General features: G+C 34.6%; 1 protein-coding gene across 2 annotated transcripts; it reads left to right on the top strand.

Moving 5' to 3' along the window:
- Window positions 1-31,002: 31,002 nt before the first annotated feature.
- Window positions 31,003-55,756, top strand: LOC104668685 (histatin-1-like). 2 transcript variants are annotated; one of them, XM_010371438.2, is made up of 6 exons: window positions 31,003-31,049; window positions 49,710-49,773; window positions 51,261-51,281; window positions 51,359-51,388; window positions 52,383-52,487; window positions 55,501-55,756. In XM_010371438.2, the coding sequence occupies exons 2-5, from the start codon at window positions 49,723-49,725 to the stop codon at window positions 52,452-52,454; spliced, it is 174 nt and encodes a 57-aa protein (XP_010369740.2). In that variant the 5' UTR covers window positions 31,003-31,049; window positions 49,710-49,722; the 3' UTR covers window positions 52,455-52,487; window positions 55,501-55,756. The 2 variants fall into 2 exon arrangements, with proteins under 2 accessions (XP_010369740.2, XP_030780929.1); XM_030925069.1 differs by lacking the exons at window positions 31,003-31,049; window positions 51,261-51,281; window positions 55,501-55,756 and having other exon boundaries at window positions 49,723-49,773; window positions 52,383-52,454.
- The last annotated feature ends 16,333 nt before the right edge of the window (window positions 55,757-72,089 follow it).

Raw genomic sequence — 72,089 nt, 5'->3', positions numbered from 1 at the left:
TTCCAACATAAAATGTAGATGAGTTAAGTTTAATTGTAATTTGAAAGCATGCATATTAAGATGTATCAATATTTCTTAGCATGTAGTTTGCTGTTTATTAGTGCCTTTGGGCTACTAGTTTGCTTTATGTTCTCTAGAACATGAATACCTTAGATCTACTAGAACTGTACCTAATATTATTGGATAAATGAAGTAGTGAAGAAAACCAGAGGGAAGAAAGGAGAAGAGAGGGAGAAGAAAGAAAGAAGAAAAGAAGGAAATCATTTGACTTTTCCCAAGTAATCGAAGCAGAATTTATTTTTAAAATCAGATATAGTTCAGTAGTTACTGAACCATGGGCCAGGCACAATGGCTCGTGATTGCAATCCCAGTACTACTTGTAGGCTAAGGCAGAAGGATTTTTGAGGTCAAAAGTTCAAGACCAGCATGGGCAACACAGCAAGACCAAGTCTCTACCAAAGAAAAATTTAAATTAAATTAACCTAGAGTGGTAACACATGTCTGTAGTCCTCGCTAAACATGAGGCTGAGGTCGTAGGACCACTTGAGCCTAGGAGTTCCTGGCATCTGTGAACTATGATCTCACCAATGCACTCAAGACTGTGCTATGCAGCAAGACCCCATCTCTGGAAAAATAAAATAGTTACTGAACCCTATGTAACTTTTTTCCACTCAAAATGTAAAGAGATTGTATTTGTTTTACACAAGAAGAGACTTTGTATCTATAACGCTTATAAATCTCATGACAAAAGAACAAGAGTAATATATATCTAATTTGATTTGAATTATTTATTTGCCTTAAGAAATGACTTTTATTTTCTTGTATATTACCCAGAGAATAATCATAATTTCCAGTAAGGCTATTCTAATACAGCATAAAAAATTTACCTAATAAATACTTCCTTAAAAAATCTGATATGAAATTAAACCACAAGTTCTCTTTACTGGATAAAGCCTAAGGATAACTAAAGCATTCACAAGACAAATACGTGGTTGCTTACTTTTTTTATTTTTTGTTTTTATTTTTTGTAGAGATGGGGTCTCACTTGGTTGCCCAGACTGTTCTTCAACTTGTATACTCAAGCAATCCTCCTGCCTTGGACTCCCAAAGTGCTGGGATTACAGACATGAGCCACTGAGACCAGCCTTGTTTCAAACTTCACAGTACCCAAAGAATCACCTGGAGATACGGTTAAAATGCAAGCTACTTAGGGCAACCCCAAGATTCTGACTCAGCAAGCTTGCGAAGTGGGACTAAGAATTTGCATTTCCACAGGCTCCAGCTGATGCTGTCTGTGATGGTCCCATGTGGCACACTCTGAGGAACAATGCACTAGGCTGTATAACTTACCTCAACTTTATACGTAAGTTTTTAATATTCAGTTCTTAGTACACTGAATTATCCAACCAGCAGTGAGTAGGGTAATTTTTACACAAATTTTCCTAGGAATGTAATTAAAACATTTTTTCCTTCACTCTAGTGTAATCATGTCAACACATGGCTGCTATGGAGAAATATGCAGCCTTAAAAACTCCAGGAAATTAAATTGAATTTCCAAATATATATATATTCAGTCATATGTGAGATATATATCACTGAGCACTTAGAGTCATTTTACCATAAATATAAGAATTTTTTATCATATTGTAGCCAAAAAATTACTGAATTTGGCAAATGTTTGCATTCACTTTGTAACTTAAAATATTCCAGAGTTAATGGAAGATGGTAAAAGTATGAGATAAATAATGATTCAAAGAAAAACTCTTGAAGCATATGATGACTATAATTTTCTTATGCCAGTTACCATCATTTATCAGAGAACACATAAAATCTTGATGACATGGTAAGTATTCTTTTTGTCATAGAGTTGTTCCACGTTGGAAACATACTTGTGCAAACAGCTTTATCACTGCAATCATTTCTATGCCTGGTTTCCTCCAGCATGCTTTTCCGTCATCTGACTCACTCATGGCTAGACTAACACTGGGATTAACATGCAATGGGTCCAGTTGTTTCCTGATTACTTTGTCTTCACAATCATCTATTGCAAAATCACTTTGTTAGGGTTATTTTTATCATTTGTAGAGACAGATTTTGGGCACTACTTTTGATTTCCATAATATGGTCTCGTATTTGCCATTATTTAACAACAACAACAACAAAAAAAAAGGGATTTCAGAGTGTTTAAATACATTGGCCCTCGAGGGAAGCACATCATCTCTTGAAGCTTCACTTCAACTTCACTACTTCTGTAGTCTCATCTTGGGTAAAAGGTAATATGTTCATGTGTAATCAAATATGATATCTTAATCAAGAGTGTTGCTTCCTAAAATCTTTTGAAAACTAATTATAAAAATGCATATTTGTGTAATGATAATTTCTCATAAAGAAACAATTGAGAGAAATGATGACCCTCTTAGGATCTGAAGGTAAGTTGAGAATCTCAATTCCTATACATGGAAATCAGCAATCATCATGCAAAGTAAATAATGTGGAATATGGAGACATATTCCAGCTTCTCTCCTGATGGAACTTTCTAAAAACCTTTTTATTTCCTTGTCTACATACTGGCATCTACTCTCCTACTTACTACTTTTACCCTTAACTTAAATTCAAAGTTCATATTTTAATAAAATAGCATATGTTCTCTTTTTTACAAATGTATATATTGTTTCACAAGTTTAACTTTTAAAAATTTACTTTATTCCCATAAGTAAACATTTCTCACTACCTTTGCATTGACCTTCCCATCATTTTAAACAGTTATTTTATTCTGCATAATAAAAAATATTATGTAACAGTTATGCTTTTCTACCTTACTGTTTTATATTACTGAAGTTGTTTTCATTCAGTTGTGATATGGCAGAAAAGAAAGATTTTACTATTTCACATTTTTATTATTTTGTCATTGGGGAAATATTTTTTAAACCATTGCGTATGTATTTATACATCTATGTCTGTATATCCATCTTTCAATTTATCAAGGTTAGTAAAAGAAAACTACTCTTCTATAAGTACTTTTTTATTACATACTTTCAATATAGTTTACAGGTATAAAAAACACTAAAGTTTTTGTGCTTTTTGTATCATAAAATGACTAATGGGTAGGTTTATCTATCAGGTGATAGAAAAACCCCAAGGTACATATTATTTTTATGGTTGCTCTTAATACTAGAGGATTTCCTTTTTTTTTTTTTTTTTTAATTTGAGACAGAGTTTCATTCTTGTTGCCCAGGCTGGAGTGCAATGGTGCAATCTCAGCTTACCTTAACCTCCGCCTCCCGGACTCAAGCGATTCTCCTGCCTCAGCTTCCTGAGTAGCTGGGATTACAAAGGCGCTCACCACCATGCCCAGCTAAATTATTATTATTATTATTTTTAGTAGAGACGGAGTTTCTCTATGTTGGTCAGACTGGTCTTGAACTCCTGACCGCAGGTGATCTGTCTGCCTTGGCCTTCCAAAGTGCTGGGATTACAGGCATGAACCACCATGCACAGCCACAAACTTCAATTTAAATAACTGAGGCAAATCAGTGAATAAGTAAAAAAGCAAATGCCATAAATAATGAGTTCTGCTTTATATTTTGGAGATTTGGGGTTATTAATAACAGCAATTTTTTATAATTAGGTAAAACATATTCTTGTAATGTTTTATCACAAGTTATTGGTAAAAGAGATTAGAATAATGAAGACCATTACCTTTATATGGATTACTCTACAGTTTTCAATAAACAGGTAAAAATGTCATTTATTTGTAAGTCTTGTGGCAATTATGTGTTTCACTGAAAATATCTCTATGTAGATGTTTATAATTTACAAATAAATAATCTGTTTAACTTTTTTTTGTTTAATAACCAAGGAACTGGGTTAGCTGGCTTATACATGTTTATGATAACATATCACAGTCCCAGATTAGGTTAATTTTGTTGAATGAGATTATTTAAAATATTAAGTCTTCTTCACCAATTCCACTTCTCAAAGGAGGTATGAATATTTTCTCTGTGACTTCTTATCAGTTTGGTTTTTCTCTACCCAATATCATTAATGTTCTAAACTGAAGGTTACACCATTTTTGCAACTCTCAAGACAGAAATCTGGCTCATTTTCAGTGACTTTATTATAAAGCGATTGCCCATTGCTTGTCATTCTAACATCCAAAGATCTCTTTACACTGTACCTTAAGTATCATCCCTAATGCCATTATTTAAGATGCCCCATAATGTTACAAAACCTAAGTAATCAAGTAATCATGTTGTCTCCAGTTTTATCCTCCCTATATTTTGAACTGCTTGCACTTTCAATATGGTATCCTCTCTCTTTTTCATTTTCTTGTAGTTGCCCAACACCTCTTTACTCATCCCACAGAATCCAGCTTTACTTTCCTCTTTACCTTCACACCCCTATTCACCTGGTCTGTATAAGGTGTTGGTTTGTGTGTTTCTCTAACGCCTTAGCATTTCCATATTGGAGCTCTCACTTTTACTTATCAATGTCTCCAACAAGTCTCCAAATTTCATTATGTCAGACAATAGGTTTTAATTGTCTTTCTATCTGGCATGTGTCTCCCAGTGCTTTGGAGCATAGCATAATCAATAAAATTTTGATGGGCAAATACAAGAAAAAATGTGATACTGAATTTCCACTTATGTTTTCAGAGAACCCAGCCAACTATGAAGTTCCTTGTGTTTGCCTTCATCTTGGCTGTCATGGTTTCCATGATTGTAAGTATATCAGGACATTTGAAGAATATGTTCTCAGTACCTATCCCAAGAGTCTCTCTATTCTTTGTGTTCTGGCATATGTTGGTGTTTACTTGAATACAGTTTTATATGTTTTAACGTTTCCATATGAACTTTTCTTTATATTAACCTACATAAGTTCTTTAAGCATTTAGAATGAATACATTATTCACCTACAGACACTAAAGTATATTTAGTTTAATGTGAAATAAAATAAAGTTCTACTGAACTTCTTAAATATGTGGAACTGAGAGCTTGTAAAAGTATCTTTAAACACGTAATACTCTAGACCATCTGAAGCTAGAAATCTCAGGAATGAAGTAGGTGCACTTGAGTGGAATTCAAGTATTAAAAGATGTCAAAGTAGAAATTTTCAAGTCATTTCTTGCAAAACCTAACTTAAAATTAGTTCACAATGATTTAGCACGCACTTTCCAAAATAAAGCTGCTTATTTTTGACTTTAAAACAAAACTTCAGATCTATTACATGCTATGAGTTCCCAGCCTGTATTGTCATTTATTACTCTGTATCACTAGGTAAAGTATTTGACTTCTCTGGAGCTCTTTCTTCTACTCTACCTCCTTCTCTTTCTCCTGTTCCTTCTATGACATTAGTAGGAAACTGGCCATGAAAGAATAAAAATACTCCAACTTACCTGGTAAATTCTAACAGATATATCAAAAACTAATTTGATTATAACATCATAGTATACCACATTATTTGTTATAAAAAGATAGGTGTCTGAAAAATAAAAAAAAAAAGTAAGGAAAACAGAGAAAAACATAATGCTTGTCTCTGTCAGTAAACAAAAGTTATATGTAAGTAGCCTTTGAGCCACTGAGAACATATGAAAAACTACAGTTTCACTTTTCATTCATCAATGATAACCATTTACTCCCTTTCACACACCAAAGAAGTATAAATCAAAATAAATTTATATTTGAATATAGCACATTAATTACAGAAAAGCATACTCTTGACACATTTTAAAGATGTCATAAAGCAAAAATAACTAATTTAGTGTCATCAATGATTTGCTTACATCCTGTTTACTCACAGTTGTAGCTGCTGAGTTCATTTTTGTACTCAATCTGGAATTATAACATTAAGATAATAACTATTGTCTCATTTTCTGTTTTCTAAGGGAGCTGATTCATCTGAAGAGGTGAGTCATTTTCATTCACTGGAAAACTTGTTTTCAGTTTTGGCCTCCCTACATTTGTATTGAATTATTAAGCTTTTCTTCATTTTTCACAGAAATTTTTTCGTAGATTGAGAAGATTCAATGTAAGTATTCTCTGATAATGCTGTGTAGTCCAAATAAATTTTATTCTCTGATTACTTATTCTTCTAGAAGAGTCAATATTTATTTCTCAAATATGCGTAGTGGTTGCAAAAGTGTACTTGTTTTCATCTATTTATGATACACAGGTAACAGTCACAAATGTATTGTGTCCTAACAACATTTCAATTGAAACTCATAATGCCAACCTGAAGAAACCAGTTGCTCTCTGAGCCCTCAAGTATCATCTCCTGAGTAATCACACTGACCTAAAAAATACTTAAAATTCTAATTATATTAATTATAATACATGCCTCATAGAGCATAAAGGCTGATAATTACACATAAAATATGGTAAGTTTGCATCTTCTGATTTTTTTTGAGGGCAATAAACTCATTAAATTAAACAGGCCATGATAAATGAGATAGCAAATTTCATTTCTTTAACATTTTTTCTTAATGTATGTATGTATCTTGATGTCCCAGTATGTTGGCATATAATGTCAACCTGATAGGGTTGCAAAAGAGCTCCTAACTAATATAGTAAATACATGGATTAAAGCAACACCAAATAAAAAGGTGATCTAAAAGGGATGATGGTTATTTGTGTCAACAGAAGGAAGAACTATTAAAGAATGTAGGAATCATAAGAGACAGTAAACTCATTAAAAGAGTGACCACATAAGCTGTCACCACATAAGCTGAATTTAGTAAATATCTCCTTCCCATAATGCTCAAAGGTGGGCAAACTGGTTGCTAGGAGGTAATATTTTGAAGAAAATTTAAAACATCTTTGGAGTGGTAGCCTATAATCAGTATTCTTGCATGTAAAATAAAACCACAAAACTGTGAACATACAGTACAAAGGTAAATACTCAATCATTTTGACCTGCTTTCAAAATGTGTTTATAACCAAAAAGAAAAATCTAATTAAAAGTTTGGAAAAAATCTTATAAGTAATATGTAAGTTCCTAAAACTTTAACAATCTGAGCTTCTAATAAAAACATTTGCACTGTCAATATCTCAATTTTCTGCAATTTTCTTTCTCCTTGTGTGTATACAGGAAAGGGGATATGGCTTTTATCAGCCATTTCAACAACCACCACTATACCCACAACCATACCAACCACAATACTAACAATATCCCTTTTAATATCATCAGTAACTGCAGGACATAATTATTGAGGTAAGATGGGTTTAGTGACATTTTTACTTTCTGTATCAGTGCTGACAGTTAAAAGAAGAAAAACAAAAACAAGCCATTAAATCAACAGCATTTCCAGTATAAGAAAGCAGCCTGATATCGCTCCTTGAAGTGTATTAATTTATATAAATGCTTCTGAGATAAAGTCTCTGTCCTGCTATGGTTAGAAGGCTGGGTTATAGGATGGGGAACACCAGGGTTTGTATCCTGGCCCTGACAACTACTAGTTTCATGACTTTGAACTACTCCTAATGCTCCCAAACCTCAGTTTTCTCGTCAAAAAATTATGTATTATAACACTGAAATATACTTTTTAGAATTGGTGACACTTTTGAAAGACATATCACATACAATCTCTTGATCAGAAAGGTTTATAGTTATAACTGCAGGGCTTCCCTGCCACTAAATCTGTACCTAGATGTTGCTTAAAGTTTTCACTCTCAAAATGCTGTCTTTGGAGAAGCTTCCATCTAGGAACTCGTGAGAAATTTGCATTTTATACCCTAAGTAACTCTACTGAGCAATTACTATAGAAATTATTAACATAATGCTAACAAGAAAATACGGAAATGTTATCAATTTCTTTTTAGAAAGTCTGTTTTACCTGTGTCTACACAGCATTAAATGTTCTAAATTCTATGAAAGACTAAATATTTCACTACAAAATAGAGCAAACTGTTGGAGATAAGGGAGGATTGTTCTACAATTCAAAGTTAACACAGTCCAAAGGACTTCAATCATTTTTCAGTGCATTTGGGAGATTATATTCCCATTCAATTCTCTATTGCCATTAATGATATGAGGAAGAGCCTGAACTTGATCCCTTAGGTTTTAGGTAATAACTGATGACATTTAATCAAGGAAAGATGTATTAAAATATTATTTAGGGGAAATATATATAAATGAAATGTGTAGACTATATTTAAGTAGAAGAATAAAATAGTATGATGATAGAAAAACAATTAAAATTTGAATTTAAATTATATGTGCTGAATGATAATTTTTATTTATTCAGGTACCAATTTAATAAGTGTTTAATTGTCTACTCTGTGTCAAATATTATTTTGGGCCCTGCATTTTATAAACTAAAATTTTATATAGTATCTACTCTGTACCAGGCCAGAATACAAATGTATTTACAGGGGTAAAAATTTTACAGATAATGTTTCTTTCTCTGTGCAGGTTTGATTGGCAAATACAACTTCTACATGCATATTCTCATCCTTCATACCATATCACACTACCACCACTTTTTGAAGAATCATCAAAGAACAATGCAAATGAAAAACAGACTATAATTTACTGTGTACTCTTTGTTTCAGGATACTTGCCTTTTTAATTATCATTTGGTGATGTAATTGCAACTTAAACTGTTAAGCTGTTTTCAGTGCTGTTTCTGAATAATAGAAATCACTTCTTCTCTAAAAGCAATAAATTTCAAGCGCATTCTTATGTGTATGCTCCTTATTTTTCCTTTTCCTATTTATGGGAATAATGATTTCTTTCATCATCTTCTTTCCCGGTTTGACTAGCACAGACTGAAGCACATAATGTCAGAGGTCCTTATTTGTAATTGAGTCTGTCATATTTTGTATGTTACAAACATGGTACTTAAACTGACTTATTATTAGAGCTATTTATGCCAAGATATGATTTGCCCATGGTTTCCTTTGAGACACCACAGTTGCTAAGCCTCCAAAGCGCTCACATTTTTTATCTCAGCCCCTGTAGGTCAGAAAATAACCACCATGTCACTCGACAGCAGTATGTAGGCATTCTGCATGTAAACCATCTAATGCCCTCCATTAGTTTTTCAGCAACGACTTTTATTCAAGAAATATTTATTGAATGACCCCAGCTGTCAGGCCATCTTTTAGATGCTGCAGACAAAGAGAGACAAAAGTCCTGCCTTTAGAGAGTTTACATTGTAACTGGGAGATGCAGATGCAAAGTAATTAAATAGTACATATCTTAGGCGATGACAAGTGTGCTAAAGAAGTATAAACATATCTAGGGCGTAGAAATAAATATAAACAGGATAGTCAACCAAAAACTCTCTGATATAGTGACAGTTTATGAAAGTTATGAACTAAGCATGAGAGCCAATATGGAGAAATAAATTTTCTAGCAGAAAAATAGCAAGTGCAAATTTACTGTGATAGAAACATGTTTGTTTCTTTAGGGACAAATTCAAGGAGACCAATATAGACAGAGAAGGCAAGTGGATCAAAATAAATTACTTCACAGTTTAAGGAATACACAGGTAATTAAAGCTTTGTAACCCATGTTAAGTCTTTGATTTGAGATGGATGACATTGGAGAAAGATGCAATCTTACTTATATTTTGGCACAGAATCAAGGGTTGAATCATAGATATCCAGACTTGAGCCTTACAGAAATCTGTGAGTCCTTCTTATTTTTATGTCCTTTTATTCTATGTGTTCCTATAACAATTTATTTTATTTTCCTCTAAGCCAGTACTTCATATTTTTCATTCACTATATACTTGCAATAATTCAAACAACTCCAGTGAGCTCTGGGTTTGGGTAACCCTACTTCTAATATCTCAATCCTATAAATCCCTAAATTTCATATGTTTCTTTATCAAAACCTAGATATATAGACAAAATGTGTTTTTTTGTTTTCTAAATTTGGAGCACTACATTGCTCACCAAGTTTTTCCATGTATTTGATGCAATACCTCTCTCATTAACCTAAAATAAATTGCCCCAATATTCATTTTCTGAAGGATCCAACTCATCTCACTCTGTAGTCAATTTCAAAATAATAATAATAATAATAATAATAATAACAATAGTCTATGTATTCGATGGGAAAAATGAATTCATTAGGCATAAGTGTCTTAAACTTCTTACTCTCACTCTTAATAAATTAATCTATATCTGACCAGATTTCTAATTCTCAAAGTCTTAAAGGTGAAGATGACCCTCATGTTTTCCAAAGATATTTTTTCATTATTCTTTGTTTTGCATTTTCTCCTTTATTTTCAGAGAAAGTTTTGAAACTAAGATATTCTTTCAAATGAATACTATGATGCTAAAAATAATAATAAAACTACCTAATGTTTACCTTTAAATAATTTATATTTTTAATTTTTCATATATATGAAATACATATTTTGTATAATATATAAATCATATTTCATATTATATATTAATATATGAAATATATATCTTTATTTAATTCACTTTCAACTATTATTATAACATGGTCCAGGTAACTAAATTGTCATTTAAAGAAATTACAGAATCCCCTATTTCACTACAACTTTTGTTCATTGTGATTAACATTTTCCCTTTGAAATTTCATCCCTTTTGCTTCTATTATGTATGCATATTGCTTGAAAATACTATACTATTCTTTTCTTTCTCAGAGATTTTCATGGGCTTTCTATTTTTTACCACATACTACATCGGTGTTATCTATGGGATCTTTTCTCAGCCTTCTTTTTTTTCTGGCTGTACACGTCTTTCTTGTATGATTTCATTTCTTTTCATAAGTCATTTTCATAATTGATTAAAATCAATGAGCTGATAAGTCCAAAGTCTGCAGTTCATGTGTGGGAAGAAGAGTTCCTTCTTCTCTCAATTTAGACTTATATAATAAACACTCCTCTAGATTGATGTGCAGTTGCCTTTAACCTTGTATGTTTTATAAATTAAACTGTAATTTCCTTAGGAGCAGAAAAGAGCATTTACTTTATATCACCAGTGTCTAGAATGTTTCATCTTATATAGAATACAGTCCAGTGTTGTTTCACATTTGTCATTTGAGGTATTTTTCCTCTTAATATGGAAACTGGAATATAATATATTTTTATGTAAATAAACATCGCAGATTTTTTCATAAACTGTTGCATACTTTCATCATAGTAGAAATAGAAAAGAAGAAGAATAAGAGGAAAACCCAGCATAAATATGACTGCAAATACCTATTCATGGGTTGCATCCTTAAGACATCAATTTAATGACATGCTTGTGATAAACCCTTCACTATTTTTTCATGTTTCCCTTATAAATGAAAGGCATTACATTTTCAAAGAGTATAGTGTTTGTTTATAGATAATTAGATAACTGTTTTATTTAATTATAAAATGTGAAGATGAGACATGTCTGATCCATCAGTCTTCCAAAATGGCCTACTGTTCCTGGAGGGAAGGTCACTCCTGTGTATCTAGTCCACTATGTTTGTTCAAACTGTCATACACAGTTCTCACACTCCCTAACTTGGGGAAACAGGAAACGATGTGTGAAATAATGCCTATCTTTTGGTGTTCCAACACAAAATATAGATGACTTAAGTTTACTTGTAGTTGTAAAATGTTATATTAAAATATATCAACATTTTTACCCGGTAGCTTATTGTTCGTCAATATCTTTGGACTATTACTTTGCTTTGTGTTCACTAGAACATGAATATTATAGAAGTAATACAACAGTGCCTTACATTGTTGTTTAAATGGTTACTGAAGAAATAAATAGTGAAAAAAAAAGTAGAGGAGAAAGACCAGAAAGAAAGAAGAAAGGGGAGAAATCATTTGACAGTTCAAACATATCCAAAGCAGTGTTTACTCTTCAAAGTCAGACATACTCAAGTTACTGAACTATATATCTCTTTTCCATTAAGAAGTGATGAGAGATTGTATTATTTTGAGCATGAGAAGAAACCTTGTATCTCCAGTGCTTAGAATAAATCTATTTTGAATTGAATCATTTATTCGCCTTAAGAAATAATTTATCTTTTTGTATTTACCTAGAGAATAACCATTATTTCCAATAGGACTGTTCAATTATAACATAGAAGCTTTACCTTATAAATATTTTCCTAATAAATCTGACACATTAAGCCATAAGTTCTATTTATGGGATGAAGTCTAAGGACAAATAATGCATTTGTGAGTTGACTATGTGTTTTTCCAAACTTTACAGTACAGAAAGTACCACCTAGAGATACTGTTAAAATGCAAGTTTCTGGTGTACCCCCAAGATTCTGATTCAGCAAGTTTGGAAATCGAGACTAAGAATTTTCATTATAATAGGCTCCTGCTGATGGTGATTCTCATGGTCCATGTGGCACACACAGAAACAATGGATTAGGCTTTATAATTTATCTTCAATTTACAAATGAGTTTTTAATATTGAGTTCTAAGTGTTTGAATTATCCAACCAGTCACAAGTTGGTTAGTTTTTGAACAAATTTATCTAGGAACTTAGCAAAAGTTCTTTTTTTTTTTTTCCTTCTTTCTGTCTAATGCAATCATGGCAACATATGGCTTCCATGGAAAAATATGAAACTTTAAAAACTCCAGGGAAGTACATTGAATTTCCAAACATAAGTATCCAGTTATTATGTATGATATATATTATTATACTAAACACCAAGAACTATTTATTTGGCTGTAACTATAAGAATTATTTTATTACATAGTAGTAATCAAGAGATCACAGAATTTTGGCAAATGTTTACATCTACTTTATGAATTAAAATATTTTAAAGTCCAGGGAAGAAATTAAAAGCACAGTATTAATCATAATTTTTAGAAAAATTTATAAAAATATATAATGACTCCAATTATATTATGTCAGTTATCACTATTTCCTAGGAAATAGATTAAATTTTGGAAGGATTTTAGTATCATTTTTGTCAGAGTTGTTTCATCTTGGACATAGAGTTGTTGAAATAAAATAGAATGTTGTCCACACAAACATATTATAGATGTAATCATTTCTATGCTTGGTTACTGTAGCACGATTTTTTCCCTCATCTTATTCTCACATGTCTAAACTAATTAACATGTGATGGATCCGTTTGTTTCCTGATTACTTTGTCATCACAATCTTTATCATAAAATAATCCAGTCGAGTTCATTCTCAGTATTTTGTAGGAATTTCTTTTGGTCATTTGTTGCTCAGCAATCACAGGACATGTTCATAGAGGTAAGATGAGTCGAGTTTTTTTTTTTTTTTTTTTTTTTTTTCAAACTTATCAGTGCTGACAGAAAGAAGAAACACATAAGCAAGTCATAAAACAGTTCTAGCTTTAGAAATGTAGCCTGGGATAGCTCCTTGAAATGTATTCATTTATATAAATGATTCTGAGGGAAATCTTCTGTCCTGTTATGATTAAAAGGATGAGCTCTGGGGAGGGGAAACCCTGTGTTTGTATCCTGCTCCTGACAACTACTATTTTCATGATCTTGAAGTATTACTAATACTTTCCAAACTTCAATTTCCTCATCAACACAATGGGTATTATGATAATACTTGTACTCTTTGTAGAACTAGTAAGGCTATTGAAGGACATATTACATAAAAGTCCTTGATCAGAAAGGTACATAACTGTGACGGCAGGCTTCACTTCCGCTAAAGCTATATCTGGATGTTGTTTAAAACTTTTCCTCCTAAAATTTAATCTTTGGACAAGCTACACAAGCATTATCTGGGATCTTGTGAGAAATGTAGACTCTAAACCACATCTAAACCAAATGAATCAGAATCTACATTTTAATAATATTCCTATGTGATGTATAACACAATAACTTTGAGAATTTTTGTCTTGAGTAATTCTAATAAGTAGTCAGGATAAAAACCGCTAGTATTGTATCAAAAATGAGAGAGGAAAATGTTATCAATTTCCTTTTTAAAAAGTCAATTCAATTTTACCTATTTATATGCAACACAAACTATTTCAAATTTCTAGGAAAAAAAAATAGTATTTCTAGGAAAAAAATCATTTTTCACTACAAATCAAAGTAAACTTTTAAAAACATGAACACTGTCCTGTGATTTACTGTTGAAATCATCCATAGGATTTCAATTATTTTTCAGTGCAGTTGTAGATTTTATTCCAGTCAAAATCTCTGTTGCCAATAATGATATGAGGAAGAGTCTGAACTTGATACTCTAGGCATTAGGTAAGAGCTGATGATATTTGATCAAGAAAGGATATATTTAAAATATTATTTTGGAACAATAAATGTGAATGAAATATGTAGGCTCTATTTAAGGAGGGGACTGAAATAGGTTATAGAAAGACTTAAACGTGTAAAAGGAGTCTTTGTAAAGGATATTAACAAGTTTAATGATGGATTGAATGAAAGACCAAATCAGCAAAAGAGAAAAAAACAAATGGGTGCAACGTGTCAGGATTCGATGAGCAAATAAAAGTGCAAAGCACTTTTATGCCTTTCAAAAAAGCGATAATGGTTGGCAGTTATTTATGTATTTGTTTCTTTTTTTCCCAAGGAATTTTGCCATGTATATGGTTTGTTTGGTTTAGGTGGAAGATGTTGAAGAAATTACTTTGGCTATGCTAACTTAGAGCAAGAATTGAAAATGCATTTAAACTAAAAATCGAAGCAAGTTAAATGTTAGAACTGAACTACTGAACTCCTCAAGAACTTTTTGTCTATTTTTGGAGATAGGTGGATAAAATACAGGCAATCTTCAGACAGTTAGAATATCATGTAACTAAAACGTCAAGTGATGGGACAAGTATTTAGGCATATTATAACAGCAGGAATATGGCAGTTAAGATAAGAGAGCATGCAGACAGATAATAAGGAAGACCACTGGAAATCTAGCAAAATAATTCAGGATGAGAGATCGGAGCTAGAACTAAGAAAGAAGTGGTAGAGATATCAGCAATTTATCGAAAATCCTGATGATATATTTTAGAACAATTTTGGCAAAGTGTTTTTATGTGCATCACTTTAACCAAGGCACAAGTTTTAGGCAAGGATCTTTTATCACCTCAAATACAAACATACATTGAGAGACTTTATTCAGTTAAAAGATCATTAAAATAGGAAGAAAGATCTGATCTCAAAAATGTGCGAGCATGTCAAAATCAAACAACAAGAAGTTTCTCAAGTGGTAAGAACTTTGCTTACCACTGAGACAGAGGTGGTAAGCAAAGATTAGCAGAGCCTTTAAGTGGAATTGGGGCAAGCAAGGGAAAACAAGCAGTAGAATCTGATAAGAAAAGTATTCCACTGTGGTCTGCTGATTCTCAGGATAACCTAATTAAGGGGCACATTCCAATGTTTAGTGCTTGCTCAGGCTTGAAGAGCAGCAGAATTTCGAGGCCTGTAGGAAGGAGAGAAGCCAGAATAATATTTGGTCAAGACAAAGCAAAGAGTAAGAAACAGGTAATTGTGAATACTTAATCAGTCACTCAGGAATATGTCTGGAAAACATAAGAGAATTAGGAATGATTAATCAGTAGTTCAAATTTAATAAAAAGAATTTCTATTACATTTTTTCCTTTACCTACAGGGGTGGAAGTAAGTCTTATTTGCTCTGTACTCATATGATTCTTCCTATTCAAAAAATCCCTTTACCTATCTAACAACACGTTAAGCCACATACAATATTTCCAGTGTCTAAAAAGCATGTTTTATAGAATAATTTGAAAGAGTAGAGAATTATTTGCATTGTCTTTTTTATTATATTTATCTTAAAAGTAACTTGACAAAAATTGTCAAAAATCAATTCCAATATTCAATCTACAAAGAGTTGCATGTAGCACAGAGAGTCGTTGTTGGGACCAAAATCATTTCTAAGGGAGAAGAAGGAGAGTGCTAGGGTTCAGATTTTGAAACCAGAGTCAGAGAGTGAGAGGAAGTCACTGAATGTTGTGAGGTGGGTGTAGTGTGTGCTTTCTCCTGAATTCCCTTTGACAGTCCACCTTACACACTTAGCATGTGAAAGACTGTGGAAGTTTGATAAATTAAATTAGATATCTTGTTGTATCCTTGTCTCATTGTCCGTTAACTGCACCATCCTCTTGCTCAGACTAAAAGCTTAAGGATATAATTGATTGCTTTTACATCTTTGGTAGAGAGTAGCTCACTTTTTAAAAAACATTTTTTTTTTTATTTCCATAGGTTTTGAGGGAACAGGTGGTATTTGCTTACATGAGTAAAATATTCAGTGGTGATTTGTGAGATTTTGGTGCACTCATCACCCAAGCAACATTCACTGAACCCAGTGTATACTCCTTTATCCCTCACATCCCTCCCACCCTTTCCCTGAAGTCCTCAAAGTCAATTGTGTCATTCTTAATGCCTTTTCATCCTCATGGCTTAGCTTCCACTTATGAGTGAGAAAATACAATGTTTGGTTTTCTATTTCTGCATTACTTTGCTTAGAATAATATTCTCCAGTACTGTTTGGGTGAGGGAGAAAGGACAAGATGGAGGAAAGTGAACAAGAACGCACAATCGCTATTGCTTCTGGGTTCTTCCTCACAGACTTTCCCGCGCCAGGGAAAAATTCCCGCGCCCAGGAAAAGAACCAAATCAACTGAGCATGCGCAGAGTGACGTCAAGCCGGGGGACACTGAAATTCAAGAAGCCACTCCTACACACACGCCCCAAACTCCTCTCCTCCTCCTACCCTTCCCGCCCCCAGGCATAAAAGTCTGCCGCTGGTAAGCCTTGGCCTTCCCTGCTCGCGGACCGGGGAACCTCGCCTGAGAGCGCAGGCGCGACTTCCCTGGCCCCTTCCCCGCGGACCAGTGAACCTCGCCTGAGAGTGCGTGCATATTTGCAAATAAAAAGGCTGCCACTTTCTCCGCTCGTTTTTGGTCTTTATTGATATTTAGTCTTTGGTTAATAATAATAATAATAAAGAAACAAAACAAGTTCCATCCAAGTTGCTGCAAATGCCATTGATTCGCTCCTTTTTATGGCTGAGTAGCATTCCATCATACATATCCACTCATTGATTGATGGGCATTTGGACTAGTTCCATATTTTTGCAGTTGCAAATTCTGCTGCTGTAAACGTGCATGTGCAAGCATCTTTTTTATCTAATGGTTTCTTTTCCTCTGGTTAGATATCTAGTAGTGGGATTGCTAGATCAAATGGTAGTTCCACGTTTAGTTATTTAAGGAAACTCCACACTGTTTCCCTTAGTGGTTGTACTAGTTTGCATTCCCACCAGCAGTGTAAAAGGGTTCTCTGTTCACCACATCCATGCCAACATCAACTATTTTTCGATTTTTTATTATGGCCATTTTTGCAGGAGTAAGGTGGTATTGCAGTGTGATTTTGATTAGCATTTCCCTGATAATTAATGATGTTCAGCATTTTTTCATATGTTTGGTGGCCATTTGTCTATCGTCTTTTGAGAATTGTCTATTCATGTCCTTAGCCTACTTTTTGATGACATTGTTTGTATTTTTCTTGCTAATTTGTTTGAGTTCATTGTAGATTATGGATATTAGTCCTTTGTTGGATGTATAGATTGTGAAAATATTCTCCCACTCTCTGGGTTGTCTGTTTACTCTGCTTACTGTTCCTTTTGCTGTGCAGAAACTCTTCAGTTTAAGTCCCACCTATTAACTTGCTTTTGTTGCATTTGCTTTGGAGTTCCTAGTCATGAACTCTTTGCCTAAGTCAGTGTCTAGAAGGGTTTTTCTGATGCTATCTTCTAGAATTCAGATCTTAGATTTTAAGTTCTTGATCCATCTTCAGTTGACTTTTGTATAAGGTGAGAGATGAGGATCCAGTTTCATTCTCCTACATGTGGCTTGTCAATTATCCCAGCACTATTTGTTGAATAAGGTGTCCTTTCCCCACTTTATGTTTTTGTTTGCTCTGTCAAAATTCAGTTAGATATTAAGTGTTTGACTTTATTTCTGGATTCTCTATTCTGTTCCATTGGTCTAACTGCCATACCACAATCATGTTGTTTTGGTAACTACGGCCTTACAGAATAGTTTAAAGTCAGGTAATGTGGTGATGTGATGCCTCCAAATTTTTGTTGTTGTTGTTGTTTTGTTTTTTTTGTTTTTGCTTAGTATTCTTTTGGTTATGCAGACTCTTTTTTGGTTCCAAATGAATTTTAGAATTGTTTGTTCTAGGTCTGTGAAGTATGATGGTGGTATTTTGAGGGGAATTGCATTGAAAGATTGCTTTTGGCAGTATGGTCATTTCCACAATATTGATTCTACCCATCCATGAGCGTGGGGTGTGTTTCCATTTGTTTGTGTCATCTATGATTTCTTTCACCAGGGTTTTGTAGTTTGTCATTGTAGAGATCTTTCACCTCCTTGGTTAGGTATATTCCTAAGTATTTTATTTTTCTTGCAGCTATTGTTAAAGCGGTTGAGTTCTTGATGTGATTTTCAGCTTGGTCACTGTTGTTGTATAGCAGAGCTACTGATTTGTGTACGTTAATTTTTTATCTGGTGACTTTGCTGAATTCATTTATCAGTTCTAGGAGCTTTTTGGAGGACTCTTGGGGTTTTCTAGGTATACAATTATACTATTTGCAAACAGCGACAGTTTGACTTCCTCTTTAATGATTTGGATGTCATTTCTTTCTTTTGTCTGACTGCCATGGCTAGGACTTCCAGTACTATGTTGAATAGAAGTGGTGAGAGTAGGCGTCCTTGTCTTGTTCCACTTCTCAAAGGAAATGCTTTCAACATATCCCTGTTCGGTATTATGTTGGCTGTGGGTTTGTCATAGATGGGTTTTATTACATTGAGATATTGCCCTTGTATGCTGATTTTGCTGAGAGTTTTAATCATAAAATGATGCTTGATTTTGTCAAAGGTTTTTGTTGTGTCTATTGAGATATCATGTGATTTTTGTTTTTAATTCTGTTTATATGGTGTATCACATTTACTGACTTCCATATTTTAAACCACCCCTGCATCCTTTGTATAAAATCCACTTGATCATAGTGGATCATCTTTCTGATATGCTATTGGATTCAGTTAGCTAGTATTTTGTTAAGGATTTTTGCATCTATGTTCTCCAGGAATATTGGTCTGTAGTTTTTTGTTGTTTTGCTATATCCTTTCCTGGTTTTGGTATTAGGATGATACTGGCTTCATAGAATGATTTAGGGAGGATTCCCTCTTTTCTATCTTATATAATTGTGTCAGTGGAATTGGTACCAATTCTTCTTTGAATGTCTGATAGATTCAGCTGTGAATCCATCACGTCCTGAACTTTTTTTGTTGAAATGTTTTATTACCATCTCAGTGTTTGTTATTGGTCTGTTTTGGGTTTCTAATTCTTTCTGATTTAAGCTAGTGGGGTTGTGTATTCCAGGAATTTATCCATCTTCTCTAGGTTTTCTAGTTTGTGTGCATGAAGGTGTTCAGAGTAATCTTGAATGTTCTTTTGTATTTCTGTGGTGTCGATTGTAAAATCTCCTATTTAATTTCTAATTGAGCTTATTTGTATTTTCTGTCTTCAAGGTTAAACTTGCTAATGGTTTATCAATTTTATTTATCTTCTCAAAGAACCAGATTTTTCTTTCATTTATCTTTTTTTTTTCCTTGTCTCAATTTCATTTAGTTATTCTCCCATCTTGGTTATTTCTTTTCTTCTGCTGGGGTTGGATTTGGTTTGTTTTCTCTTCTCTAGTTCCTTGAGGTGTGACTTTAGATTGTCTATTTGTGCTCTTTCAAAACTTTTTGATATAGGCATTTAGGGCTATGAACTTTCCTCTTAGCACCACGTTTGCTGCATCCCAGAGGTTTTGATACATTGTGTCTTTATGATCATTCGGTTCAAAACGTTTTACATTTTCATCTTGAATTCATTGTTTACCCAGTGATCACTCAGGAGCAAGTTATTTACTTTCAATGTATTTGCGTGGTCTTGAAGTTTACTTTTGGGGTTGATTTCCAATTTTATTTTGCCTTGGTCAGAGGGAGTACTTGATATTATTTCGATTTTCTTAAATTTATTGAGACTTGTTTTGTGGCTGATCATATGGTCTATCTTGGAGAATGTTCCATGCACTGATGAATAGAATGTATGTTCTGCAGTTGTTGGATAGAATGTTCTGTAAATATCTGTTAAGTCCATTTGTTCTAGGGTATAGTTTAAATCCATTGTTTCCTTGTTGACTTTCTGTCTTGATGACAACCTGTCTAGTGCTGTGAGTGGAATATTGAAGTCCCCCACTATTATAGTACTGCTGTCTATGCTATTTCTTAGATTTAATAGTAATTGTTTTATAAATTTGGGAGCTCCAGTTTTAGGTGCATATATATTTAGGATTGTGATACTTTCCAGTGACAATGCCTTTTATCATTATAAAATGTACCACTCTGTCTTTTTTAACTGCTGTTGCTTTAAACTTTGTTTTGTCTGATATAAGAATAGCAGCTCTTGCTTGCTTTTGGTGTCCATTTGCATGGAATATCTTTTGCCACCCGTTTAGCTTAAGATTTTGTGAGTCCTTATATGTTAGGTGAGTCTCTTGAAGGCAGCAGACACTTGGCTGGGAAATTCTTATTCATTCGGCGATGCTGGTTTTTTTTTTGTTTTGTTTTGTTTTGTTTTGTTTTGTTTTGTTTGAGACAGAGTCTTGCTCTGTCACCAGGCTATAGTGCAGTGGCATGATCTCAGCTCTCCTGGGTTCAAGTGATTCCCCTGCCTCAGCCCCCTGAGTAGCTGAGACTACAGGCACATGCCACCATGCCAGGCTAATTTATTGTATTTTAGTAGAGACAGAGTTTCACCATTTTGGCCAGAACAATCTTGATCTCTTGACCTCATGATCCACCCACCTCGGCCTCCCAAAGTTCTGGGATTACAGGCATGAGCCACTGTGTTTGGCCAATTCTCTATCTTTTAAGTGGAACATTTAGACCATTTACATTCAACATTAGTATTGAGATGTGAGGTACTATTCTATTCATTGTGCTATTTGTTGCCTGAAAATCTTGATTCTTTTCTGCTGTTTTTCTGTTTTTGTTTTATTTTATATGTCCTGTGAGAGTCATCCTTTAAAGTGTTTCTCTTTTTATGTGTTTCCATTATTTGTTTCAAGATTTATAGCTCCTTTTAGGAGTTCTTGTAGTAATGGCTTGGTAGTGGTGGAATCTCTCAGCCTTTGTTTGTCTGAAAAAGACTGAATTTGTCCTTCATTTTTGAAGCTTAGTTTCACTGAATACAAAATTCTTGGCTGATAATTGTTTTGTTTAAGGAAGCTGAAGATGGAGCCCCAATCCCTTCTAGCATGTAGGATTTCTGCTGAGAAATCAGCTGTTCATATGATATGTTTTTCTTTGTAGGTTATCTGGTGCTTTTACTGCACAGCTTTTAATGTTCTTTCCTTCATCTTGACTTTAGATAACCTGATGACTATGTGTCTAGGCGATGATCTTTTTGTGATGAATTTCCCAGGTGCTCTTTGAGCTTCTTGTATTTGGATGTCTAGATCTCTAGCAAGACCAGGGAAGTTTTCCTTGACTATTTCCCAAAAAAATGTTTTCCAAACTTTTAGATATCTCTTCTTCCTCATGAATGCCAATTATTCTTAGGTTTGGTCATTTAACATAATCCCAAGATTCTTGGAGGCTTTATTCATTTTTTTAGATTCTTTTTCTTTGTCTTTCTTGGATGGGGTTATTTAAAAAACCTTATCTTCAAGCTCTGAAGTTTTTTCTTTTGCTTGTTTGATTCTATTGCTGAGACTTTGTAATACATTCTACATTTCTCTAAGCATGTCCTTTATTTCCTAAAGTTGTGATTGTTTTCTATTTATGCTGTTTATTTCACTGAAGATTTCTCCCGTCATATATTGTATCATTATTTTTTATTTCCTTAAGTTGGACTTCACCTTTTTTTGGTGTCTCCTTGATTAGCTTAATAATTGACCTTCCGAATTATGTTTTCTGGCAATTCAGGGCTTTTTTCTTGGTTCGGAACCATTGCTAATGAGCTAGTGTGATTTGGGGGGTGGGGAGTGTTAAGTAACTTTGTTTTGTCATATTACTAGAATTGTTTATCTGGTTCCTTCTCATTTGGGTAGGTTATGTCAGAAGGAAGATCTGGGGCTCAAGGCTTCTGTTCCAATTCTTTTATCTCATGGGTGCTCCCTTGATATAGTACTCTTCCCTTTTCCCTAGGGATGTGGCATCCTGAGAGCCAAACTGTAGTGATTGTTATTTCTCTTCTGGATCTAGCAACCCAGCAGGGTTACTAGGCTCTGGGACAGAACCTGGGGATGTCTCCACAGAGTCCAAAAATGTGACCTGTCCTCAGGTCTCTCAGCTGTGGATACCAGCACAGTATATTAGCTGTTTTCTAGGTCCAGCAGGAGCAATTCACTTCCTTCAAAGCATATATGGATTCTCTCAGCTTTACTGATATATTCCTGCAGTAGTTTTTGGAGCAAAAGTTCACAATGTGAGGTGTCTGTTAGAGTGGGAACTGCAATTTAGTCCTGCCTCCTATTCACCATTTTTTTTTTCATCTCCTTAACAATGTGCTGACAGGTTCTTACCTCACTCTACTTTCCTCAGTTGGCTTATTCAAGTCTTGTGGAAGAGACTGGCTAGCTGCCAAACTCATTTCTTCTTTCTCCTGGATATCTGCCATTCACTCTGTATACATAATCAATACACATCGATCTGATGGGTTCTACATCATATATATGTGAGTGTATGTATACATGCACACACACACATATAGAGAGAGAGAGGTATGTACACTGTTTAATAAAATCTAAGCTAGCTCTTATGACTAGTTATTATGCATTGAAAGTTTCATTCATAAAGGAGTTCAAGTACAGGGTGCTCCAAAATATATACATTTTTAAGATGGCAAGAGGTTGTATAGACATTCTATTAATTAGTCATTGTTAATAAATCAGGCATTGAGAGACAACTTTGCTTTGAGTTTTTCTTTTGGAAGAGGCTAGATTGAAGTATTAGCTTTTAGATGTCAGAGCAATGGCCTGGCCCTCAATATGCGCATACACACACACACACACACACACACACACACACATGCTTTTAACTTTTTAGAAAAAGTTTTAATTATGACTCACTTTCTGGTGACATTATTTTGGCCCTGTCACTTACCCTGTCTGAACCCAAGTTTTATCTTGGGTAAGGACATCCTAAAGGAGTTGTTGGAAGAATTAATGTCATAACAAATGTAAGACACCTATACAATGCCTGGCATAGAACAATTACTTTAAATGGCAGCAATAATGTTTATCACTTACTTTTCTCGAGGGCTAAGTGCTTTACCACAAGGCATTTATTTAATCATTATACAATTCTGTTGAAGCATGCATTGTTATAGCCAAAGAAATCAACATTGGACAGGATTAAGTTAGTTACCCAATGTCATACATTTAGTAAATTAGTAGAGGAAAAAATATCTATATTTAGGTCTATAAGATTTCAAAAGCCAAGCTGAGTATCAGACTCCCTATATGTAGGCACACTACTCACTGCCTCCATTAGTTTCCTATTGCTGCTGTAACAAATTATCAGAAACAACAAAATTTTGTATCTCACAATTCTGGAGGTCAGATGTTCAAAATGGGTCCTGTTAGAATAAGATCAAAGTGTTAGCAGGACTGCATTCTTTTCTGGAGGCTGCCAAGGAACGTCCAGATTTTCTCACCTTTTCTAGCTTCTAGAGGCTGCTTGTATTCTTTGGCTTATAGGCCCCTTCCTCCATGTTGAAAGCCAGCAATAGCCACTTGAGTCTTCCCACATTACATCACTCTGAACCCTCTGTCTTTCTCTTCCACGTATTAGGACTCTTGTGATTACATTGGGTCCACCTGAATAATCTCAATGTCTAGTGATCAGCAAATTTAATTCCATCTGCAATCTTAATTTCCCTTTGCCATGTAACCTAACATATTCCAAGATTCCTGGAATAAGAATGTGGACATCTTTGAGGGATGGGAAGGTATTGGTTTGCTTACAACACACCCTTAGGGTGTAATCAGTTCCGACTATTAGACGTTAGAAATACCCTGCGCTCAAAGGTAATGCCTGAAAAAAACAATAAATTGATAATTCAAGTAGATATAAAATGACTGTTTTCAAGAACTGATAAAGAATTGGTACATGCCATGCACAGAAAATTTATCTATGCATTAAAGTCACTTTTGGTTTTAATATCTTATGATTCCTTAACTATAACTTTGAATGAGAACAAAAGACATTGAAAGAAAGTAAATACAAGATGAGGTCAAAAAACCGTTCAATATTCATGGTACTTTTGCCATACTTCAATTTGGTATCTAATTTTCTGAAATATAATTAAACATGAAATTACAGTTGTAAGAAAGATAGTTGTATATAACGATAAACTATACATTTCCACAATGAATGATCATCAAAGTTGCCTCTTCTCGACTGTGTTATATAATCCTAATCATTATCATTAAAATTGAGTACCTTAACTGAAGACACGTTTGACTGAGCAGTAATTCACTTTATCGGTGACCAATTATTCCGTCTATTATATACAGCATTAGAATATGAAAATGAAAGAAAGAAAATTTCAGTTTCCAAATATTATGGAATCTAAAAATGATTTTGTGAACTTTTAAGTTGGAGTCAAATCCATTACTTTCAGAAATTCTACCTAAGCTGTGAAAAAATACAATTTCCAAATAATAGCTCCTTAAAGGAGAGAGCAAAGCAGTTAAAAAATTCCAATTGAATATCCTGTCGACATTAATGATATGGGAAACAGCCTGAACTTGATCCTCTAGGCATTCGATAATAACTGGTGAAATTTAATCAAGAAAGGATATATTTAAAATATTATTTGGGAAAATAAATATGAATAAAGTGTGTAGACTATATTTATGTGGGAAAAATATAATAATTGAAAAATTTAAGAGAAATTTAAATTTAACTTGCAGATGCTTGAAGATAGTTTGTATTTATTCTGATACCCATTTAACAAGTATTTAATTATCTATTCTATGTCAAATATTATTTTGAGCCCTGCATTATATTAACTTAAATGATCTATAAATAGCTATTCTGTACCAAGAAGAATATAAATGTTTTTACAGGAGTTGGCTGAATTATCAAAAAGACAAAATAAAATACAAGAAAGAGTATGACTTAGTGTATTTTCTCTGTTTCAAGATACCTGCCTTTCTAATGGATGTTTGATTGGATGGTTGCAATTTCAAACTATTAAGCTGTTTGCAGTGCTGTTTCTGAGTAACAGAAATCCATTGTTTTGATAAATGCAATATATTTTAAATCTACTTTTATGTGAAATTTCTTTATTTCTGTTTTTTATGTCAAAGGTCCTTTAGAGTCAGTTATTCCTAATTTAGTCTGTAGTATTTTATATTTTCCAAGCATGTAATCCTTAAGCTCAGCTAGATTATTGGGCCTATTTATCTAACATTTGATTGGCTCCTGGTTTCCTCTGTTGCAGCAAATTTTCTCAGCCCGAAGGTCTTCACATTTTTTATCTCAGTTTCTACAAGACAGAAGGTAACCCCCTCCCCCACGCATTGTCACTGCACAGTAATGGGAACACAGAGCACAAATAATCAAATGCCCTCCATAAGTTCGTCAGCAATGACTTTCATTCAACAAATACTTACTGAGTGACGCTAGCTGTCAGGCCTCTTCTAGATGCTGGAGACACAGCAAGGTATAAGACAGAGGAAAGCCTGCCTATGGGGAGTTTACATGGTTGTTTGGAAATATAAACCAGTAAAACATTAATAGGTAGTATCTCAGGAGATAAGTATACTGAGGAAATATAAGGTGAGGCAAGGGCATAGACGATATTTTAAATGGAATAGTCAAGAACAGCCTCTTTCGTATAGTGACATTTTAGAAGAGATAGGAACTAATTATGTGCATGAACATGAGGAAAGAAATTCTCCAGCAGAAGAAATAGCAAATGCCAATCTATTGTGATAGAAATATGTTTGCTGTATTTGGGAAAACTTCAAGGAGATTAATATGAACAGAGAGAGCAAAAAGTGAATCAAAATAAATTAGGTCACAGAAAAAGGGCATGCAGATGATTCAAGTTCTGTAGGTCAAGCATAGCGTTTGAATTGGGATGGATGTCATTGGACGAGTATATGATCTGATTTATAATTTTGGAAGTGAGAAAATGTTTGAAGCATAGTACTTTGACCTTACAGAAAGCTGTAGAGCCTTAATATTCGTATGTTGATTTATTCTGTCTGTTCATTCTTACTGTATTTCATTTTCTTCCAACCCAGAACTTGATCTTCATCATCCAATACATAATAATATAACTGAGACAATTCTAATGAATTCTGGGTTTTAGAATCTCCATTCACTAAAATCTCAATCCCAGTAATTGATAAATTGTCCTACACTGCACCTTTACCAAGAAAACTCTAATGCACAAGAAAAAAATGTTTCTTTTCTGTTTTCTAAATGTGGAGTACAAAATTGCTTAGCAACTATTTTTCTTTTATTTAGTTTTATGCTCTCATTATTTCTTTCCAACAAAATGTCCAAATATATTATTAGTATTCTGAAGCATCCAATTCATCTCACCTACTAGTAACTTCCAGAAAAAAAAAAAAAAATCTAGCTAATAGGAAAAGAAAAACTTAAGCCCCTTTTTGCATTACCTCTTTAAACTTCCCACTTTCACTCCCCTATAAATTACTACACATTTAATCAAATTTCTGACTTTCTTCAACATCTCGATCTTTGAGGTGATTCTTAGGTTTTTCAAAAATATTGTCTTACCGTTATCTGTTTTGCATTTCCTCCTCTATTCTTTTTTTTTTTTTTTTTTTTTTTGAGAGGGAGTCTCGCTCTGTCACCCAGGCTGGAGTGCAGTGGCCAGATCTCAGCTCACTGCAAACTCCGCCTCCCGGGTTTACGCCATTCTCCTGCCTCAGCCTCCCGAGTAGCTGGGACTACAGGCGCCCGCCACCTCGCCCGGCTAGTTTTTTGTATTTTTTTAGTAGAGACGGGGTTTCACCGTGTTAGCCAGGATGGTCTCGATCTCCTGACCTCGTGATCCGCCCGCCTCGGCCTCCCAAAGTGCTGGGATTACAGGCTTGAGCCACCGCGCCCGGCCTCCTCCTCTATTCTTAAAGAAGTTTTAAAATCAAGATATTCTTTCCAGTGAAGATTTTTATGGTAAAACTATAATGATATAACCCCCTGTTTGCATTTAGGGCATTTTTATATAAAATGTATTCTGATATATTCTCATTTAGTTAAATTCTATCTATTATTATAATGCCTTAAATATAAGAAAAATTTAGTTAGAGAAACTCAGCAACCACTAAGTTCCCAACAACATTTGTTTATGGAAATGATTTCCTTCTTGTTGTTTCATCCTCTTGGCTTCTGCAATATACAAACTGCTTAGAAATACATCTCTTCTCTGTTCATCTTTTTTATCACAAATATTTTAATGAGTTTCTATTATCTTCCACATGTTACATCAGTGCGGAGCAGGTTATCTCTCCTCAGCCTATTTTCTTCTGATTCTATGCATCCTTCCTGTATGATCTATTCCAATTTCAATCTTGATTATAATCAATTGGCTTATAAGCCCCCAATCTGCAGCTCCAGTGAGGCTCTTCATTTTCCAATTTTAGTCTCATGTAATTAGTCTTCTCCTGAATTTCTCTATCTCTTTGCCTATTAATATTGTCTGACTCTCAAATTATATGGAAATCTCCTTAAGAGTAGGAGTAAAGCTAGTCACATGGTATCTCCAGAATAAAGGAGGTTCTATCTCATCTAGTAGAGAGTCACATGTTGTTCCGTATAGGTCAATAGTAGTATTTTTCATTTTAGTTGTTCAAACAGGATTATAACATAGGATTTTTTTAGTTAAATAAATAAACATCATAGATTTTGGTCACATAGATCTGGTCCACACTTTCATCACAGGTAATTTGGAGAATATGGAGGAGCAGGACGGGGAGGAGAAGCAGAAAATGGAGGAAAAGAAGCACAAAGAAGAGGAGAAAGAGGAGGAGGGGGAGAGGCAGAAGAAGGTGAAGAAGGAGGATAAAAACCCAGCATAGATATCACCGTAAACACCCATTCATGGGTTGTATCCCTAAGCAACCAGTGTATTGACACATCTGGGATAAGGCAGTAGCTCTTTGTTGATATTTCCCTTGTAATTGAAAGGCATGGCCTTTTCAAAGAACATGATGTTTGCTTACAGAAGACAAGGTATCTGTTTTACTTAATTATAAAATATGAAGCCATGTTCTGGTCCATCAGTCGTCTAAAATGGCCTACTGTTTCTGGAGGGTGAGATCATAACTAGCGTGAGAAGGTCACTACTGTATTTGTAGTCCACCATGCTTGTTCCACCTGTCATACATAATCCCCATACTTCCTAACTTGGAGAAGCAGAAAATCATGGGTGAAATAATGCCTACATTTTGGTGTGCCAACATAAAATGTATATGCCTTAGGTTTAATTGTAGTTTTTAAATGAGTATATTGACATCTGCCATATCTTACCTGTTAGTTTGCTTTTGGACTATTAGTTTGGACTATTAGTTTGGTAGGGCTTTGGGACCATTAGTTTGCTTTTTGTGCACAAGAACATGAATATCTTAGATCCACTGGAACTGCACCTAATATTATTAGAAAAATAAACTAGGGAAGAAAACCACAGGGAAGAAATGAGAGGAGATGGAAAAGAAAACAAAGAAAGGAAACCATTTGACATTTAGCAATTAATTAAAGCAGGATATTTTTCTTAAATCAGACATAGTTCAACAGTTACTGAAACATGAGATGGTGCAATGGCTCATGCCTGGAATCCAGCACTCTGGAAGGCCTAGGCATGAGGATCACTTGAGATCAAAAGTTCAAGAACTGTGTTGACAACATTGTGAGACCCCATCTCTACAAAAAATAATAATAATAATAAAATTAGGCAGGAGCAGTGGTGCATATCTGTAGCACTAGCTATTTAGGAGTCTGAGGGGCGGTTCGATTGAGCCCCATAGTTCCAGACTGCCATTAGCTATGATTACACCACTGCATTCCAGCCTGGGTGATGAACGCAGACCAAGTACCCATTTAAAAAAAAAAAAAAAAAAAAAAAAAACACTGAATCCTGTGTAACACTTTTTCACTGAAAATGTAAAGAGAATGGGTTTGTTTTGCTCCAAAGAAGAGATATTGTATCTCTGCTATTCAGAAATTTCATGCCAAAAGAACAATTTAAATCTAATTTACTTGAATTATATATTTGTGAGTTATGGTCTCACCCTCCAGGAACAGTAGGCCATTTTAGAAGACTGATGGACCAGAACGTGGCTTCATATTTTATAATTAAGTAAAACAGGTATCTTGTCCTCTATAAGCAAACGTCATGTTCTTTGAAAAGGCCATGCCTTTCAATTACAAGGGAAGTATCAATAAAGAGCTACTGCCTTATCACGGTTGTGGCAATATACTGATATGTGAATGATATATTATATATAAATTACATATGCCTGATGATATTAGGCACAATAATATACATTTTTGTATATTACCTAGAGAATAACCATAATTTCCAATGGGACTGTTCAAATAAGCATAGAAGATTTACCTAATAAATATCTCCTTTAAAAATCACACACAAATTTATTTTATTTTATTTTCTTATTTTATAAGTTCTAGGATACATGTGCAGAATGTGCAGATTTTTTGCACAGGTAAATGTGTGCTATGGCGGTTTGCTATACCTATTAACCCATCATCTGGGTTTTAAGCCCCGCATGCATTAGCTATTTGCCCTGAGGCTCTCCCTCCCTCCCCAACCACCAGCCCTGATGTGTGTTGTTCCCTTTCCGGTATCAGACACGAATTAAAAACATAATCTCTATTAGTGGGATCAATCTAAAGACAATGCGTTTACAAATCTGTTATACAGTTTTTCAAACTTTAAAGTACACAAATAATCTCCTGGATATATTCTTAAAATTCAGGTTCCAGGTGTACGCCCCAAGATTCTGACTCAGTAAGTTTGGAAAAGTAGACTAAGAATTTGCATTTCAGCAGGTACCAGCTGATGCTGATTGTGACGGTAGTATGTGGGACATCCTGAGGAACAATGGACTGAGCTGTACAACTTATCTGAACTTAGAAATGAGTTTTTAATACTCGGTTCTTAGCACATCGAATTATACAACTAGTAGCAAATAGGTGATCTTTTATACATGTTTGTCGATTAATTTATTTAAAATTCTGTTTGTCTCTTTCTGTCTAGTGCAGTTATTTCAATAAATGACGTCTACAAAGATATATGGTCCCCTGAAAACTCCAAGGAGGTAAATTCAAATTTCTAAACATAAGAAATCAGTTTTATGTGAGAGACATGTGACAAGCACCTAGAAACTTTTGAAACTAAATATGAGAATCCTTTTATCATATGGCATCCAAAAGTGACTGAATTTTGGCCAATGTTTACATTCACTTTATTACTTAAAATATTCTAAGTCAATGTAAGCAGGTAAAAATACAAGACAAATAATGATTTGTAGAAAAACTTTGGAAGTGTAGAATGACTCCAATTTTATTATGCCAATTATCAGTATTTACTAGAGAATGTGTACAATTTTTCATAACACGGTAAGTATTATTTTTGACATAGCATTGCTCCATCTTGGACATATATTTGTTGAAAAGTAGTAGATGGTATTCTACAGAAACATCTTTATCACTGAAATCTTTGCTATGCCTGGTTTCCTCTAGCATGCTTTTCCGTTGTCTGACTCACTCAGGGCTAGACTAACACTGGGATTAGCATGTGATGGGTCCATTTGCTTTCTGTTTGCCTTGTCTTCACGATGAGCTATTGCAAAATCACCTGGTTAAGTTTATTTTTAGAATTTGTAGAGACAGATTTTGGGCATTACTTTCCATCTGGATCATATGATCTCAAACTTGATGCTATTTTGAAAAACAAAAGGGAGATTTCAACGTGTTTAAATACATCAGATATCTAGGAAAGGACATCTGTTGAGGCTTGACTTCGGCTTCACTGACTTCTTGACTCTCCTCTTGAGTAAAAGGTAATATGTTCAAGTACAATCTAATATAATGTCTTAGCATAAGCTTTTGTTTGCTAAAATCAATTGTAACTCACTTATGAAAATGTATATTATCTATTGATAACTTATTATAAAGAAATAATGACCATTTATTGGGATCTGAAGATGACTTCCAGATCTCAGTTCCTATGAATTAACACCAACAATCATCTTGCAAAGTAACTAATGTGGAATATGGCAATGTGTGACATCCTCTCTGATGGTGGGACCTCAATGAACTATTTTTATTTCCTTGTCTAGATACCTGATATCTACTTTCTTATTACTTTTATATTAAACTTAAAGTAGAATTTCAAATTTTACAAGAAGATACTGATAAATTCTCTCTTGCAAATTCATTTTTATAAAAATTTATTTTTTTAAATTTACTTTCCTCTTAGTAGTAAACTATTTTATCACTTTTTCATTGGCCTTTCCATCATTAAAAACAGTTCTGTTATAATGCAAAACATATACTGTATAAGAGTTAGTCATCTCAATCTTACTAATTTATTTAACTCATTTTCATTCATTTGTGTTATGGCAGAAAAGAAAGTTTATTATTCCAATTTTTTATTATTGTTTTACTTGGGAAATACGTTTTTCAAAACTATTAATTATATCTTGATTATCTATGTTTATTTATCATTTTATCTGTTAGTAAAAGAAGAGCACTTTCTTACAACCTTTCTTTGATATTCTATTTGCAACACAATTCACAGTCACAAACAACAGTGAAATTGTCTTTCTATATCATAAAAAGAGTCAAAATTAGATTTATCTATTAGGTAATAGAAAAATTTCAAGAAATATATAATTTTTATACTTAGTCCTATACAAGAAGTTTCCATTTAAATGAGTAAAGCAAAATGAATGAAGAAATAATAATGCAAATGAGTTCTTCTTTCTGTGATAGAGATGTTGGGCTGTTTAAGAGTAGGACATTTTTATCATAATTAGATGAAAAATGTCACTGTGATGTTCTATCACAAGTGACAGGTAAGAGAGATTAGAAAAAAATTTAAAATATTATCTATTAATGAATTACTTTATAGCTTGCAGTTAACAAATAAAAATGCCATGCAATTGTTAAGTCTTGTGGTAATTGTATTTTCCAGCGGAAATGCTTCTATTTACATGTTTGTAATTTAGAAATAAGCAATCTGCTTTACTTTTTTATATCAGCCAAAGAACTGGATTCACTTGCATATGCATAATTATAAAAACATATCAGAGTCCCAGAGGAGGCTAACTTTGTGGAATAATATTATTTGAAATATTAAATAATCTTCACCAATTCAACTTCTCAAAGTAGCTACAAACATTTTCCCTATGACTTCTCTTCATTTTATTTGTCTCTAATCAACATCTTTAATGTTCTAATTTGAAGGTTACACCATCCATGCTATTCTTTAATAGAAATCTGGATCATATTCACTAACTTTATTAGAAAGCAAGTCCCCATTGCTTGTCATTCTACTTTCTAAATATGTCTTTACACTGTACTTTAATAAGCATTCTTAATGTCATTATCTAAGTCTCCTGTAATGTCACAACAACCAAAGTGGTCATCTTTTCTTCAGTTTCGTCCTCCCTACATGCTGAACTGTTTTCTTTTTTTAACACGCTTTCTTCCCCATTTTATTTCTTTATAGGCTCCCAACACCTCACTTTATTCATTCCATATTATCCAACTCAAGCTTGCCTTTCTTTCTTACCTTCTTACTCCCATCCTCTTGGTTTGTTTAAGATGTCCGTTTGTGTGTTTCATTAGCATATTAATATTTCCAAATCAGAGCACTCACATTTACTTATCAATTCAGGAGACCATGCCTGGGGCTCACACCTGTAATCCAAGCATTTTGAAAGGACAAGGCAGGAAGATTCCTAGAGCCCAGGAGTTTCAGAATAGCCTGGACAATAGAGTGAGACTAATAACATTCTCTACCAAAACAAGAAAAAATTCACTGGGCATGTTGGCACACCCTTGTAGTTCCAGCTACAAGTGGGACTAGAGAGGCTAAAGTGGGAGGATGACTTGAGCCCAGGTGGTCCAGGCTGCAGTGATCTGTGCTCATGCCCCTGCATTCCAGCCTGGAAAACAGAGCATGTCTACCACTGCTTTGAAGCACAGTGTCATCAATAGAAGTTTGATGAATGAATGCAAGAAAGAATGTGATTACTGATTTTTCTTGTTTGATTTTATAGGACTCAGCCAACTATGAAGTTTCTTATCTTTGCTTTAATCTTGGCTCTCATGGTTTCCATGACTGTAAGTACATCTGGAAATTTTAAAGGATACATTCTCAGTACTTATCCCAAGGGTCTTTCTTATTCCTTATGTTCTGCCATATATTCATGTTCACTTCAATATAGCTTTAGTATTTCTATATATTTTCTTTGAATTAACCTATATAATTTCTTTAAGGACTTATTTATTATATACCTGCAAACACTCAAGTACAATAACTTTAATGTAAAAATAAAAGTAAATTAAACAAGCTTCATAAATATGTGGGACTGAGAACTGTGAAAGTTATCTTTAAATATGAAAAGCTCCAGACCATCTCAAGTTAGAAATCTGAGGAAAGAACAAGATGCACTTAAAAGGAGCCCAAGTATTAGATGGTGTCAAAATAGGAATTTTCAATTCATTTCTTGCACAACCCAACTGTTAAAGTTAGCATATAATTTATTTTACTCTTTCTAAAATAAAGCTGCCTATTTTAAGCCATAAAACAAATCCCTATATTTATTAAGTATCATGAGTTCCCAGCTTGTGCTGTCATTTACTACTGTGTATTAGGAAAAGCACATGACCTCTCTGGAGCTGTTTCTCCTTCTCTACTTCCTCGTCCTCTTCCCACTCCTCCTCTTCTTTCTATGAAGTTAATAGAAAATTGGTCACAAAAGAATACTAATGCTTCAACCTATCCACTAAATTCTAATGAATGTTTCAAGAAACAGATTGGTTATGAGATCACAGTTTATCACATGATTTTATTATAAAAGGATAGAAGTAGAAAAATAAACACATTAGAAGAACAGAGAAAAGCATAATGCCTGTCTCTATCAGCAAATAAACTTTTGAGCTACATAGGACATATTCATATATAAAAAATCCAATGTTTCATTTTTCAGTTTCTACTCTCTTATTCACAAATGATAGACTTTTCTTGCCTTTCATAAAAAAGATATATAAACCAAAGTGAGTTGCTACTTGAATATAGCACATTAATTATAGAGAATTTTACCCTTCACTCATTTTAAAGATGTCTTAAAGCTAAAATAACTAATTTAGTGTGTCATCAACCAAAGAATGCCTTCATTCTGTTTAATCATAAATGTGGCTAAGTCAATTTTTATACATACTCTTGAATTATAAAATTAAGATATTAACTACTTTCTCATTTTCTTCTTTTTCAAGAGAGCTGATTCACATGAAGAGGTAAGACATTTTCATTTACTGGAAAACTTGATAATTAATTATATATTGAATATTTAATCTTTTCTTTTCTTTTTATTTCATAGAGACATCATGGGCGTCATGGGCACCATGAGTATGGAAGAAAATCCCATGTAAGTGTTCTTCTGATAATGTGCACTCTGAATAAGTTTTCTTCTCTGACCGTCTATTCTCCTAGAATAATTGATAGTTATCTCTCAAATATATGTATATCGTTAATTGCTAAAGTGTACATTGATCTCATTTATTTATATTACAGAGGTTAAAGTCACAAATATCTTATGTTCTAACAGCCTCTCAACGGAAACTCAATTCCACTCTGAATAAGTCAATTTTCAATTATTCTCTGAGAGCTTAAGTATCTTTCTCTTATAAATAATTACATTGACCTAAAGAATAGCTCCTAATTCTATGAATAATTCCTAATTCTATGAAGTATAACATATGCCTAATGAAGCATAGAGGCTACCCATGTAATGTGGTAAGTTTCTATCTTCTACATATTTGAGGATGATAAAGTTTTTAAATTAAACTTACTGTGCTAAATTAGACAGAAAATTGTATTTCTTTAATGTTTTTCTAAATGTATGTATAAAAATCTCATATTATTTTTACCTCTAATATCAGTATGAATAGGGGTTCACAAGTTCTCCTTACTAATATAGCAAGTATACATATTTTAAAAGCACCAAGTAAAAAGATGCATAAAAAGGGATGAGGACTGTTTGTGTTAACAGCAGTGGGTATGAAGGAATGTAGGAGTTGTAAGAGAAAGTAAGGTCATTAAAAGAATGAGATAAAGAAACACCACCTACGTTGGAAACGGTAACTTTCTCCTACCCATTATACTCAATGTTGGGAAAATAGTAACTTGTAGGTAATGTTGTAAAGAAGATTTAAAACCTATTTGGAGAGGTTGCCTATAATCAGTGTTCCAGCATTTATTATTGCCACAAAAACGTCAACACACAGTAAATACTTTATCATTTTTACTTGCTTTTAAACACTTTTCTGATAAAAAAGAAAAATGTAAAAATTTGAAAACATCTATGTAGATAACACACAAGATCATAAAAACTTAAACAATCTAAGTTTTCAATGACAGTTTTTGTGAAACATTTGTACTGTCATTGTCTCTATTCTCTGCAATTTGCTCTCTCCTTTTGTGTGTATGCAGGAAAAGCATCATTCACATCGAGGCTATAGATCAAATTATCTGTATGGCAACTGATACCCTCAGTAATCTTGGGTCATGATTATGGAGGTAAGCTGACTCTAGTTACTTTTCTTTCTAGAAGTATCAACAATGACAATTAAAACAAGAAAAATCAGGAAAAAAGCCATTAAGCCAACAACCATTCCAGTTTAAGAAATGTAGCATGGGTTAACTCCTTGAAGTGTGCTGATTTATATAAATGCTTCTGAGTTTGTAGATATGTGGTGTTATTTCTGAGGTCTCTGTTCTGTTCCATTGGTCTATATATCTGTTTTGGTACCAGTACCATGCTGTTTTGGTAACTGTAGCCTTGTAGTGTAGTTTGAAGTCAAGTAGTGTGATGTCTTCAGCTTTGTTCCTTTTTCTTACAATTGTCTTGTGTATATGAGCTATTCTGTAGATACATATGAAATTTAAAGTAGTTATTTCTAATTCTGTGAAAAGTGTCAATGGTAGTTTGATGAGAATAGCATTGAATCTATAAATTACTTTGGTCAGTATGGCCATTTTCATGAAATTGATTCTTCTTATCCATGAGAGTGGAATGTTTTTCCATTTGTTTGTGTCCTCTCTTATTTCCTTGAGCAGTGATTTGTGGTTCTCCTTGAAGAGGTCCTTCACATCCTCTGTTAGCTGTATTTCTAGGTATTTTATTATCTTTGTAGCAATTGTGAATGGGATTTCATTCATGATTTGGGTCTCTACTTGCTATCTGATCTTCAACAATCCTGACAAAAACAAGCAATGGGAAAAGGATCTCCTAGTCAATAAATAGGAACTGGGAAAAGTGGCTAGCCATATGCAGAAAACTGAAACTGGACCCCTTCCTTACACCTTATGCAAAAATTAACTCAAGATGGATTGAAAATTAAATGAAAAACGCAAAACCACAAAAAGACCCTAGAAGAAAACCTAGGTGATACCATTCAGGACGTAGGCATGGACAAAGACTTCATGAAGGAAATGCCAAAAGCAATGGCAACAAAAGCCAAAATTTATAAATGGGATCTAATTAAACTAAACAGCTTCTGCACAACAAAAGAAACCATCATCAGAGTGAACAGGTAACCTAGAGAATGGGAGAAAATTTTTGTAATCTACCCATCTGACAAAGGTCTAGTATCCAGAGTCTATAAGGAACTTACACAAATTTACAAGACAAAAACAATTCCATCTAAAAGTGAAGCAAAAGGTATGAACAGACACTTTTCAGAAGAAGACATTTATGTGGCCAAAATGTGAAAATAGCTCAACATCACTGACCTTTAGAGAAGTGCAAATCAAAATCACAGTAAGATACCATCTCACACCAGTCAGAATGGTGATTATTAAAAAGTCAAGAAATGATAGATGATGGCTAGGCTGTGAAGAGATAGGTGGTGAGAATGTAAATTAGTTCAACCATTGTGGAAAACTGTATGGTGATTCCTCAAGGATCTAGAACCAGAAATACCGTTTGACCTAGCAATCCCATTACTGGGTATACCCAAAAGAATATAAAGCATTCTACTATAAAGACGTATGCCTACATATGTTTATTGCAGCACTATTTACAATAGCAAAGACATGGAACAACCCAAATGTCCATCAATAATAGACTGGATAAAGAAAATATGGTATGTATATACCATGGAACACTATGTGGTCATAAAAGGGAATGAGATCCTGTCCTTTGCAGGGACATGGATGAAGCTCAGCAAACTAACACAGGAACAGAAAACCAAACAGCACATGGTCTCACTCATAAGTGGGAGTTGAACAATGAAAACACATGGACACAGGGAGGGGAACAGCACACACCAGGGATGGAGGGTAGGAGGTGACAGAAGGTAACATAGAGAACTGATCAATAGTGCTGCAAACCACCATGGCACACGTATACCTATGAAACAGTCCTGCACATTCTGCACATGGATCCCTGAACTTAAAGTAAAATAAAAAATAAAATTAAATAAAAATATCTCTGAGGGAAAGCTTCTGTTCACTACTGTTAGGAGACAGAGTTCTGGGTAGGGGAACCCCTACGTTGGTATCCTGACCCTGACAACGAGTTTCATGACCTTAAAGTGTTCCTAATCTTCTCCAAACCTCAGTTTTATAAGCAACAAATACATGTTATAATAATACTTAAGCTCTTTATAGAATTTGTAAGGCTATTGAGAGACATTATAGAGAAGCCCTTGATCTGGAAGGCATATGGTTATGGCCATGGGCTTCTCTGCCACTAAATCTGTACCTGGTTGTTATTTGAAGTTTTCTGTCCTAAAATGTAGTCTTTGGAGAAGATGCACAACCACCATCAGGGAACTCATGAGAAATTAACATTTTATGCCTAAGTAATTCTAATGAGCAATGGCTATAGGAATTACTAATAAAATATCAACAAGGAGATGGGAATTTTCAAAGAAATAGGAAATGGTAACAATGTCCTTTTTAGAAAGTCATTTTTATTTATCTATATTTACAGCATAAAATGTTCCAAAATCTATGAGATATTAATATTATACTTCAAAATAAGGCAATATTTTGGAGATAAAACAGTACTGTTCTACAATTCAAAATTGAAATAGTTCAAAAGATTTCAAATATTTTTCAAATATTTTTAAATGTATTGGGAAATTTTACTCTTATTGAATTCCTGCTCTGTGTGATACTACAAAAGCCTGATCTTGATCCTCCAGATGTTAGATAATTGCTGATGACATTTAATCAGGGGAGAATATAGTTAAAATATTATTTGTGGGAGATAGATGAAATGTGGAGGCTATATTTAAGTGCTAGAATAAAATAAGATGATGGAAAACATCAAGACAAATTTAAATTTAAATTGCAGATGCTGAGTGATAATTTTTATTTATTCTGATATCCACTTCATGAGTCTATTCTGTCTCAAATATTATTTTGGTCCCTGCATTATAATAAGTAAAACTACCTAAAAATAAATAATTTTCTATAAATAAACTTTCTATAAATAAATAACTATCTATAAATACATACTTTCTGCCAGGAAAAGTAAAATGTATTTACAGGAGTATCAGTTTGGGAGATAAAGTGTTATTTTCTTTTTCTTCACAGGTTTGACTGGCAAATTCACTTTTTACTGGTTTATTGTCATTCGTCATACTGCATCACACTACCGCTGCTTTTTGAAGAATTATCATAAGACAATGCAGAATAAAAGAAAGACCATGATTCACTGAATTCCGTGTTTCATGATACTTACCTTCCTAATTATCATTTGATTAGATGCTTGTAATTTAAACTGTTAAGCTGTTTTCCTGCTGTTTCTGAGTAATAGAAATTCATTCTTCTCCAAAAGCAATAAATTGCAAGCACATTATTATGTGTATGCTCTTTATTTCTCTTTTTTATATTTACATATATATTTACTTCTTCACTTTATTTTCCCAGTTCGAGTAGCACTGACTGTAGTACTTTATACCATAGCCCTTTTGAAATGATATTTTTAATTTAGCGTGTTATATTCATTTTATCTTACAAACATATGCTCCTCAATCACATCTAGATTACTAGACCTACTGATGCGAAACCTTGATTTGCCCCTGGTGTCCTTTGCCACAGCACATTTCTTAGCATTGAACATTCTCACATTAACTTATCTCAGGCCCTACATGCCAGCAGATAACCCCTATGTCACTCCACAGCAGTAGGCAGGCACTCAGAACACAAACCATCTAATGCTCTCTATCGGTTTGTCAATATATTCATCAAACACAAGTTTATTGAGTGATACCAACGGTCACTCTTTCAGATGCTGTAGTTATAGAAAGACAGAGCCCTGTTGTCAGAGCTTTTACACTGCATTTGGGGGATGCAGACAACAAGTAAACAAATAACACATGACTCAGGTAATAAATGTGTTACAGAAGTGTAAGGCAGGGCTAGGATATAGAGGCAGCCTCAAGTAGGATAGTCAAGGATAGCCTCTCTGGTATGGTGACCTTTTAGAAAAGCTGCCAATTAAGTATGGGAGCAAGCATGAAGAAAGACATTTTCAAGCAGAAGAAATAACAAGTACAAATCCATTGTGAATTTTATGAGTTGTAGAATAGTTTTTTCCACTTCTGTGTAAATTAATGTTGGTAAATTCATAGGAGTGGCATTGAATCTGTACATTGTTTTGGATAATATCGCCATTTTAATGATATTAATTCTTCTAATCCATGAGCATGGAATGTTTTCCATTTCTTTGTGTCTTCTGTGATTTCTTTCAGCAGCGTTTCGTACTTCTCCCTGTAGAAACATTTCACCTCCTTAGTTAGATATATTTATAGGTTTTTATTTTTTGTGGCTATTGTAAATGAGATTGTGTTCTTGATTTGGTGCTCATCTTGCACATTACTCGTGAACAGAAATGCTACTGATTTTTGTGCATTGATTTTGTATCCTGAAGCTGTAGAGAAGTAGTTTATCAGTTCCAGGAGTCTTTCCAAAACTTTAGGGTTTGGTAGGCATTGAATTGTATTGTCCATGAAGAGAGAGAATTTGACTTTTTTTCCTTTATGGATTTTTTTATTACTGTAACTTGTAGATTGCTCTTACTGTCTCTTTCAGTATTATGTTGAATAGGAGTGGTGTGATTGGACATCTTTGTCTTGCTCCAGTTCTCAAGGTGATTGCTTCCAGTTTTTGCCCATTCAGTATGGCGATGGCTGTGGGTTTGACACCACTAGTTCTTCTTATTTAGAGATATGATCCTTCGATGTCTAGTTCGTTAAGGGTTTTTATCATGAAGGAACGTTGAGTTTTATCAAAAGCTCTTTCTGCATCTGTTAAGATTATATGATTTTTGCTTTTAATTCTGTTTATGTGGCAAATCACATTTATTGATTTATGTATGGTGAACCAATCTTGCATCTCTGGAATGAAGCCTGCTTGATCATGGTGAATTAACTTTTTGAAGTGCTTTGCTATCGGTTTGCTAGTGTTTTGTTTGTTTAGGATTTTGCATCTATGTTCACCAAGTATATTGTCCCGTAGTTTTCATGTGTGTGTGTTTCTTTGCCAGGTTTGGTGATTCTGGCTTCACAGAATGAGTTAGAGAGGAGCCCCTCCTCCTCAAATTTTTGTAAAAGCTTCAGTATGATTGGTGCAAGCTCTTCTTAATATGTCTGGTAGAATTAAGCTGTGAATCCATGTGGTCTGGGGCTTTTTTTTTTTTTTTTTTTTTTTTTTTTTTTTTGTAGATTTTTAATTACTGACTCAACAGTGAAACTAAATATTTGTTTCAGGTATAAATTTCTCCCTGGTTCAATCTTGAAAGATTTTCTCTTTCTAGGAACTTATTCGTTTCTGCTCGATTTACTAGTTGTGCTCTTAAAGGTGTTTATAATTGTCTCTGAGGATTTTTGCAATTTTGTGGGCTTAGTTGTAAAGTCACCTTTGTCATTTCCATTTGTTCTTAGTTGAATCTTGTCCTTTATTTTTTCTTTATTAATCTAGCTGGCTGTTTACTGATCTCATTTGCACTTCAAAAAACTAACTTTTGATTTCATTGATTTCTTGTATGGTTTTTGCTTCCAAGTTTCATTTACTTCTTCCTGGAGATCTACCTACATGTGGAGTAGAGAGGGCCCCACTGCACCACGACCTATGCACAGGAATGGTGGGGTGGCTTAGGCTGTTGATCCAGGCAAGACTATGTTCTCAATACCTGGAGATCTCCCTGAGGGTGGAGAGGAAATGAACCCACTACACCCCAATCTATGTCCATAAAGGGTGTGGTGGCTCAGACTAATCTGCACCATGATTATGAGGTGGCAAAAGCACAATTCTGGTGCCTAGTTTTCCAGGGCTTTCCATAATTCTGCCTATGAAGGTTCTTAACCCACTCCAGAGCAGGCACTTTAAACTCTGGCCTGAGACTCAAAAGCCTGCACAGCCATGTTCTCAAGTTACCAAAGAATGGCTGACTGTATTAAAGTCCTGTATGTAAAGCACCTGTATTAAAAGTGGCATCCTGCCGTCAGTCCTGGGTCTGTGAAAATGTCTGCAGATTTTCCCTTCATAGTGTCTCATAACCTCTCCCAAAGTTAGTTTCAAGGCTTGGAAGAAACAAAATGCTCTCCTTTGGGCTAGGTTGCTCAGACCCTCAGTAGAAAGATGAGTCACAGAGGGAGGCCCTCTGCATCTCTCACATACTGGGGCTTCACCCACTTTGGTCAGCAGATTGTTATCATGGGGTATGTTTGCACTTGTTCTCTGTAGGACCTGAGGTGTCCTTCGTGATTCCAGTACAATCTCACTTTCCTCCTTGAATTAAAACTCAGAGACATGATCTTTATGAACTATCTTACTATCTTCAAGTGTCAGAAGCATGTCAAAAGTCTCTACTATGCAACCTGAAAAAAAAAAGAAAAAGAAAAAAACACAACTCACTCTATTTTCTCTTTTTATTTTGTGTTTGTTTGTTTTGTTTGTTATTATTTAAGTTCTGGGATACATTTGCAGAATATGCAGGTTTGTTACATAAGTACCATGGTGGTTTGCTGCACCCATCAACCCATCATCTATATTAGGCATTTCTCCTAATGCTATTCCTCCCCTTAGCCCCCACCCCATGACAGGCCCGGATGTGTGATGTTTCCCCCGCTGTGTCCGTGTGTTCTCAATGTTCAACTCCCACTTATGAGTGAGAACATGCAGTGCTTGGTTTTCTGTTCCTCTGTCCACTGTCCCATTGGTCCACAGCTTTCTCTAGCTCTTTTGTCTGTGTGCAGGAAAGGTCTAACCAATATCAACCATATCCAGACTATTGGCCATATCCAGCGTATCCACCGTATTACCTATATCCCTATCCATAGCCTTACAGTGTTCCTCAGTAACCACAGGACGTAAGTATAAAAGTAGACTAGGTCTAGTGACACGTTTTACTTTCCAAAAATATCCATGCTCACAGTTAAAAGAAGAAATCAAACACAAGATATCAAACACAAGATATCAAACAAACAACAGGCCCAGTAAGAGATGTGGGATGGTTTAGCTTCTCGAAATGTATTTATTTATACAAACACCTCTGAGAGAAAGTTTCTGTCCTGTGGTGGTTAAGAGGCTGGACTCTGGAGGGGAGGAACACTGAGTTTGCATCGTGTTCTTGACAATTACTAGTTTCTTTACTGTATTAGTCCGTTCTCATGCTGCTGATAAGGCATACCCAAAACTGGGTAATTTGTAAAGGAAAGAGGGTTAATGGACTCACAGTTTCACATGGCTGGGAAGGCCTCACAATCATGACAGGAGACGAAGGAAGGGCAAAGGAACTTCTTACATGGCTGCGGACAAAAGGGCATGTGCAGGAGAACTCCTGTTTATAGAACCATCAGATCTCCTGAGACTTATTCACTACCGCAAGAAGAATATGGAGGAAAATGCTCCCACCATTCAATTATCTCCACCTGGCCCGCCTTTGACACATGGGGTTTGTCACAATTCAAGGTGAGATTCCAGTGGGGACACAGCCAAATCATATCAACCTTGAAACTAGTAGTTTCTTAATCTTCTCTAAACATCAGTTTTCTTATCAACAAAATAAGTATTATAATAATACTTAACCTCATTTTAGAATTGGGAAGACTATTAACAAATATTTTACGTAAAATCCCTTGATTAGAAAGGTGTACAGTTATGACTGCAGATTTCCCTGCCACTAACTCTGTTTCAGAATGTTGTTCAAAACTATACCTCCTAAAATACAATCTTTGGAGAAGATGTACAAGCCTATCGAATGCCTAGAGGATCAAGTTCAGGCTGTTTCCCATATCATTAATGTCAACAGTATATTCAATTAGAATAAAATCTCACAATGCCCTGAGAAATATTTAAAATTCCATGAAATATTTCAACTTTGATGAATATAGAAGTTATCTTTAATCTCCCCAAATTTGCTTTATTTTGTAGATAAATATTTAATATTACACAGATTTCAGAACATTTAATGTTGTGTATTGTTAGATAAAACTGATATTCTAAAAAAGAAATTGATGACATTTTTATATCTCCTTGTTGGTAGTATAATCGTGATTCTTTCAGTAATTGCTCTTGGGTTTACGTAGGCCATATAATGTAAATTTGTCACAATTTCCCAGATTGATCATTGATTATCAGGTTTTTCAAAAATATTTTCTTACCATTATCTGTTTTACATTTCCTCTCTATTCTTAAAGAATTTTTAAAATTAATATATTCTTCCCAATGAAGGTTTTTATGGTTAGAAGTATAATGATATAACCTAATGTTTGCATTTGGGGCATTTTTATTTACAATGTATTTTTGTATATTCTCATTTAGTTAAATTTTAACTCTTATTATAATACCTTAAATGTAAGAAAAATTCAGTTAGATTAAGCAACTGCCAAGTTCACAGCAACATTTGTTTATGGAAATGAGTATTTCTTTCATAATGTTTCAACTTCTTGGCTTCTGGACTATACAAACTGCTTAGAAATACATCTCTTCTCTGTCTTTTCTATCATGAATATTTTCACGAGCTTTCTATTTTCTTCCACATGTTACATCAGTGCTAACCAGGATATCTCTCTTCAGTCTATTTTTTTCTGATTCTATGCACCCTTTCTGATAATCTCTTCTAATTTCACAGTCTTGATTATAATCAATAGGCTTCTAAGTCCCCAGTCTGCAGCTCCAGTGTGACTGACTCTTCATCTCCCACTTTTAGTCTCATGTAATTAGTCCTCTCTTGAATTTCTCTGAGTCTTTATTCTTGTCTGACTCTCAAATTACATGAAAAACTCCTTAAGAATAGGAGAAAAGCTAGTCACATGGTATCTCCAGAATAAAGGAGGTTCTGTCTTATTTACTAGACAGTCACATGTTGTTCCATACAGGTCAACAGCAGTATTTTTCATTTTAGTAATTCAAACAGGAATACAACATAAGTGTTTTTTTGTTGTTGCTGTTGTTAAATAAGCACCATAGATTTGGGTAGCAAACTGTTCCATATTTTCATCACAGGAGATTTGGAGAATAAGGAAGAGGAGGAGGAGGAGGAGAAGCAGAAAATGGAGAAAGAGGAGCACAGAGAAGAAGAGGAGAAAGAGGAGGAGGAGGAGAAGCAGAAGAAGGTGTAGAAGGAGAATAAAAACCCAGCATAAATATCACTGTAAATACCTGTTCATGGGTTGCGTCCATAAGCAACCAATGTATTGACACAACTGTGACAAGTCAGTAGCTCATTGTTGATACTTCACTTGCAATTGAAAGGCATGGCCTTTTCAAAGAACATGAGGTTTGTTTATAGAAGACAAGATATCTGTTTTACTTAATTATAAAATATGAAGCCATGTTCTGGTCCATCAGTCGTCTAAAATGGCCTACTGTTCCTGGAGGGTGAGACTATAACTAGCATGAGAAGGTCACTACTGTATTTGTACCACCATGCTTGTTCCACCTGTCATACATAATCCCCACACTTCCTAACTTGGAGAAGCAGAAAATCATGGGTGAAATAATGCCTACATTTTGGTGTGCCAACATAAAATGTATATGCCTTAGGTTTAGCTGTAGTTTTTAAATGAGTATACTGACATCTGCCATTATATCTTACCTGTTAGTTTGCTGTTTGGTAGGGCTTTTGGACTATTAGTTTGCTTTTTGTGCACAAGAACATGAATATCTTAGATCCACTGGAACTGTACCTAATATTGTTAGAAAAACAAACTAGGGAAGAAAACCACAGGGAAGAAATGAGAGGAGGCAGAAGAGAAAAGAAGAAAGGAGGAAACCACGTGACAATTTGCAATTAATTAAACCAGGGTATATGTTTTAAATCAGACATAGTTCAGTAGTTACTGAACCATGAGATGGTGCAGTGGCTCATGCCTGTAATCCCAGCACTCTGAGAGGCCTAGGCATTAGGATCACTTGAGATCAAAAGTTCAAGAACTGTGTTGACAAAATTGTGAAACCTCATCTCTATAAAAATAAAATTAAAAAAATAGGCAGGTGTAGTCATGCATACCTGTATCTCTAGCTACTTAGGAGTATGAGGGGAGGTTTGCTTGAGCCCTGTAGTTTCAGACTGCAGTTACTATGATTGCACCACTGCACTCCAGCCTGGGTGATGAATGCAGGCCATGAACCTATTAAAAAAAAAAATACTCACTGAATCCTATGTAACTCTTTTTCATTGAGAATGTACAGAGAATGGATTTGTTTTGTGCCTAGGAGAGACCTTGTATCTATGATGCTTAGAAATTCCATGCCAAAAGAATAATAATTTAAATCTAATTTACTTGAATGACATATTTGCCTAAATAAATAATTTACATTTTTGCATATTACCTATCGAACACCATAATTTCCAATAGGACTGTTCAAATTAGCATAGATTTATCTAATAAATATTTCCTTTCAAAACTCACGCATAAATTCATTTTATTTTATTTTATTTTATTATTTTACTTTAAGTTCTGGGATACACATGCAGAACATGCAGATTTGTTGCATTGGTAAACATGTGCCATGGTGGTTTGCTGCACCTATTAACCCATCATCTAGGTTTTAAGCCCCACATGCATTAGCGATTTGGCCTGATGCTGTCCCTCCCTCCCCCACCACCAGGATCCGGTGGGTGTTGTTTCCCTCTCTGAATCAGACATAAATTAAAAACATAATTTCTGTTAGTGGGATCAAGCTAAAGACAATGGATTTATAAATCTGTTATGTAGTTTTTCTTTCTTTAAAGTACACAAGGATGGTCACATGTGGCACACTCTGAGGAACAATGGACTGGACGATATAACTTAACTGAACTTTAGAAATAAGTTTTTAATACTCAGTTCTTAGCACATCAAATTATCCAACCAGTAGCGAGTAGGTGAATGTTTGTATATGTTGCCTATTAATTAAATTAAAATTCTGTTTTTCTCTTTCTATCTAATGTAGTTATTTCAACAAATGGCCTCTATAAAGACATGAACTCCTGAAAACTCTAGGGAAGTAAATTCAAATTTCTAAACATAAGAAATCAGTTTTATGTGAGAGATATATGATCAAGTACCTAGAATCTATTGACATTAAATATGAGAATCTTTTTATCATATGGCATCCAAAAGATGATTGAATTTTGGCAAATGTTTACAGTCACTTTATTACTTAAAATATTCAAAGTCAATATAAAGGTAGAAATACAAGATAAATAATGATTTGTAGAAAAACTTCTGAAGTATAGAATGACTCCAATTTTGTTATGTTAATTATCACTATTTACTAGATAATGTGTAAAATTTTGACAACATGGTAAGTATTATTTTTGACATAGCGTTGTTCCATCTTGGACATATATTTGTTGAAAAGCAGTAGATGGTATTCTACAGAAACATCTTTATTACTGCAATCATTTCCTTGCCTGGTTTCCTCAGCATGCTTTTCCATTGTCTGACTCATTCATGGCTAGATTAACACTGGGATTAGCATGTGATGGGTCCATTTGCTTTCTGGTTGCTTTGTCTTCACAATGGTCTATTGTAAAATCCCTTGGTTAAGTTTATTTTTAGAATTTGTAGAGACAGATTTTGGGCATTGCTTTCCATCTCGATCATATAATCTCATAATTCATGCTATTTAGAAAAACAAAAGGGAGATTTCAACGTGTTTAAATACATCAGCCATCTAGGAAAGGACAACTATTGAGGCTTCACTGACTTCTTGACTCTCCTCTTGAGTAAAAGGTAATATGTTCAAGTACAATCCAATAGAATGTCTTAGCATAACCTTTTGTTTGCTAAAATCAATTGTAACTCACTTATGAAAAATGTATATTATCTACTGATAACTTCCTATAAAGAAATAATGACCATTTATTGGGATCTGAAGATGACTTCCAGATCTCAATTCCTATGAATTAACACCAACAATCATCATGCAAAGTAACTAATGTGGAATATGGCAATGTATGACATCCTCTCTGATGGTGGGACCTCAACGGACTCTTTTTATTTCCTTGCCTAGATACCTGGTATCTACTTTCTCAATTATTAATTCTACATTTAACTTAAAGTAGAATTTCAAACTTTACAAGAACATACTGATAAATTCTCTCTTGGCAAACGTATTGTTATAAAAGTTTACTTTAAAAATTTACTGTCTTCTTAATAGGAAACTATTTTATTACTTTTTTATTGACCTTTCCATCATTTAAAACAGTTCTGTTATAACGCAAAGCATATACTGTATAAGAGTTAGTCATCTCAATCTTACTAATTTATTTAACTCATTTTCATTCATTTGTGTTATGGCAGAAAAGAAAGAGTTTACTGTTCCAGATTTTTGTAATTGTATTATTGTGTTACTTGGGAAATATATTTTTCAAAACCATTAATTATATATTGATTTTCTATGTTCATTCATCTGTTAATTTATGTGTTAGTAAAAGAAGACCAATTTCTTAGAACATTTATTTTTATTTTGTACTTGCAACAGAATTGACAGTAATAAACGACAGTAAAATTCTCATGCCTTTTGTTTCATAAAAAGAGTTGAAGTAGGATTTATATATTAGGTAATAGAAAAACTTCAAGAAATACATAATTTTTAGAGTTAGTCCTATAGTAGAAGTTTCCATTTAAACGAGTGAAGCAAAACGAATGAAGAAATAATATGGTAAATGCCATAAATCATGGGTTCTGCTTTCCGTGATAGAGATGTAGGGCTCTTTAAGAGTAGGACATTTTATTATAATTAGATGAAAAATGTTATTGTAATGTTCTATCACAAGTGACAGGTAAGAGAGATTAGAAAAAAATATTTAAATTACCTATTAATGAATTACTTTATAGCTGCAATTAACAGCTAAAAATGCCATATAATTCTAAGTCTTGTGGTAATTGTATTTTCCAATGGAAATGCTTTTGTTTACCTATTTATAATTTAGAAATAAGTAATCTGTTATACTTTTTTACATCTGCAAAGTAACTGGATTCACTTCCATATACGTAATTATAAAACATATCAGAGTCCCAGATGAGGCTAACTTTGTTGAATAATATTATTTGAAATGTTAAATAATCTTCACCAGTTCAACTTCTCAAAGTCACTACAAACATATTCCCTGTGAATTCTCTTCATTTTATTTTTCTCTAACCAATATCATTAATGTTCTAATTTCAGGGTTACACCATCTGTGTTCTCTAATAGAAATCTGGCTCATATTCACTGACTTTATTATAGAGCAATTCCCTGCTGCTTGTTATTCTACTTTCCAAATATCTCTTTACACTGTACCTTAATTACCATTCTTAATGTCATTATATAAGTCCCCTGTAATGACACAAGAACCTAAGTGGTCATCTTTCCTCCAGTTTTGTCCTCCCTACATGCTAAACTGTTTGCATTTTTAACACGCTTTCCTCTCCATTTTATTTCTTTATAGGCTCCCAACACCTCACTTTATTCATTCCATATTATCCAACTCAAGTTTGCCTTTCTTTGTTACCTTCTTACTCCCATCCTCTTGGTTTGTTTAAGATGTCCGTTTGTGTGTTTCATTAGCATATTAATATTTCCAAATCAGAGCACTCACATTTACTTATCAATTCAGGAGACCATGCCTGGGGCTCACACCTGTAATCCAAGCATTTTGAAAGGACAAGGCAGGAAGATTCCTAGAGCCCAGGAGTTTCAGAATAGCCTGGACAATAGAGTGAGACTAATAACATTCTCTACCAAAACAAGAAAAAATTCACTGGGCATGTTGGCACACCCTTGTAGTTCCAGCTACAAGTGGGACTAGAGAGGCTAATTGGGAGGATGGTTTGAGCCCCGATGGTCCAGGCTTCAGTGATCTGTGCTCATGCCCCTGCATTCCAGCCTGGAAAACAGAGCATGTCTCCCACTGCTTTGAAGCACAGTGTCATCAACAGAAGTCTGATGAATGAATGCAAAAAAGAATATGATTACTGATTTTTCTTGTATGATTTTATAGGACTCAGCCAACTATGAAGTTTCTTGTCTTTGCTTTAATCTTGGCTCTCATGATTTCCATGACTGTAAGTACATCTGGAAATTTTAAAGAATACATTCATTCTCAGTACTTATCCCAAGTGTCTCTTATTCCTTGTGTTCTGCATGTACTCATGTTGACCTCAAAACAGCTCTATAAGCTTTAATATTTCCATATAAAGAGCTTCTTTGAATTAACTTATGTAAGTTCTTTAAGGACTTGGAATAGATATTCATTACATACCTGCAAATTTAGCAAGAAAATTTAGCAAGCTTTTTAAATATGTGGGACTGAGAACTGTGAAAGTATCTCTAAGTATGAAAAGCTCTAGACCATCTGAAGTTAGAAATCTGAGGCAAGAACAAGGTGCACTTAAGTGGAACCCAAGTATTACAGGGTGTCATAATATGAAATTTCAAGTCATTTCTTGCACAACCTAACTGTTAAAGTTAGCATACAATTGTTTAATTCTTCTTAAAATAAAGCTGCTTATTTTCAACCATAAAACAAATCTCTGTAAGTGTCATGGTTTCCCAGCTCGTATTGTCATGTACTACTGTGTATTAGTAGGAAAAGCACTTGACCTGTCTAACTCTTTCTGCTTCTCTACATCCACATTCTCTTCCTCCTCCTCCTCCTTCTATGAAGTTAATAGAAAATTTATCATAAAAGATTAATAATAGGCCGGGCGCGGTGGCTCAAGCCTGTAATCCCAGCACTTTGGGAGGCCGAGACAGGCGGATCACGAGGTCATGGAGATCGAGACCATCCTGGCTAACACGGTGAAAACCCGTCTCAACTAAAAAATACAAAAAAATTAGCCGGGCGAGGTGGCGGGCGCCTGTAGTCCCAGCTACTCGGGAGGCTGAGGCAGGAGAATAGCGTGAACCCGGGAGGCGGAGCTTGCAGTGAGCTGAGATCCGGCCACAGCACTCCAGCTTGGGCGGCAGAGCGAGACTCCGTCTCAAAAAAAAAAAAAAAAAAAAAAAAAAAAAAAAAAAAGATTAATAATACTCCAAACTATCCACTAAATTCTAATGAATGTTTTGAAAACTGAATTGGTTATGATATCACAGTTTATCACATTATTTTATTATAAAAGGATAGAAGTGGAAAAATAAACATATAAGAAGAACAGAGAAAAGTATAATGCCTGTCTCTATCAGCAAATAAAATATTCATATGTTGGTAGCTTTTGAGCTACATAGAACATATTCATATAAAAAAAATCCAGTGTTTCATTTGTCAGTTTCCACTCTCTTACTTCATCAGTGATAGACTTTTCCTGCCTTACATAAAAAGGATATATAAACCAAAATGAGTTAATATTTGAATATAGCACAATAATTATAGAGTTTACCCTTCACTCATTTTAAAGATGTCATAAAGCTAAAATAACTAATTTAGTGTGTCATCAACCAAAGCATGTCTCCATTCGGTTTAATCATAATTGTGGCTAAGTCAATATTTATACTTACTCTTGAATTATAAAATTAAAATATTAATTATTTTCTCATTTTCTTTTTTTCCAAGAGAGCTGATTCACATAAAGAGGTAAGACTTTTCATTTACTGGAAAACTTGATAATTGATCATATATTCAATTTTTAATCTTTTCTTTTCATTTCACAGAAACATCATGCGCATAGAAGAAAATTCCATGTAAGTGTTCTTCTGATAATGTGCACTCTGAATAAGTTTTCTTCTCTATTTATTCTCCTAGAAGAATCAATAGTTGTCTCTCAAATATATATAAATCATTAATTGCTAAAGTGCACATTGATTTCATTTATTTATGATGCAAAGGCAAAAAGTCACAAATATCTTGTGTCCTAACAGTATTTCAATGGAAACTCAGTTCCACCTGAAATAAGTCAATTATTCTCTGAGAACTTATCTTTGTCCTGTAAATAATTACACTGACCTAAAGAATAGTTGAAATCCTAATTCTATTAAGTATAACATATGCTTAACGAAGCATAGAGGCTACTCATGTAATGTGGTAAGTTTCTACCTTCTTAATTTTTGAGGATGATACAGTCTTTAAATTAAACTGTGTTAAATTAGACAGAAAATTATATTTCTCTAACATTTTTCTCACTGTATGTATATAAAGTCTCATATTATTTTGACCTGTAATATCAATATGAATCTGGGTTCAAAAGTTCTCCTTACTGACATAGCAAGTACGTGCATTAAAAATGCACCAAGTAAAAAGATGCATAAAAAGGGATGAGGACTGTTTGTGTTAACAGCAGTGGGTATGAAAGAATGTAGGCATTGTAAAAGAAAGTAAGAAGCACCACCTAAGTTGGAAATAGTAACTTAATCCTTTCCATAATACTCAATAGTTAGCAAAATAGTAGCGTGGAGGTAATATTTTAAAGAAGATTTAAACCCTGGTTAGAGAGGTTACCTACAATCAGTGTTTCCACCTGTACTATTGTCACAAAAATATCAACAAACAGTAAATACTTCATCGTTTTTACCTACTTTTAAACATTTTTCTGATAAAAAAGAAAAATGTAAAAGTTTGAAAACATTTATGTAGATAAAATAAAAGGCCTTAACAACTTTAATAATCTAAGCTTTTAATGACAGTTTTTGAGAAACACCTGTACTGTCATTGTCTCTATCTCCTTTTGTGTGTATACAGGAAAAGCATCATTCACATCGAGAATTTCCATCATACGGAGGCTACAGATCAAATTATCTGTATTACAGTTGATATCCTCAGTAATCTTGGGGCATGATTATAAAGGTAAGCTGACTCTAGTTACTTTTCTTTCTAGAAGTATCAACACTGACACTTACAACAAGAAAAAACAAAAAAAAAGCCATTAAGCCAACAACCATTCCAGTTTGAGAAACGTAGCATGGGTTAGCTCCTTCAAGTGTATTGAGTTATATAAATGCTTCTGAAGCTTGTAGATGTGTGGTGTTATTTCTGAGGTCTCTGTTCTGTTCCATTGGTCTATATATCTGCTTTGGTAACGGTACCATGCTGTTTTGGTAACTGTAGCCTTGTAGTATAGTTTGAAGTCAGGTAGTGTGATGACTTGAGCTTTGTTCTTTTGCTTACCATTGTCTTGGGTATATGAACTCTTCTTTGGATCCGTATGAAATTTAAAGTAGTTATTTCTAATTCTGTGAAAAATGTCAATAGTCGTTTGATGGGAATAGCATTGAATCTATAAATTACTTTGGTCAGTATGGCTGTTTTCATGATAATGATTCTTCTTATCTATAAGAATGGAATGTTTTTCCATTTGTTTGTGTCCTTTCTTATTTCCTTGAGCAGCAGTTTGTAGTTCTCCTTGAAGAAGTCCTTCACATCCTTTATTACCTGTATTTCTAGGTATTTTATTCTCTTGGTAGCAATTGCGAATGGGAGTCAATTCATGATTTGGGTCTCTGCTTGCCATCTGATATTCAACAAACCTGACAAAAACAAGTAATCAGGAAAGGATCTCTTATTCAATAAATGATGCTTAGAAAACTGGGTAGATATATGCAGAAAACAGAAACAGGACCCCTTTCTTACACCTTATACAAAAATTAACTCAAGATGGATTAAAGACTTAAATGTAATACTCCAAACCATAAAAACCTGAGAAGAAAACTTAGGTGATACCATTCAGGACATAGACATTGGCAAAGACTTCATGTAAAAAATGCCAAAAGCAATTGCAACAAAAGCCAAAATTGACAAATGGGATCTAATTAAACTAAAGAGCTTCTGCACAACAAAAGAAACTATCATCAGAGTGAAAAGGCAACCTAGAGAATGGGAGAAAATTTTTGCAATCCACTCATCTGTCAAGCTCTAATATCCAGAATCTACAAGGAACTTACACAAATTTACAAGACAAAAACAAACAACCCCATCTAACAGTGGGCGAAGGACATGAACAAACAGTTCTCAGAAGATACTCATGTAGTCAACAAACATGAAAAAAAGCTTATCATCACTGATTACTAGAGAAATGCAAATCAAAACCACAATGAGATACCATCTCACACCAGTCAGAATAGTAATTATTAAAAAGTCAAGACACAATAGATGCAGATGAGGCTGTGGAGAGACAAGAACACTTTTACACTGTGTGCAAGAATGTAAATTAGTTCTACCATTGTGGAAGACAGTACGGTGATTCCTCAAGGATCTAGAACCAGAAATACCATTTGATGCAGCAATCCCATGACTGGGTATATACCCAATATATAAATCATTCTATTATAAAGACATATGCCTACATATGTTTATTGCAGCACTATTTACAATAGCAAGTACATGGAACCAACCCAAATGACCATTAATGATAGACTGGATAAAGAAAATGTGGTACATATACACCATGGAATACTATGCGGCCACACAAAGGAATGAGATCCTGTCCTTTGCAGGGACATGGATGAAACTGGAAGCCATTATTCTCAGCAAGCTCACACATGAACAGAAATGAAACAGCACATGGTCTTACTCATAAGTGCAAGCTGAACAGTGAGAACACATGGAGACAGGGAGGGGACAACACGAACCATGGATGGAGGGTAGGGGGTAAGGGAAGGTAACTTAAAGGACTGATCAATAGGTGCAGAAAACCACCATGGCACATATATACATATGTAACAAACCTGCATGTTCTGCACATGTATTCTAGAACTTAAAGTAAAATAAAAAATAAAATGAAATAAAATAAAAATGCCTCTGAGGGAAAGCTTCTGTTCACTAGTGTTAACACGCTGAGTTCTGGGTAGGGGAACCCCTAACATTTGTATCCTGACCCTGACAACCAGTTTCATGACCTTGAGCTATCCCTAATCTTCTCCAAACCTCAGTTTTCTAACCGACAAATACATATTATAATACTTAAGTTTTTATAGAATTGGAAAGACTATTGAGAGATATTACATAGAAACCCTTGATCTGGAAGGTGTATGGTTGTGGCCATGGGTTTTTCTGCCACTAGCTCTGTATGTGGATGTTATTTGAAGTTTTCTGTCCTAAACTGTAATCTTTGGAGAAGCTGCACAACCACCATCTGGGAACTCATAAAAAATTTGCATTGTATGCCTAAGTAACTCTAATGAGCAATTGCTATAGGAATTACTAATCTAACATCAACAAGGAGATGGGAATTTGCAAGGAAATAGGAAATGGTAATGATTTCCTTTTTACAAAGTCAATTTTCTTTATCTATATTCACAGCATAAAATGTTCCAAAATCTATGAGATACTAAAGATTACACTTCAAAATAAAGCAATATTTTGGAGATAAAAGCATACTATTCTACAATTCAAAGTTGAAATAGTTCAAAAGATTTCAAATATTTTTTAATGTATTGGGACATTTTATTCTTATTGAATTCCTGCTCTGTGTGATATTAGAAAAAGCCTGATCTTGATCCTCCATACGTTAGATAATTGCTGATGATATTTAATCAGGGGAGGATATAGTTAAAATATCATTTGGGGGAGAAAGATGAAATGTGTAGGCTATATTTAAGTGGGAGAATAAAATAAGATGATTATGGAAAACCTTAAGAAAAATTTAAATTTAAGTTGCAGATGCTCAATGATCATTTTTACTTATTCCAATACCCACTTTATGAGCATTTAATTGTCTACTCTATCTCAAATATTATTTTGGTCCCTGCATTATAGTAAATAAAACTATCTATAAATACATACTTTCTGCCAGGAAGAGTATAAATGTATTTACAGGACTATCAGTTTGGAAGATAAAGTGTTGTTTTCTTTTTCTTCACAGGTTTGACTGGTAAATTCGCTTTTTACTGGTTTATTCTCATTCCTCATACTGCATCACACTACCGCTGCTTTTTGAAGAATTATCATAAGACAATGCAGAATAAAAGAAAGACCATGATTTACTGAATTCTGTGGTTCATGATACTTACCTTTCTAATTATCATTTGATTAGATACTTGCAATTTAAACTGTTAAGCCGTTTTCACTGCTGTTTCTGTGAAATTCATTCCTCTCCAAAAGCAACAAATTTCAAGCACGTTATTATGTGTATGCTCTTTATTTCTCTTTTTTATATTTATATATATAAAGATTTATTTCTTCACTTCATTTTCCCAGTTTGAGTAGCACTGACTGCAGTACTTTATACCATAGCTCTTTCGAAATGATTATTTTTAATTTAGCATGTTATATTCATTTTATCTTACAAACATATGGTCCTCAATCACATCCAGATTACTAGACCTACTGATGCAAACATTTGATTTGTCTCTGGTGTCCTTTGTCATAACACATTTCTTAGCCTTGTACATTCCCACATTTCTTATCTCAGGCCCTACAGTCCAGAAGATGACCCCCGTGTGACTCCACAGCAGTAGGCAGGCACTCAGAACACAAACCATCTCTATCCGTTTGTCAATATAGCCATTGATACAGAGCAATATCCCTGACTACTACAAACACTAAGCAACTAAATTCAGTAGCATATTAAAAGGATCATTCACCACAAATGACTGGGATTTATCCCTGAGATGCAAGGATGTTTCAACATATTAAAATCAATAAATATGATACATACACCACACTCACAGAACAAAGAACAAAATCAGATGATCATCTCAAGATACACAGAAAAAAGCATTTGCCAAAATTTAACATCCTTTTATAATAAAAACGCTCAGTAAGTTAGGTATAGAAGGAACATAGCTTGACACAATAAAATCCACAGATCACAAGCCCACAGCTAACACCATACTCAATGATGAAAAGTTGAAAACTTTTCCCCTAAGTTCAGGAAAAGGATCAAGACAAGGTGCCAACTCTCACCATTAATATTTAACATTGTACTTGAAGCCCTAGCCAGATCAATTAATAAAGAAAAATAAACAAAAAGAATCCAAAGAGAAAAGGGAAAAATTAAACAGCCACTGTTTACAGACGACATGACCTTACATAGAAAACCCTAAAGATTCTATTCAAAACTGTTAGAACTAATAAACAAGTTCAGGAAAGCTGCAAGATACAAAATCTCCATACAAAAATTAGTTGTGCTTCTATATAATAACAATAAACTATCCAAGAAAAAAAAAGAAATTTAGAAAGCAATCTCATTTGAAATAGTATCAAAAAGAATTAAACACTTATAAACAAACCTAATCAAGAAAGTGAAAGAGGCCGGGCGCGGTGGCTCAAGCCTGTAATCCCAGCACTTTGGGAGGCCGAGACGGGCGGATCACGAGGTCAGGAGATCGAGACCATCCTGGCTAACACGGTGAAACCCCGTCTCTACTAAAAAAATACAAAAAACTAGCCGGGCGAGGTGGCGGGCGCCTGTAGTCCCAGCTACTCGGGAGGCTGAGGCAGGAGAATGGCAGTAAACCCGGGAGGCGGAGCTTGCAGTGAGCTGAGATCCGGCCACTGCACTCCAGCCTGGGCGACAGAGCGAGACTCTGTCTCAAAAAAAAAAAAAAAAAAAAAAAAAAAAAAAAAGTGAAAGAGCTGTACAATAAAAATGATAAAACATCAATGGAACAAATTGAAGAAGACACAAATAAATGGAAAGATATTCCATGCTAATGGATAGGAAAATGTAATAATGTCAAAACATCCATACTATCCAAAGTGATCTAGAGATTCTGTGAAATTTCTATCCAAATTCCAATGACACTTTCACAGAAATAGAAAAACAATCCTAAAGTTTCTATAGTACCACAAATGATCACAAATAGCTAAAGCAATCTTGATCAAAAACAGCAAAACTGGAGTCATTCAAAGTATCTTACAATATATATAAACATTTTACTGTAGTATTTTAAAATATATTACAAAGCTATAGTTATCAAAATGTTAGTATGGCATAAAACAGAGAGATAAACCAATGAAACAGGATTTAATAGACTGGAAATAAACACAAGCATATAAGGTGAACTAATCTTTGACAAAGGTATCAGGAATATACCATAGGGAAATGATAGTCTCATCAATAAATGATGTTAGAAAAACTGGACATCCACATGCAAAAAAATTAAATCATACCTTTATCATATGTTATACGCAAATATCAACTCAAAATTAAATTTAAATTTAAATTTAATGTAAGACCTGAAACTGTAAAAATACTAGAAGAAAAAATAGGTAAAAAGTTCTATGACATTAGTCTTAGCAATGATTTCTTAGATACAACACCAAAAGCAAAAATAGATAGATAGATGATTGATAGATAGATGACAGATAGATAGATAGATAGATAGATAGATAGATAGATAGATAGATAGATAGCAAAAACAAGTGATACTACATCAAACAAAAAACTTTCTGCATAGTAAAGGAAATAACTGATGAAATAAAATCAACCAAAGGAATGTGAGAAAATAATAGCAAACCATATATCCAATTTATTCTTACAACTGTTATTACAACATCTTGTAGATGACAAAATTGCCAGTGAAAGAGATTAAGTAATTTTCCCCATTAGCCTCTTTTTTTTTTTTTTTTTTTTTTTTTTGGTTTTACTTATGTTTTACTGCTTGGTAATTCTTCTGATAAGCCTCTTTACTTGATTACTTCTTTCAGGTATTTTCAGGGACTCCTCTTCTTCCTCGTGTATATAATATTAATGTTCTCTATGATTCTGATCTCAGCCTACTTCTTATCTGAGTCTGCATTTTTCCTATATAATCTTGCCCACATTAGTGATTTTACTTAGCATCTGTATCCTGTGACTCCCAAATACACTCACCTATCTCCTAGTCATCTCTGCATATTATTTATTTGTCCTACAGAATAACAAGTAAGCACCTTTGGGGCAATGTCATATCTTTTCACTTGAATCTCCTGGACTCAAAACCATATCTGCATCTAACTGTATTTAAGGTTGTTTTAAACTTGTCAAGTATCATATTTCTGCATTACAGTAAAATAAAACAATAATGTAACATAGACTTAAGCTGCTTGGGGGCATAAAAATTAACTTGTTGAATTCGTCAAAATAATTTGGCAAAAATAACTTGACAGAATGATTTGTTGAGGACTTTTCGGCTTTAGGTTTCTCTCATTAGTATGGATTGATGGTTAAAGATCACCTTGTCACTGGAGGAAATTTAAAAACATAAATCAGGAAAACACATGATAAAAGTTAGCCATGGGTTGTACTCTTATGGAACCACACTTACGGGATCAATATCTCTTTGTTGAGTTGTGTCTTGTAAATGAAACACCTTGACATTTTCAAGGACATAGAATTTGGTCTTGGAGGAAAATGAGTCATTATTTCGTTATTGAGAAATAGCAGTACATGTTCTGGTACATCAGTTTTCTAAGGTCATCCACTGGTCGTGGAACATAAGATTATAGATAAAATAAGAATACCACTCCTGTATTTAGAGTTGGTGGTTATTATTTCTTAATATCAAGCATAATCACACACTTCTTATCTTGTTCAGTCTTAAATCTATGAACTTAACAATACCTATAATTGGTGTCCCAACATAAAATACAGGATGTGTTGTTTCAATGTGGTTTATGTCTTCAGTTCTATGAAAGCAGATGCCATCTAAATTTTTTACATTTTTTTATATATTTATTTATTTAAATGGATAAAAATGTATATATTTAACCTGTACATGATATTTGATATATGTATACATTGTATAATGGCTAAATCTAGCTACATTTATTATCTCACATACTATTTTTTGTGATGAGAACATGTAAAATCTACTCTCTTAACAATTTTCCAGTATATAATGCATTGTTTTTAAATATAATTACCATGTAGTACAATAGATCTCTTGATCTTATTTCTTTTATCTAACTGAAATTTTGTATCCTTTGACAAACGTCTTCCCAACTCACCACCACCACCCCAGACCCTGGTTCTATTGTCTGCTTCTGTGAGTTTGTTTTTTTTAGACTGCACATATAAGTGAAATCATACTATTTGCCATTCTGTGCCTGGCTGATTTCACTTAGCATGATGTCCTCCAAATTTATTCATGTTGTCAAAAGTGGTAGAATTTCCTTCTTTGTTGAGGCTGAATTGTATTCCATTGTGTATATGTATCTTATTTTCTTTATCCATTCATCCATTTATGGACACTTAATTTGATGCTATATTTTGGCTGTCTGAATAATTTCTCAATGAACATAGAAATATAGTCTTTTCTGAAATAGTTATTTTATTTCCTTTATATACACTTATAAGTAGGGTTGCTGGATCATATGGTAGTTCTATTTTTAGTGATCTGAGAAACATCCGTACAATTTTCCATAATGACTGTACGAATTTACATTCTTACCAACAGTGTACTGGGTTCCCTTCTCTCCATATCTTTACCAACACTTGTCATCACTTCTCTTTTTTAATCATAGGCATCCTAACAATCTAAGGTACTATCTTCATTTACATAAAAGCAACACCATTTTAATTTTAATTTCACATTTGTTATATTCACCATACCCATATATTGCTTTTTATCTACCCAGCAATGTGACCTTAGTGCCTATAACAGTATTTAATATCTACTGTTTGAAAAAATATGGGGAGAAATACAGGAAGGGAGGAAAGAAGAAAGAGAGGGAGGAGGAAAGAGTGTGTAGAAGAAAGACAAAAAAGGAAGCAAGGAGGAAGAAAGGAATGAAAACTGGAAGAAAAAGAATGTAATCAACCACGTTGAAATGCATTTTCAAAATGTCATAGCAGTGAATATTTTAAAAGTCAGACATATTCCAATACTTATTCATAGGGAACCTGCATATTTATGATGCTTAAAAGTTAGAAGCCAAAATAACTGATTTAATTATCTTGCTCTCATAATCAAATATATATATTTATTTCTTTATGATCAAGAAAACTATCGATTTCCAATGGGGAGAATGAGTTACTAATTCATTGTGGTGAAACTTGGAAGACTTTATTATCCTCAAGTCTAATGTATATTTAAAATTATATTTATAATATCTAATCATTAACTTATACTTTGTCCTCAAGGTAAATTCAGGATGAGTGTGTGCATATGTATGTGTGTGTATATACATATGTTTGTATGTGTGCGTGTGTGTGTATGTGTTTGTGTATGTGTATAATCTCTTGGTTAGAATAAATGATCTTTTCACAAAATTATTTATTGTATTAAAGTATCACATGACTCTTTCTTTTTTTATTATTATTATTATATTATTATTATCAATATTATATTATATTATTATTATCAATACCGAATTTATTGAGTGTTTTTAGCATGAAGGGCTGTTGAATTTTGTCAAAGACCTTTTCTGCATCTATTGAGATAATCATGTGGTTCTTGTCTTTGGTTCTGTTTATATGCTGGATTACATTTATTGATTTGCGAATGTTGAACCAGCCTTGCATCCCAGGGATGAAGCCCACTTGATCATGGTGGATAAGCTTTTTGATGTGCTGCTGAATCCGGTTTGCCAGTATTTTATTGAGGATTTTTGCATCGATATTCGTCAGGGATATTGGTCTAAAATTCTCTTTTTTTGTTGTGTCTCTGCCAGGCTTTTGTATCAGGATGATGTTGGCCTCATAAAATGAGTTCTAGGGTACATGTGCATAACGTGCAGGTTTGTTACATATGTATACTTGTGCCATGTTGGTGTGCTGCACCCATCAACTCGTCAGCACCCATCAACTCGTCATTTACATCAGGTATAACTCCCAATGCAATCCCCTCCCCCCTCCCCATGATAGGCCCTGGTGTGTGATGTTCCCCTTCCCGAGTCCAAGTGATCTCATTGTTCAGTTCCCACCTATGAGTGAGAACATGCGGTGTTTGGTTTTCTCTTCTTGTGATAGTTTGCTAAGAATGATGGTTTCCAGCTGCATCCATGTCCCTACAAAGGACACAAACTCATCCTTTTTTATGGCTGCATAGTATTCCATGGTGTATATGTGCCACATTTTCTTAATCCAGTCTGTCACTGATGGACATTTAGGTTGATTCCAAGTCTTTGCTATTGTGAATAGTGCCACAATAAATATACGTGTGCATGTGTCTTTATAGCAGCATGATCTATGATCCTTTGGGTATATACCCAGTAATGGGATGGCTGGGTCATATGGTACATCTAGTTCTAGATCCTTGAGGAATTGCCATACCGTTTTCCATAATGGCTAAACTAGTTTACAATCCCACCAACAGTGTAAAAGTGTTCCTATTTCTCCACATCCTCTCCAGCACCTGTTGTTTCCTGACTTTTTAATGATTGCCATTCTAACTGGTGTGAGGTGGTATCTCATTGTGGTTTTGATTTGCATTCCTCTGATGGCCAGTGATGATGAGCATTTTTTCATGTGTCTGTTGGCTGTATGAATGTCTTCTTTTGAGAAATGTCTGCTCATATCCTTTGCCCACTTTTTGATGGGGTTGTTTGTTTTTTTCTTGTATATTTGTTTGAGTTCTTTGTAGATTCTGGATATTAGCCCTTTGTCAGATGAGTAGATTGCAAAAACTTTCTCCCATTCTGTAGGTTGCCTGTTCACTCTGATGGTAGTTTCTTTTGCTGTGCAGAAGCTTTTTGGTTTAATGAGATCCCATTTGTCAATTTTGGCTTTTGCTGCCGTTGCTTTTGGTGTTTTAGACATGAAGTCCTTGCCCATGCCTATGTACTGAATGGTACTACCTAGGTTTTCTTCTAGGGTTTTTATGGTATTAGGTCTAACATTTAAGTCTCTAATCCATCTTGAATTAATCTTCGTATAAGTAGTAAAGAAAGGATCCAGTTTCAGCTTTCTACTTATGGCTAGCCAATTTTCCCAGCACCATTTATTAAAATAGGGAATCCTTTCCCCATTTCTTGTTTCTCTCAGGTTTGTCAAAGATCAGATGGCTGTAGATGTGTGGTATTATTTCTGAGGACTCTGTTCTGTTCCATTGGTCTATATCTCTGTTTTGGTACCAGTACCATGCTGTTTTGGTTACTGTAGCCTTGTAGTATAGTTTAAAGTCAAGTAGCGTGATGCCTCCAGCTTTGTTCTTTTGACTTAGGATTGTCTTGGCAATACAGGCTCTTTTTTGGTTCCATATGAACTTTAAAGCCGTTTTTTCCAATTCTGTGAAGAAACTCATTGGTAGTTTGATGGGAATGGCATTGAATCTATAAATTACTTTGGGCAGTATGGCCATTTTCAGGATATTGATTCTTCCTATCCATGAGCATGGTATGTTCTTCCATTTGTTTGTGTCCTCTTTTATTTCACTGAGCAGTGGTTTGTAGTTCTCCTTGAAGAGGTCCTTGACATCCCTTGTAAGTTGGATTCCTAGGTATTTTATTCTCTTTGAAGCAATTGTGAATGGAAGTTCATTCCTGATTTCACTCTCTGTTTGTCTGTTACTGGTGTATAAGAATGCTTGTGATTTTTCACATTAAGTTTGTATCCTGAGACTTTGCTGAAGTTTCTTATCAGCTTAAGGAGATTTTGGGCTGAGACAATGGGGTTTTCTAGATATACAATCATGTCATCTGCAAACAGGGACAATTTGACTTCTTCTTTTCCTAACTGAATACCCTTGATTTCTTTCTCTTGCCTGATTGCCCTAGCCAGAACTTCCAACACTATGTTGAATAGGAGTGGTGAGAGAGGGCATCCCTGTCTTGTGCCAGATTTCAAAGGGAATTTTTCCAGTTTTTGCCCATTCAGTATGATATTGGCTGTGGGTTTGTCATAAATAGCTCTTATTATTTTGAGGTACGTTCCATCAATACCAAATTTATTGAGTGTTTTTAGCATGAAGGGCTGTTGAATTTTCTCAAAGACCTTTTCTGCATCTATTGAGATAATCATGTGGTTCTTGTCTTTGGTTCTGTCTATATGCTGGATTACATTTATTGATTTGCGAATGTTGAACCAGCCTTGCATCCCAGGGATGAAGCCCACTTGATCATGGTGGATAAGCTTTTTGATGTGCTGCTGAATCCGGTTTGCCAGTATTTTATTGAGGATTTTTGCATCGATATTCATCAGGGATATTGGTCTAAAATTCTCTTTTTTTGTTGTGTCTCTGCCAGGCTTTTGTATCAGGATGATGTTGGCCTCATAAAATGAGTTAGGGAGGATTCCCTCTTTTTCTATTGATTGGAAGAGTTTCAGAAGGAATGGTACCAGCTCCTCCTTGTACCTCTGGTAGAATTCAGCTGTGAATCCATCTGGTCCTGGACTTTTTTTGGTTGGTAGGCTATTAATTATTGCCTCAATTTCAGAGCCTGCTATTGGTCTATTCAGGGATTCAACTTCTTCCTGGTTTAGTCTTGGAAGAGTGTAAGTGTCCAGGAAATTATCCATTTCTTCTAGATTTTCTAGTTGATTTGCATAGAGGTGTCTATAGTACTCTCTGATGGTAGTTTGTATTTCTGTGGGGTCGGTGGTGATATCCCCTTTATCATTTTTTATTGCGTCTATTTGATTCTTCTCTCTTTTCTTCTTTATTAGTCTTGCTAGCGGTCTGTCAATTTTGTTGATCTTTTCAAAAAACCAACTCCTGGATTCATTGATTTTTTGGAGGGTTTTTTGTGTCTCTATCTCCTTCAGTTCTGCTCTAATCTTAGTTATTTCTTCCCTTCTGCTAGCTTTTGAATGTATTTGCTCTTGCTTCTCTAGTTCTTTTAATTGTGATGTTAGAGTGTCCATTTTAGATCTTTCCAGCTTTTTCTTGTGGGCATTTAGTGCTATAAATTTCCCTCTACACACTGCTTTAAATGCGTCCCAGAATTTCTGGTATGTTGTGTCTTTGTTCTGATTGGTTTCAAAGAACATCTTTATTTCTGCCTTCATTTCGTTATGTACCCAGTAGTCATTCCGGAGCAGGTTGTTCAGTTTCCATGTAGTTGAGCGGTTTTGACTGAGTTTCTTAGTCCTGAGTTCTAGTTTGATTGCACTGTGGTCTGAGAGACAGTTTGTTATAATTTCTATTCTTCTACATTTGCTGAGGAGTGCTTTACTTCCAATTATGTGGTCAATTTTGGAATAAGTGTGATGTGGTGCTGAGAAGAATGTATATTCTGTTGATTTGGGGTGGAGAGTTCTATAGATGTCTATTAGGTCTGCTTGGTGCAGAGATGAGTTCAATTCCTGGATATCCTTGTTAACTTTCTGTCTCGTTGATCTGTCTAATGTTGAGAGTGGGGTGTTGAAGTCTCCCATTATTATTGTATGGGAGTCTAAGTCTCTTTGTAAGTCTCTAAGGACTTGCTTTATGAATCTGGGTGCTCCTGTATTGGGTGCATATATATTTAGGATAGTTAGCTCTTCCTGTTGAATTGATCCCTTTACCATTATGTAATGGCTTTCTTTGTCTCTTTTGATCTTTGATGGTTTAAAGTCTGTTTTATCAGAGACTAGGATTGCAACCCCTGCTTTTTTTTGTTCTCCATTTGCTTTGTAGATCTTTCTCCATCCCTTTATTTTGAGCCTATGTATGTCTCTGCACGTGAGATGGGTCTCCTGAATACAGCAGACTGATGGCTCTTGACTCTTTATCCAGTTTGCCAGTCTGTGTCTTTTAATTGGAGCATTTAGTCCATTTACATTTAAGGTAAATATTGTTATGTGTGAACTTGATCCTGCCATTATGATATTAACTGGTTATTTTGCTCGTTAGTTGATGCAGTTTCTTCCTAGGCTCGATGGTGTTTACATTTTGGCATGTTTTTGCAATGGCTCATACAGGTTGTTCCTTTCCATGTTTAGGGCTTCCTTCAGGGTCTCTTGTAAGGCAGGCCTGGTGGTGACAAAATCTCTAAGCATTTGCTTATCTGTAAAGGATTTTATTTCTCCTTCACTGATGAAACTTAGTTTGGCTGGATATGAAATTCTGGGTTGAAAATTCTTTTCTTTAAGAATGTTGAATATTGGCCCCCCACTCTCTTCTGGCTTGTAGAGTTTCTGCTGAGAGATCTGCTGTTAGTCTGATGGGCTTCCCTTTGTGGGTAACCCGACCTTTCTCTCTGGCTGCCCTTAAAATTTTTTCCTTCATTTCCACTTTGGTGAATCTGGCAATTATGTGTCTTGGAGTTGCTCTTCTGGAGGAGTATCTTTGTGGCGTTCTCTGTATTTCCTGAATTTGAATGTTGGCCTGCCCTACTAGGTTGGGGAAGTTCTCCTGGATGATATCCTGAAGAGTGTTTTCCAACTTGGTTCCATTTTCCCCCTCACTTTCAGGCACCCCAGTCAGACGTAGATTTGGTCTTTTTACATAATCCCATACTTCTTGTAGGCTTTGTTCATTTCCTTTTCTTCTTTTTTCTTTTGGTTTCTCTTCTCGCTTCATTTAATTCATTTGACCCTCAATCGCTGATACTCTTTCTTCCAGTTGATTGAGTCGGTTGCTGAAGCTTGTGCATTTGTCACATATTTCTCGTGTCATGGTTTTCATCTCTGTCATTTCGTTTATGACTTTCTCTGCATTAATTATTCTAGCTATCAACTCTTCCACTCTTTTTTCAAGATTTTTAGTTTCTTTGCTCTGAGTACGTAATTCCTCCTTTAGCTCTGAGAAGTTTGATGGACTGAAGCCTTCTTCTCTCATCTCGTCAAAGTCATTCTCCGTCCAGCTTTGATCCGTTGCTGACGATGGGCTGCGCTCCTTTGCAGGGGGAGATGTGCTCTTATTTTTTGAATTTCCAGCTTTTCTGCCCTGCTTTTTCCCCATCTTTGTGGTTTTATCTGTCTCTGGTCTTTGATGATGGTGACGTACTGATGGGGTTTTGGTGTAGGTGTCCTTCCTGTTTGATAGTTTTCCTTCTAACAGTCAGGCCCCTCAGCTGTAGGTCTGTTGGAGGTTGCTTGAGGTCCACTCCAGACCCTGTTTGCCTGGGTATCAGCAGCAGAGGCTGCAGAAGATAGAATATTGCTGAACAGCGAGTGTACCTGTCTGATTCTTACTTTGGAAGCTTCCTCTCAGGGGTGTACTCCACCCTGTGAGGTGTGGGGTGTCAGACTGCCCCTAGTGGGGGATATCTCCCAGTTAGGCTACTCAGGGGTCAGGGACCCACTTGAGCAGGCAGTCTGTCCATTCTCAGATCTCAGCGTCCGTGTTGGGAGATCCACTGCTCTCTTCAAAGCTGTCAGACAGAGTCGTTCTCCTCTGCACAGGCCTCTGCTGCTTCCCCTTTTGTTGTTTAGCTGTGCCCTGTCCCCAGAGGTGGAGTCTACAGAGACAGGCAGGCTTCCTTGAGCTGCTGTGAGCTCCAACCAGTTCGAGCTTCCCAGCAGCTTTGTTTACCTACTTAAGCCTCAGCAATGGCGGGCGCCCCTCCCCCAGCCTTGTTGCTGCCTTGCGGTTAGATGGCAGACTGCTGTGTTAGCAATGAGGGAGGCTCCGTGGGCGTGGTACCCTCCCGGCCAGGTGTGGGATATAATCCCCTGGTGTGCCTGTTTGCTTAAAGCACAGTATTGGGGTGGGAGTTACCCGATTTTCCAGGTGTTTTGTGTCTCAGTTCCCCTGGCTAGGAGAAGGGATTCCCTTCCCCCTTGCGCCTTCCCAGGTGAGGCAATGCCTCGCCCTGCTTCAGCTCTCGCTGGTCGGGCTGCAGAGGCTGACCAGCATCATTGTCCGGCACTCCCTAGTGAGATGAACCCAGTATCTCAGTTGAAAATGCAGAAATCACCGGTCTTCTGTGTTGCTCGCGCTGGGAGTTGGAGACTGGAGCTGTTCCTTCACATGACTCTTTCTAAGTTATTTTATTCCCACATTTAAGTTTTGCCTCCTCTTTTTATTTCTGTCATAAAAAAAAATTATTTTGCAAAATTAAAAGCACACAACAAGTAGTCTTCCATGTTTCATATATTAATTATATTTAAGTTTTTAAAATGTATTATTGGCACAATAATTGTACATACTAATGGAGTACAAAGTGATGTTTTGATACTTGTATATATTGTAAAATAATCAAATCAGGGAAATTCACATATCCATCACCGTAAACATGTAAAATTTATTTGTGATGAGAAGACCTATAAATCTCTTTCTAGCTACTTTGAAATACACAATATATTGATGTTAATGCTTGTCAACCCACTATGCAATCAAACACCAGAACTTATTCTTTCCATCTAACAGTGGACCGTTGCCATTGACCAATCTATTCCCATCTTTTGGTAATCACTATTTCACTCTCTACTTTTATAAGAACAACTTTTTAAATTCCACATATGAGTGGAAATCATGAAGTATTTCTTTTCTGTGCCTGGCTTATTTCACTTTTTAACTATTTGAAAAGAAGAAAATTTTCATTTTTTTCAAATGATTATGATTGTATCTTTTGAATTTTTCTTCTAAAGCCAGCAAATATGATATTTTGGCAGGAAATGACCACTTTATCAAGGCATCTGCCTTACTCTAATTTAAATATACCAGAGAAAACAATGCTATGATTACATCTTTTATTTAAATTTTTGAGTGACACAATAATTGTTAATAATTATCTTCCTATCTAACTGTACCTTCATAAATCTCAATAATTTTTATAACATCAATAATTATCATGCATAATAATGTGGCTGAAAATTCTGTATAGTGTCCGCCTGCTGGAAAATTTCATTATGATATACTTAATAATTCACATTCTAAATAACACACTGCATTCCAAATATAAATAAATGAAGAAAAACAGTGGACAAGAAGCAAGTAAAATAGATATGTCATTATCAATTCTATAGGTGTTTGATGATTAAAATTTTTTAGCAGAAAAATAAACTTTGGATTTTCAAATATAATATTCTTCTGTAATATTTTATTATTCTTGACCAAAAATTTAAGGAGAACTCTGCTAATAATTATCATATTTTTCAGTTAGGTGCAATATGAGAGTCACAAGTTCGGTGGGGATTAAACATCCCTCACAATGTATTTTAATTTTGATGTGTGTAATTCAAATATAGTTCATATTTAATGGCATTAGCTCTGACTTTATTTGTGAAAAATTGAGTTATGAAATTATAGCAAACAGTAACATGTTCAGCTTTTTATAAATGATAAAATAGTAAAGAGTATTTAATAATTTTTTCTAATTTTATTTTTCACAGTAGACATACACATAAAAAATGTTTCTCCGCTTCACAGTCTATCACTTTTTCCTTTAAACTTTTCACCAGCTTGTTTTTAAATTATTCCTAATGAATTTTTAACAAATGAGTCCTTATAATTTTACCTCCTTTAATGGCCATTTCATGTACTCCCATCTTCCCTCGAATTTTTCTCTACATTGATTCCATGGTTATCAATCTAAAATGCAATGCTTTCCATATCACATGTTGGCTTAAAGTCTTTCATGCTGCCTTCAGCCCTCATAATAATATAAAAATATTAAGCTCCTGCTAGCCCTTACCTTCAGCTCTTACCCCTCTCTTGCGCTCTACATTCCCGTTGTGCTGTCATATCTGTGCAGGTTTCCAGCACTTTGCATTTCCTCATCTCCTTTCTGTAACTCTTCTCATATTTATGGGACCTACCGTGATGTTTACCAACTTTATTCAATCTGGGTTGATACGTATATTTTTGGTGTTCTCATAATGTTCTGACTTTTGAGCATATTTTTATTAAAACATTTTGTATAACATATCTTATATAACTTCATCAGAAAATAAGCTCCTTGAAATAAGGAAATATGTTTTAATTCTCTTTGTATTACAAGTACCTCAGTGCTTTAGAACATAGAATAATCAGTACATTCTTGACAAAAAAAGAATGAGCTACTTTATCATACATACAGTACTAAATCTCAAATGATATCAAGCTTCTATTCATTACTTTTATCCATGTTTGGTGGTTGCCATGTCTACAAGTATATGAGAAAATTTGGAGGATAAATTAATCACATTAACAGTATCTAGTCTATTTTGTTCTGGGTTATGTTTGTATTTACTTGTATGTTGTTTATTGAGTTAATCTACTTCATATAATAATTTCCTCAAATTAGCTTATAAAATTTCCTTAAGGTGATCAAATACATTTTTACACACACACACACACATACCCACACACAAGCACACCTACCCTCAGCTCATATATATTTGGCTCAAAGTCAAAATTGAAAAAAATTACTCAATAAAGAAGTGGGATGGAAGAAAATCTAGGTAGTACCATTCAGGACATAGGCATGGGCAAGGACTTCATGTCTAAAACACCAAAAGCAACGGCAGCAAAAGCCAAAATTGACAAATGGGATCTCATTAAACTAAACAGCTTCTGCACAGCAAAAGAAACTACCACCAGAGTGAATAGGCAACCTACAGAATGGGAGAAAATTTTTGCAACCTACTCATCTGACAAAGGGCTAATATCCAGAATCTACAAAGAACTCAAACAAATATACAAGAAAAAAACAAACAATCCCATCAAAAAGTGGGCAAAGGATATGAGCAGACATTTCTCAAAAGAAGACATTCATACAGCCAACAGACACATGAAAAAATGCTCATCATCACTCGCCATCAGAGAAATGCAAATCAAAACCACAATGAGATACCATCTCACACCAGTTAGAATGGCAATCATTCAAAAGTCAGGAAACAAGAGGTGTTGGAGAGGATGTGGAGAAATAGGAACACTTTTACACTGTTGGTGGGATTGTAAACTAGTTCAACCATTATGGAAAACAGTATGGCAATTCCTCAAGGATCTAGAACTAGATGTACCATATGACCCAGCCATCCCACTACTGGGTATATACCCAAAGGATTATAAATTATTCTACTACAAAGACACATGCACACGTATGTTTATTGCAGCACTATTCACAATAGCAAAGACTTGGAATCAACCCAAATGTCCATCTGTGACAGACTGGATTAAGAAAATGTGGCACATATACACCATGGAATACTATGCAGCCATAAAAAAGGATGAGTTTGCGTCCTTTGTAGGGACATGGATGCAGCTGGAAACCATCATTCTTAGCAAACTGTCACAAGAAGAGAAAACCAAACACCGCATGTTCTCACTCATAGGTGGGAACTGAACAATGAGATCACTTGGACTCGGGAAGGGGAACATCACACACTGGGGCCTATCATGGGGAGGTGGGAGGGGGGAGGGATTGCATTGGGAGTTATACCTGATGTAAATGACGAGTTGATGGGTGCTGACGAGTTGATGGGTGCAGCACACCAACATGGCACAAGTATACATATGTAACAAACCTGCACGTTATGCACATGTACCCTAGAACTTAAAGTATAATGAAAAAAAAAAAAAAATCAAAGTGGGAAAAAAAAAAAAAAAGAAGTGGGATGACAAGCAAACAGAGTGTCCTGAAATGTCAAAAAAAAAAAAAAAAAAAAAAAAAAGAATCACTGTAATAAAAGTCAGTATTTCCTGATCTGAGTACAATTGTATCTGTAGACCCATCACACAACTCCCCTGAACCTCTCTTCCTCTTCTGGTATAATTAGAGGACATTTTCCCTCTAGTATTCCTGGTATATAGTTCCTGTGAAATTCATAAACAGTTAGTGGCAGTACTCCAGATTATAAACACATGCTCTACTCTGAGTTTAAAATTACAAACGAGTTATGAAACAATAGTTTACCATCTTATCATGTATGAAAAAGGGAAGGAAAATATAATAAAAAGAAAAAACAATACAGATGCTCTCATCAAAGCAAATGTTTGAATTTAAGTACTGTTGTTTTTAGGACTTTTGAAAATTTCTCTTCAAAATCTCTGTTCGCTACTAGTATTATGTATTTTAAAATGAATGGCAGGCCGGGCGCGGTGGCTCAAGCCTGTAATCCCAGCACTTTGGGAGGCCGAGACGGGCGGATCACGAGGTCAGGAGATCGAGACCATCCTGGCTAACACGGTGAAACCCCGTCTCTACTAAAAATACAAAAAAAATAGCCGGGGGAGGTGGCGGGCGCCTGTAGTCCCAGCTACTCGGGAGGCTGAGAGGCAGGAGAATGGCGTAAACCCGGGAGGCGGAGCTTGCAGTGAGCTGAGATCTGGCCACTGCACTCCAGTCCGGGCGACAGAGCGAGACTCTGCCTCAAAAAAAAAAAAAAAAAAAAAAAAAAAAAAAAAAAAAAGAATGGCAATTTTTATATACAAATTATAAATTATCCAATGCTATCAATCCTATAGTGGCACAAAGTGAGGTGTTTTACTCTCAATTGTGTTACAAAATTAAGAACTTTTTTTGCTTTTTTGTTCCTGTAAAAGTTAATAATTCATTTGAAGACATAAGACATTTTTATTCACAGGAACTATTGACAATCTATTTTTCAAATATTTATTCCTTATTTCAACAGAAATATTATTATACAATATGATATATATTATTTAAATTGACTAAACAAGATAGTGTGATGTAATGTCATTTTAAAATTTTACTTCTTTTTTTTCCCAACATTATTTA

The sequence above is a fragment of the Rhinopithecus roxellana genome, chromosome 2, assembly GCF_007565055.1.
Source record: "Rhinopithecus roxellana isolate Shanxi Qingling chromosome 2, ASM756505v1, whole genome shotgun sequence".
In the NCBI taxonomy this organism is placed as follows: Eukaryota; Metazoa; Chordata; class Mammalia; order Primates; family Cercopithecidae; genus Rhinopithecus; species Rhinopithecus roxellana.
The sequence above is the reverse complement of the archived record's forward strand: the minus strand, read 5'-3'. Positions and strand labels throughout refer to the sequence as shown.

Excerpts from the sequence above, each read along its gene's own strand:
- LOC104668685 (XM_010371438.2), top strand. The coding sequence starts at position 49,723 with ATGAAGTTTCTTGTCTTTGCTTTAATCTTGGCTCTCATGATTTCCATG. Across the intron at positions 51,282-51,358 it reads GAGCTGATTCACATAAAGAG|AAACATCATGCGCATAGAAG; the intron begins GTAAGACTTTTC and ends TTCATTTCACAG. Across the intron at positions 51,389-52,382 it reads CGCATAGAAGAAAATTCCAT|GAAAAGCATCATTCACATCG; the intron begins GTAAGTGTTCTT and ends GTGTGTATACAG.